This window comes from Nicotiana tabacum, chromosome 1, assembly GCF_000715075.1.
Source record: "Nicotiana tabacum cultivar K326 chromosome 1, ASM71507v2, whole genome shotgun sequence".
NCBI lineage: Eukaryota > Viridiplantae > Streptophyta > Magnoliopsida > Solanales > Solanaceae > Nicotiana > Nicotiana tabacum.
The window spans coordinates 135692829-135764917 of NC_134080.1; the positions used below are offsets into that span (position 1 = coordinate 135692829).

The following is a 72089-nucleotide window of genomic DNA, read 5'->3' on the forward strand; positions in this document are numbered from 1 at the left end:
GCTTTAAATTTATTTTTCAAAAACTATTTACTATTTTTTATAAATTAAAAATAGAAAACTAGCTATTTAAATAATAACCCATTCGTATTTCAATTATAGCTTAAATTAAACCCCAATTCCCAACCCAATTAAACCCATAGGACCAAGACCAAACCCAATTTTATAACCCGACCCACCTACCCCATTCAATCTGGACCATTGATCATTCAGATCAACGGTCCCCATTTCCTCTTCCTAAAATAAACCCAAACGACCCCCCTAACCTAATTCATTTCCTACCAACCCGCCACCCTTGAATCCCCTTTCCTCTCCAATTTTCTCTGCAACCTCACTCAAACCTTAGCCGCCGCCACCCAAACTAACCCTAATCCCCTTCGATCCTCACCCAATCCATGGACTCTCATGGTTGTTTGAGATGTGTACTCGTCGCCTACGTCTCTTGGTGGCCCGCTTTTGTGATTTTGTGGAAAGATCTCATAGAGATCTAGTCCGGTCCTTGCTCAACTTCTATCCATGGTCTTTTCCGGCCATCTATGGTTGTTCGAGTCAGATCCATGGCTTTTCCGGCTAAAACCTGTAACGATCTAATGTTCTCTCATCCTTCTTTGGGTTCTCTGAAACCCTAGATCTTGAGACTTGTTACTTCTCTTTAGATCTATCTTCGATCTAGGTGTATCCATGGGTTTTAATCGACTTTTTTCTTCGTCTCTGCTATTTTTTGGAAAAAAAAAAACTAGTTATAAATATTTCGATCTTTTTAGATCTGTGATGGATCTATGGGTTTCTTAAGGGTATCACTTGTTTCCCTCAAATGTTTCTCCGATTTCAGACAGTTTCTTTATTTTTCAAACTAGGGTTTCAAAACCCTTTTGCAAAAAACGATTTCTTTCTGATTACTGTGATTTTAGCATGTTTAAACGTTACATGAGTGTTTCTTTTTGGCTTGATTCATTTTTTGTCAAGAAACCCTAATACTTCTGGGTTCGATTTGAAGTTTGAACTTGTTTGTAGTGTGTTTGCATGACTATTATGAACCTTCTGGGCTTTGTGTGTGTTCTATTGCTCTTGTGCTTCCTGTTTTGATTTGTTCTTAAGGTTTCTTTGATTTTGTCCAAATCCGTGTCATTTATGGGTCCGATTATTTATTTTACTGAGTGTTCAAATAATTTATGGTGATTCTGTGTAATCTCCGTAAACCTACAACTTTGATTTTGTGTATTTTCCTTGTAACTCTGTACTGATTTTTCGAAATTGCTTCATTACTTTTGTGATACTTTTCTTGGTTAGTACTGATTCCCTATGGTTTTCAATCTCATGATTCTTTGAACTAATTTTCAGAATCAATTTGTACTCTGCCTTGTTTATGTGCACAAATATGCTGTCAATTAACGTGTACTTTTCTTATGTTGAAACCATTCTGAACTTGGTCCTTATTACATGCTACATGCTTTTACTATTCCTATTATGGTAAAACTAGCGTCACATGAAATTCTTTTCCTTATTTGATACAACTTATACCCGTTTGAACTATGACTCCTTAATTGAAGGGAGTCCGAATCTTTAATTGATTCTAACTTGTATTATTTCTATAATTATGATAAGTCAGTACTTGTTACCTTATGTTCCTGCCTGTTTTCAAAACTATAAATATTCTACCCTCTCTTCTTTAAACACACGAACAACTAGTTCAGAACACAAACATACACATTCAAACTCTCTCTTCTTTCTCTATTACTTGTGCTACTGCTTTGTCTAGCCGGCTGAAAACCAAGGCTAGACTGTGGAACTCTGATTGCTTTACTTTTTCTGCACTTTGCTTCTTCAACTGGTATGTTCTTAGTATAAATTCTGAAACTCAACTCTAAGTGTTCCTTTGTTTGTCAATCCTTGTCTCTTTCTGCACCAACTTAATGGCTCATGCTGTTAAATTGTACTTCTTGTTTACTGCTTTACTCAGCATGCTTAAAATTCTGCCCTCCTTTGTTCAAATGTAATCAACATGTTTACTTATTCCTGTTTATGTCCCTCAACTAGCATGTTTCCTAATGTACTTGATTCATGGCTAATTATGTGTTTCTGATTTGGGTCTTCTATGTCCCTAACCCCTACTTCCCTGTTTGTAACTGCTGAAGCTGTACTACTCTCTAAACTTATTCTGTATGTGTTGTTGTTGCTCCTATCCCCTGCCCCTTTCAAAAACTGTTTTCCCTAAGCAACTCTTCTGTTGTTATTGCAATTTTATTTCAAACCAATCATTTTCAAAATTGTTTTCCAACTCAACTCTCTTAAATCTATGTCAAGTACTCTCACATGCACTCTTAGATTATTAGGTTCTGTCCCTTTTGTGTGAGCATTGCTTTCGGACCCTTGAGCTCGCTTGGAACCTGGTCATATAAGAGATGGCCCTTCCACACTACATTTACTCTTAGTTATGCAATATGGGTGTGAGCACTGCTCGGGATCCCTTGAGGTCCTTAGGAAACTCTAACACACCCAGATATGAGAAAGGCTTTTGGAACAATATTGCCATTTGAGGTGGTTTATTACATAACTCAGAGAGGAAGTCAGAATTAGTCTTCCTATAGTTGTAACTTCTTACTTTGCATTTCTTATGTAATTCAATCACATGGTCTGTAATAATTTATAAACAAGTATTTGGGTGGCTAGTGAAAAGGGATGGGGTAATTATGCATGTTAAGGGTAAAAAACATGTTATTAGGTTTATGTTCCTAATTGCGCAATAGAAACCATGCTTAGGGTTCATGCATGCATTAGAAATCATGCTCTTAGGTCTCATGGTTAATGTTCCAGCATGTGCACCTTTACAACATCATGTTTTAAAATCTGCTAATAATTAGCACTCTAGTATTATCTGCATTCCCGCCATATGCATTTAGAAATCCTGCTTTTTGGAAATTCTGCATTTGTGCCATATGCACTTAGAAATCCTGCTCTAGGAATTCTGCATTTTAGATACTATGTTTTAGGATCTTATTTGCACTTACACTTAGTGTAAATTGCTGATTATAAAAGAGGTAAAAACAGCTTCACACCTAATTATCCCGTTTAAAATAACTGGTAATAATCTCTGCATTTGACTAGAACAACATGCTCTTAGGGTAAAGAATAAGCTCCAAACTATCTTTTAATAATTATGAATAACTGTTGCATCTCGCTTTACGCCTAGTCAAGCCTTAGGTAATAACTTAAATAAAACTAGAACTGCCTTTGTTTAATTATCAACTGTTAAAATCAGTAGGCAAACCTGATTCATACTTCTTTTTTGAGTCATGTAATAAATCTTGTTATGATGTTACCACTTAAACACCCTACTTTAGGATTTTAAATTCAGACCTTAACTGTGTATAAGTCATGTTGTCTATGTGCATTATTTGTGGAGGTATAACTGAGCCTTCTGCTTGTTTTCTGTGTTTTCCCCCTTTAAATGCAGTCCTACTTGTTTTGTATGTCGTCTTAGTATTTTGCCTTTAAACCTGAGGGTCTGCCTAGAACCTCCTTATAGGATAGGAGTCCTAAATTCCTCCGGGACTGATAGGAAGGGACGGGTAATAGCATGCAATAAGAGTCGAGACCAATCATCGCTTAATTACCTTTACGGGGTGGGAAAGGGTAAATATGGATATGATGATCGGTGCACTAATACCGCGTGTAGCCCCTCTTTTGAGGAGTGTCGTATCGGGTATTGCATTGATATGATCCATATTACAAACAAACCTAGGACACCCCGTTTACATTCATAAGCATGCTTTAGATTGTAACTCTTTTCAAAATTTCGCCTTTCAATAATTGTTTTTCAAACGCTTGTGTATTTAAGCTTAAATCCCCTATTATTTGAGCCCTACTTGTCTATTTGCTAATTGCACAAATTCACAAAAAACTATCTGGCCGGGAACCACACTAGTGGATCCTGAGGGGTGCCTAACACCTTCCCCTTAAGATAATTTCAAGCCCTTACCCTATCTCTGGTTATCAAACGTAGTTGTAGATGAACCCTATAGGTACCCTAACGTGCCTTAAAAATCGTTAGGTGGAGACTCTTCAAAAAACACAAACCTTTTTCCCAAAAGGAATGAGTTGTCTTATACCCAAAATGTCATGAACCCAATTCCCGATAGAAGGGAAAAAGGGGGGCGACAGACCTCGCTCGAATTAGCAAAGATAAATTCGACCTGGCTCGAATCAACAAGATAAATTTGACCTCGCTCGAATTAGCAAGATAAATTCGACCTCGCTCGAATCAACAAGTCTAAATTCAACCCCGCTCGAATTAGCAAAATAAATTCGACCTTACTCGAATCAACAAGATCAATTTGACCTTGCTTGAATTAGCAAGATAAATTCGACCCCGCTCGAATCAACAAGTCTAAATTCGACCTCGCTCGAATTAGCAAAGATAAATTCGACCCCGCTTGAATCAACAAGTCTAAACTCAACCTCGCTCGAATTAGCAAAGATATATTCGACCCTGCTCGAATCAACAAGTCTAAATTCAACCTCGCTCGAATTAGCAAGATAAATTCGACCTCACTCGAATCAACAAGTCTAAATTCGACCTCGCTCGAATTAGCAAGATAAATTCGACCCTGCTCGAATTAACAAGTCTAAATTCGACCTTGCTCGAATTGGCAAGTCAAATTCGACCTCGCTCAAATTAGCAAGATACATTCGATCTCGCTCGAATTAGCAAGCTATATTGGAACCCGCTCGAATTAACTACCGAAAGTCAGGGACTTATTGCAAAAAGATCCTAGAAATTCGAAAAGAAAAGAGAAGGAAAGGCCAAAGACGTACAACCATGGAAAAATCAATTGTTCCATTCAAAGGAAAAATAACATATTACAAAGGGCCAAAAGAGAGCCCCCACCCAACTAACTAAGTACAGAAAAACAAAACACAGGAGGAAAAATTAAGTACAAAAGCTTCACTCAGCATTATCCCCATCCAAGCCATCATCTCTCTCCCCGATTGGTTCACCGGCTTCACCTCCACCGTCACCCTCTCCATCAGAATGTTCATCATCAAAGGTAAGCCCGTCCTCGGCCTCATCCTCTCCACCGGCCTCTGGTGTCGCAGGGTCATAGCCGTAGGCAAGCCGGGCCTCATGCGCTTTAACACAAACTTCTTTGAAAACGGCTTCAGGAACATTCCCTGCTGCCAACAAGCCCTTATATATATCCCGCTGAGCCTCAGCTAGATCCACATCTCGTACAATGGGCAAGGAACGTCAATAGAGGCGGACGCAGGAGGATTTAAAGCCAACAATTGTGCCCTCTCAGCCTTGAGAGCAGCAATTTGATCGCCAGGCTCGAGACGTCTCTCTCAAGCCCACTAATTTGCTCATCAAGTCACGCCTCCCTCAGAGTGGTCATTTCCATCTCGATTGTATGTTCAGACCTGAGAACGCGGATAGAATATTCCAGTGTCGCAACCCTCGCCAAGTTCGCTACTCGGGCTCCCTCAGCCCTCTCTAGCTTGGTTGCCTTCCTCTCCAACTCGATCACCTTCTCAGCCAATTCAACACTTAGACTGGCGACTCTAGTGGCACTCTACTCAAGCTCCACTCGTAGGGCCACCACCTTCGCCTGAAGATCAACACACTCAGTCGCAACCCCCTTGCCCACCTCGAGCTCTTCTTCTTTAGCCCTAAGCATCCCCTCAAGTTCACTACATCTGCAAATGGACTACATCAGGTCCTTGTCCTTCCGCTCCAACTCCTCTCTAAGGGATTGAAGATTGCCGCCCGCCCTGAGTTGTGCATGCATCTCACGGCACTTGTCACGGTATCGATGGTACCTTGAAACCATTTTCTGAAAAGCGACAGCCCGTCTCTCCTCGCAACAGATACTCTCAGTCTCTAAAATAAAAATCTGAAGAAAGAAGAGGGAATAGAAAGAGAAAGTCAGCAAAAGTGGAAGACGTAAAACGAAGAAAGCAATAAACTCACCCTCAAATCCATTCCAGCTACGCCCCGTGATAGGCCAGCATTGCTGATCTCCTGAAGGGCCCTGCTTTCAGTAGCGGAAGAAAGAAGGGAAAATTGGGGCACCAGGATCACCGTGTCCTCTAACAAATCACAATCCGAAGAAACCTCGATCACGAGAGAGGAATCATCCATTCCCGCCTCCACCCCAGTGAACCCTACCTCAAACATGCTTATGTCATCGGGGTTAATATCTGAACCGGATTCATTGTCATCAATAACCATGCCCTTTGCCCTCCCGCTAGCCGAAGAGGGAGCACGGGCCTATTGTGGATGGACCACTCGGAATGATTGCAGCGGCCTCCGAGCTCTGCCCCTACCATGGTAGACTCCCCCACGCTAGAAACGGGCACTACCTCCACGCCTGAAGGATATACAGTCTCCTCATCTAAATTAGCATCACCAGCAGGCTCAGACACTGCCAACCCAGGATCGCCCCTCGTGCCCCTCGATCTTGGGTACCTCATCGGCCCTTATTCTCCGCCTCTTTAATGGAGCTTCCTCGCCATCGTTCTAAGACGATTCATCCACCAAATGAACTGGGGGAATTAGAGCTCCCACCTGACGAGCAACCTCACGATGGTCGAGTCCGGGAGGGGCCGTAGTCTGTAAAGTAGCAGCGGCCTGAACGCTCTCACTTGTAGACGCAATCGGTGCAGGTCCGATCGAGAAACTCAACTGACGAAAAGCAGGTATGGGAGCCCTCGCCCTCCTCATGACCCGCCGACCTACCAATGAGAGAAGCTTAAACCAAAAAGGAAATAAGGGGGAGGAAAATACAGAACAAAGGGCAAAGTGACCAAGGGCAAGACGAGGTGACTCACCAGTAGAGGGTCTATACCGGAATCTCTCGTGGAACGGAGACCATTCATGAATCCCCATAATATGGGGCAAAACCTGGCTCACCCACTCGCAAATATCAGCAACTAGCGAAAGAGGTGCCTTCTCCGCTGCAAAATAGATAAAAAGGGAAAAAGAAGAACAATGAGATCATCGGAAGGGGACAACAAGAAGCCGTTTAAAAAAATATATAATAAAAACTTACGGGCATAATTCCACTCCTTAGGAAACCCGTTAGGATTTAACACCATGTGCTCCATCCTCACAAAGAAAAAGCTTTCCCAAAAGCGGCGATTGGTCTTATCATCCATCTTCACCACCAAGCCTTTGGTCCTGCGGTGACGAAGATGTATCATAGTACCCCTGTAAAAACTAGGTACGAAGAGGCGAAGCAAGTGACAGAAAGAAATCCCCCGGCCGGCCAGTTCCGCATACTTAGTAAGCATGAGGAAGAGGTTGTATATATACGGAGAGAGCTGAGCCAGGCACACCCCATAATAGCGACGGAAGTTATCCGCCAGTGAAGGAAGGGGAAGTGTGTAACCGACAACAAATAGGTATGCATAAAATGCGCAGTATCCCGGACGATGTATCTATACGACGTCATTACCCGTGGGAATGAGTTCAACATGATCAAGAATCCTCCACTTAGCCTTAAGCGTAGCAAGTCCCCAACATCTATTATGGAAATAACGGGCTAGGGATTGGCGTCAGGTAAGTTCTTGAAATTAGTCCTAGTTTTCCCCGAGCGTGGAATTATCTCAACCACAGTGGGAAAATTCTCATTTTCTACAATAGCTGTCCCTTCTTCATGGGAGGACAAATCCGTTTTTGACGCAACGGTACCGGCAACTCTATTGGAGTTAGAAGGTGCACTAGCCATGTTTTCTTTGGTAAGTACAAAGGTGGAGGGGGTAACAATGGCAAGAAACTTCAAAGGAAGAGAGATGGAGATGTAAGAATTTGAAGAGGGAGGAAAGAAAAGCCTAGAGTTTTTCGAATAATTTATAGGAAACACAGCAACCCAAATGAGAAGTTTTCTTCTCTATTTATAAGAATACAAGCATCCTGAGCGGGAAAACCAAACGCCGCCACATTAGCTCCAAAACAGAAGAGGAATAGGAAATGACATAATGTATAGGGAAGGTGCGCCATAATGATGCATGACAATTTGACGTCATTTCAAACCGATGTAACGATCAGGTATGGCTCTCAAAGCATCACTTCACCCCCTCGATCTAGATGCTCAGATTTCTCAACTCGCAAACTGGCATAGTCCGCCCATCAAGCTCATCCAAAGATGACCACAACAGGCGGAGAGACTAACTGTATAGGTCAAAATCTAATCAAAGAAATTCTACTTAAGGGAGAATGAACAGGGGTCAATCAAGCCGAAGTCACGTACAGGAAACAATATAACAGTGAATGATTCAGCTACGGTCGAGGTCGAGCACTTACTTCGGCCCGAACGACTAGTTCGACACTTAGACATTTCAGAGGAATACTCTAGAGGATATTCCAAGAACTTAGGTACTCCAGTTAAGGACCGCTGGGTAAGGGAAGTATTTTGTATAAATATTATGAGAGAGACTAACAGAAAGGGGCGCTGATAGGAACACATACATAGATCTTCATCCCTTTGAAGGAGAGGATGTTCCATCCTCCAAGGTTCTTCGCCAAAATGGGGATAAATCTCAGAATCCTGGCATTCATCTGTAGTTTAACTTTTTGAAATGTATGGAACATCTAGTTCAAGAATGGTAATTCTTTTCCTTTATGTATTCGTCGTGATCATTTGATATTATTGAAGACATCTTCCTTTTTTTACATTATGGAATCCAATCGTGACTGTAATCAAATTTTTCGTTTAGCTATGCCCGTCTACTCTTGTCTTCTATCTCAGATCTAGAATAACTTATCTCATGCTAGAATTTACCCAATATCTTCTTATTTATTTAGTTTAATAAAAATGCTTGAAACTTTTTAGTCAAACAGATAATCTACTTGGCTTGACTTGTCAAACTTTAACTAATTTAGTCATCTTCGCTATAGAATAACTATTATAGTTGTGTTACTTGTAAACTTTCAAAATAAAAGTATAATAGCAATTGCAATATTTCATCCGGAAAAAGAGAGAATATTTTGCGTAAAAAATTAAGTGTTAAATACATGACTAATCTACTAAGTGTGTAAGCCAAATAGCATGTTACTAGACGACATCTTATTTTCTTGTGTTGAAGTCAAACTCGCTGGTTATATTACTAGACATCTTTTCAATTTTCTTGTTTATAAACAACTAACCTAACTTATTACGTTATTGTTTTAAAATTAACAACAATGTGATGGATATGAATTCATAGATCTCATCAGGGAGGCATTCATACGATGAATTAAGCATATTTTAGTATCATAATGAACCATGAGAAAATCTTAATGAATAATAGATTTGAAAATTTCTTATTCTTCTTTAGGTTAATAGCGTGTCTAGATCTTTTTTTTTTAGCTATTGAGTAAGTGCTTAAAAATTAGGACTTTCAAAAGGCGTAAAGTTATTCAATTATGATTTTTCAAAGGTAACAGAAGGAACTCAACTGATATAGTTTAAAAGTTAAAATGAAATGATAATGCAATTAATTTAAATAAAATTATCAATCTTTTCATTATCAAAGTTTAAGTGTCTTAACAAGCTTTATCCTCTTCCTTTTCCACCTTTCTTCTCCTTCACCGAGGCCCTCGACTCTGTCCTTTTTGTTTAATTTTTTTATTTTCACGACTCAAAATCTCAACTAATGGGATTGTGATAGCGCCTAACACTGCTTGCTAGGTAAGCCAACACTTAACGATAAATAAGAACAAGAGACAAACATTTAACAATATAATAACATAATAATAAGAGTAAAACTCGAATAAAGTACAAAATAAATCTAAAGCCAAACTTTGTCTAAACAATCTCCCAAGATTCGGTGTCACAAAGTACATAAGCTACTAAAAATGCTAAATACAATATCTACAATAAATACAATACTGTCTGGTACAATAAACAGGAGAGGGGGAATGGAAAGATGACTCTAGGGCCTGTGGACGAATGTGTAGTTCTACCTCGAGTCGCATATCTGGTATCCACTAAGTACCTCTCGGGACTCCATATGTACCAATATCTGAATCTGCACAAAAAGTGCAGAAGTGTAGTATGAGTATAACCAACCCAATGTACTTCGTAAGTATCGAGCCTAACCTCGATGAGGTAGTGACGAGGCTATAATAAGACACATATGTAAATAAACATGTACCAGTATACATGAACAACAATATAGATACCATTAATAATAACATGAATAAAGGCAAGAAAATAGTAAATGGAGCCAAAACTAGAGATATTACTCCATATTCTTCAATGACACAACAAACCCCTATTCAACAGCTTAAAACAGCGGGGAAGAACAATATCCGTGAACAACATAATTACAACTCACAATGAGGACTAAATCACAAACAACACCAAAACATGTATCATATATGTTGTGGCGCACAACTCGATCCAATATATAAAACATCATTGTGGCGGCAACCCGATCCTTATCACAACATTATTGTGGCAACCTAATCCAACATATCAATTCATATAGAATCATCCAACAACATAACCAACATAGCGAGCATCATAATAAAATATCTAGGAGAATAGAAAAATCTAATTCATTAAGGAAGAGATGAATACTAACAAGGAATATTAGGCAATCCAATTCCGTAAACTAGTCTCACATATATATCCCGACAAAGACTCAAACAAGATCAATAACACACGAACGATCAAGTAGCACACAACCTAATACCACAGAGAAGAACGAAACATGAAACGAGTTAAGACATGTGATAAGTAAAGCATGTAAAAAGTAAAGCCATAGCACGTAAAAACGCGTAACAAGTAAAAGCATGTAGCAGGTAAAGACATAAATCAACTAAAAATATTTGACGAGTAAAAACATGAAATAAGTAAAGGCATTTAACAAATAAAAGCATTAAATAAGTAAAGGCATAAATAAACTAGTCTCACCCGCATGCTTTAACCCATGACAATGCATATGCACTCACCACATTGCATATACACAGCTCCCAACACATAAAACACGTAGAAAATAGACCAATACACATAATTCCTCAAATCAAGGTTAACCATGATACTTACCTCTTTCCTGTACAATGTCAACAATCCAACACAACTTTCCCTTTAGAACAAGTTTCTAAACAACTCAAATCTATCAAATAATGCTCAAATAAGTCAAAACAAGCTTTAGAAACTATCTCAGTATCAAAAATCAATCTTTATCACATTTGGAAAACTCAACAAAAAGTCAACCAGTTGAAATCCGAAATTAAGACTAATTCCCGTTTACCTATTCTCTTTCGATTCCAAATATGTGATTTATATCAAGATTGGACCTTAAATCAAGTCCAAATCCTCAAAATTAGCTCTCATAAGTTTTTTCCCAAAATTTCAATTTCTACACTTTAAAATACTAGATTTAGAGATAAAGTTCTATAAAAATTCATGAGAATAAATTCAAACTAGATAACAATTAATAACCTTAGAAGTTGGGATAAAAATCCTCTCCAAAATCTCCTCAATCAGTGATTTAGGTTTTAAAATGGTGAAAAATGACTAAATCCCAATTTTCATCACTATTTTTACCTAGACAACTTTCTTCTTCGCATTCACGAAGGAACCCCCGCGTTCGTGAAGCACAACTCACATTCGCGAAAGGCAATCTCCCTCAAGCCTTCCATTCGTGGCACACCCAACGCGTTTGCGATTGGTAAATTCCTCTACCACTAGGCTGCCTAGAAGCCTATGCGTTCGCATCAAGGCTCCCGCGTTCATGAAGGTCAACTCCCTCCTAGCCTTGGCGTTCATGATCACCCTTTCATGCTCCCGAAAAGTAACCATCCCCCTGTCCAAGTTACCCTACGCGAACGCGAGGCTAGCTCCACCTTCACGATGCACTATGCACCAGCAACAGATTAACTGTTGCAAATTGTACAAGAATGACTGGAAACCATCTCAAAACTCATTCAAGCCCTCCATGCCCCACTCCAACCATTCACAAAAGTATATAAACTTTATAAAAACTAGCTTATAAGCTCAAAACACCAAAATAACATCAGGAATCAAGAATCACACATCAAAACTCAAATATTTCAAAATTCTTAAGTTAAAATTTTCAACTTTTCACAATAAGCACCAAATCAAGATCGAGTCACCTGGGACCCCAATCAAACATATGAACATACCAAAATCATAAAAATACCGATATGATGTTTTACCAACAATGTTGGTCGTGGTCAACTCCAATAACTTTTAAGTTTCAAATCAAGTTTTCTTTGAAAAATCACATTTAGACTTTTAGATAACAAAACAAATCGTGCACACAAGACATAAATCATCAAATAAAAGGTCTCAGATTACAAAATATGAAGCTAGAACCAAAAATAACCTATCAGGTCGTTATATGCTCCGCCTCTAAAAGAAACTTTCGTCCTTGAACATACATAGAAATGTATCTGAACTAGTAAAAAGGTGTGGATATATACACCGATTCCTAAGTAAGCTCCTCAATCGACTGTCCTTTTCAAGCACTTTCATAGAAGAAATATCCTTAGATCTCAACTTTCGAACCTGCCGATCTAGAATAACTACCGGCTCTTATTCATAAATCAAATCCTCATCAAGTTGCACCTTGCTGAAGTCCAGAACATGCGACTAATCTTCATAATGCTTTCGAAGCATATAAACATAAAATATCTGATGGGTTGGTTTGAGCCGGGTGAGGCTAAGCTTTTGGGTACTAGCTTAGTTCAGGATGCATTGGACAAGGTGAAATTGATTCAGGAGCGGCTTCGCATGGTGAAATCGAGACAAAAGAGTTATGCTGACAGGAAGGTCCATGATGTGTATTACATGGTTAGGGAGAAGGTTTTGTTGAAGGCTTCACCCATGAAGGTTGTTATGAGATTTAGGAAGAAGGGCAAGTTGAGCCCTCAGTTTATTGGGTCGTTTGAGGTGCTTTGGAGGATTGGGGAGGTGGCCTATGAGCTTGCCTTGACACCTAACTTATCAAGTTTGCATCAAGTATTTCATGTTTCTATGCTTCAGAAGTATATCGGCGATCCGTCTCATGTTTTGGATTTCAGCACGGTTCAGTTGGATGGTGATTTAACTTATGATGTGGAGCCAATGGTTATTTTGGGGCGGTAGGTTCGAAAGTTGAGGTCAAATGATATAGTTTCAGTGAAAGTGCAGTGGAGAGGTCAGCCCGTGGAGGAGGCTACTTGGGATACCGAGCGGGAGATGTGGAGCAGATATCCACACCTATTTGAGACTCTAGGTATATTTCTAGACCCATTCGAGGATGAACATTTGTTTAAGAGGGGAGGATGTAACGACCCGGCCGGTTGTTCAGAGAGTTATAGACCCATTCCCCCATTTCCTGCCTCCTTTGTGTTCTACAGCGGTATTATGACTTACCGAGTTAGTTGGTTCAGGTCCGAAATGATTTCGGAGTGAATTGAGACCTTTAGTCTCTTAATTGGAAGTTTAAGTTGAAAAAGTTGACCGAATGTCAACTTATGTGAAAACGACCTCGGATTTGAATTTTGATGGTTCCGTTTGCTCTGTTAGGTGATTTTGGACTCAAGAGCGCATCCCGATTGTGTTTTGGAGGTCCGTAGTAGAATTAGGCTTGAATTGGCAAAAGTTGGAATTTTGGCGAATTTGACCGGCAGTGAAATTTTTTATATCGGGGTCGTATTTTATTTCCAGAAGTTGGAGTAGGTTTGTGGGATCATTATGACTTGTGTGCAAAATTTGAGGTCAATCGGACATGGTTTGATAGGTTTCGGCGTCGTTTGTAGAATTTGGAAACTTCAAAGTTCTTTAGGCTTGAATCTGTGTGTAATTCGTGTTTTTGATATTGTTTGAGGTGATTTGAGGATTCGACTAAGTTCGTATGATGTTATGGGACGAGTTCATATGCTTGGTTGAGGTTCCGAGGGCCTCGAGTGAGTTTCAGGTGGTTAACAGATCATTTTTGGCCTTGGTGAGATAGCTGATATCTGCTGCTACATTTTTCTGGTTTCCTCTTACGCCTTCACAAAGAGTGTTCCTGAGCTGGTGAGATTTTGTTCTATGCGTTCGTGAAAAGTGGATGCGAATGTGAAGGGTAAGGCAGTGTGTGAATCACGAACGCGTGAGTGCTATCGCTTTCGCGAAGAGGAGTGAGGTAGCTGGGGACCCCAGTCTTTTGTTCTACGCATTCGTGAGGCGTCGCGAGGGTCGGTGTTGGTAAAGCATCGCGTTCGCGAAGCTAGGGACGAGTTCGCGATGAGTTAAGCTGAGAGGCAGTCAATTTTGTCTACGTGAATGCGAGAGGACGACCACGTTCGCGATGAAGGAAATCTGGGCAGACAATATTAATTCAAAATCGAGGGTTTGAGCCCATTTTTCATATTTTGAGCTAGAGATCACAGATTTGGGTAATTCTTGAAGGGATTTTTGCGGAGTTGATTGGGGTAAGTGTTTCTTACTTAGTTTTGGTTAAATCCCATGATTATATCTTTTATTTTATCATCTAATTTGTGATTTGGGGTGAAAAATTGGGAAGAAGATGAAATATTTTTGAGTTAGATTTTTGGGGTTTTGAATGAGATTTTGTTATCGTATTGGAGTAAATTGTGACGACCCGACCCGTCGTCACTTGAGTTGCTGCCCCGTTTCCCCCATTTTATGCTTCTTCATGTTTCATTATCGGTATTCGGTGTGTTAGAGTTAAATCAGATTGGTTTTGATTAGAAATGAGACACTTAGTCTCTTTAAGGAAGGCTTGTCTTGGAAAAGTCAACCGAATGTTGACTATTAAGTTAGAGGGCTCGGATGTGATTTCCGATGATTCGGTTAGCTTCGGGGGTTGATACATGGCTTAGGAGTGTAATCGGAATTGATTTTGGAGGTCCGGAGTGGAATTAGGCTTGAATTGACGGAGTTAGTATTTTGGCGAATTCCGGTTGGTAGGTGAGATTTTGATACGGGGGTCAGAATGGAATTTCGAGAGTAGAGTTGCAGTAGCTTCGTTAGGTGATTTTGGATGTGTGTGCAAAATTTCAGATCATTCGGAGGTGTTTTGGTCGGGTTTTTGATCAAATGTGTATTTCGGAAGTTTTTAAGAAATTTAGGCTTGAATCCGATGTAATTTGATGGTTTTGGTGTTGTTTATGGTGTGTTGATGATTGAAGCAAGTTTGAATAATGTTTTAAGATATGTTGGTGCTTTTGGTTGAGGTCCCGGGGGCCTCAGGGTGATTTCGGATGGTCAAACGGACCAATTCTAACCTTTGGAAGTTGCAGATTTTTCAGCGGAAGTGTTGCAGACATTTGTTCTCTGCGATCGCAGGAGTGCAATTGCGATCGCATAGAAGGATTTTAGGGGCTGTTTGGTTGTTCAATGCGATCACATGAAGGGTTTGCGATCGCACAGTGTTGTTTGGTAAGGCACTGCGATCGAATAGGGCATGTTGCGATCACATAGGGTAATTTGAGACCATGGAATTTTTGGTCTATGCGATCGCAGAGGTCTAGATGCGATCGCATAGAAGAAATCTGGGCTGGACAGAAGAGTTTTTAATAGCATTTTATCTGCGAGCCTAAGTCTATTTCCACTATTTTTGAACATCCTTGAGAGCTTTTGGACGAGGATTTAAAGAGGGGTTCGACTGGGATTGATTGGAGGTGAGTCTTATGACTTAAAAACATAATTTAATTGTAGATTCAACATCTAAATTCATGGAAATTTGATTAAAAGGGGAAGAATTAGGGCTTGACTTTTTGAATGTAAATTTGGATTTGAGGGAGCATTTGAGCTCGGAATTGAGAGTTCTTGGTATGTATGAACTCGTGAGAAGATGAGGAATCCATTGATCTTAAATTTTCTAATTTCCGAGAAGTGGGACCGGGGCTCGGGTTTTGCTAATTTCGAGATTCTTGATATTTTTCGATTGTTTTCGATTGGGTATTGTTCCCTTAGCATATTGTGATGTATTCGCTATGATTTTGGTTAGATTCGACGCGCGTGGAGGCCGATTTGAGGGGCAAAGGCGTCGCGAGTTAGAGATTTCACCGGTTCGAGGTGAGTAATGAATGTAAATGATGTCCTGAGGGTTTGAAACCCCGGATTTGCACATCATAGTGCTATATTGAGGTGAGACACGCGCTTGATGATGAGCGCGGGTCGTTTACTATTGGGGATTGTGACTTGGTCCATCCCGAGTGATGCTTCTACTGCGTATTCGATTAAAGCTTATTTGTTATCATCATTATTTGGACTGATTGTCATATTTGGGCTTCTTGCCAATTCTTTGAACCCTTCGGGGAGTTTATTTACTATTTCCTCACTGTTGACTTACTACTTGAACTTAGTCGTACCGTTTTCCACTATCTTACAACTCAATCACTTTTACTCGATTTTTTTGAAACTAAAAGATATATTAAATGATGTTTTGGGCTGAGAACTACTACTTTACTATTGCCCGATGAGCTTATATGATTTCTGGACTGAGTACGGCCAAGGGCCAGATGTGAGGATACTATAGGATCGGGCTGCGCGCCGCAGCAGTGTTATACTGATATTGATATGAGACTGAGGGCCTATATTTGATGCCACGAGATGGCTCAATATTGTGCTTGGGCCGCAAGGGGCCCCTCCCGGAGTCTGTACACCCCCAGTGAGCGCCGTCGACGATAAATAAATGGAGCGGGCTGCACGCCGCAGCGGGTACTATAGGGTATCGTTCTATGTGTTGATTTCTCTTTGTATGTCTGTTACTTAACTGCTTATTTGTTGTGGTATTTCTACATTTCGCTTCCATTGTTTTATTACTCTCTTATTACTTGTTTTTAAACTGCCGCAATATAGATTACTCTGTGTTTTTCCGTGGATTTCTTATTCTCAGCCATTATTTATGTTTATTACTCACTGGTTCAGAGTACTCACATTACTCCCTGCACCTTGCGTGTAGATCCAGGTGCATCTGAGGCTGAGTGAGGATTATTTCAGTTGAGCAGCGTATATCCGGGAGCATCGAGGTAGCTGCATGGCATCCGTAGCCCTGATCTCTCCCTTCTATCCTTGTTATTAATTAGTATTCCCTAGATGGACATGTATTAGGTTGTTAAACTTGTACTAGAGGCTCGAGACTTGTGACACCAAATCTGTATGGGCTATGTAGTGGTATTATCATCTGACTTTCTGCATATTTGACTCGTTGTCTTAAACTCTTATTGGAGTAATTTAGCAACTTAACTGTGTTAACTGATAATGATTTTCATAAGAAAATAGAAAAGGGTTGTTAGTTGGTCAGGCTTGTCTAACAGTGTGTTGGGTGCCATCACGACCGGGGTTGGGGTCGTGACATAAATTTAGTATGATTAGACTCGTGAGTGAATGTGCTTTCGAGTTTTATGACTTTTGTTTGATTTCGAGACGTGGGTCCGGGGGCCGGGTTGAGCCAGTTTCAGATTTGGGGTCTAATTTAGTAGTTTTTGTGTGGAATTGATCCCTTTAGCCTATATTAATTGTATTGTACTACTTCTGGCTAGATTCGGGACATTCAGAGGCCAACTCGCGAGGCAAGGGCATTTTGGAGTAGAGTTTTGCTCAGACCGAGGTAAGTAACAGTTATAAATCTGGTCTTGAGGGTATGAAACCCCGAATTTTGGTATTGCGTGACTATTTTTGAGGTGACGCACATGCTAGGTGATGGGCGTGTGGACGTGCACCGAAGGGATTATGACTTGGTCCGTCCCGTGATACTGTAAAGTCGAATAGCTTACTGTTAACTACATGTTCTCTCTATTTTATAGAAATTTAACGGCAATTCAAGTTAGAAATCATATTTAGGCCTTATAATATCACCATTGGGACCCATTGAGGTCGTGTACTTGTTGAATTAATTGCTATTTGCTGTTTTATTCTCAATCATGATATTACTTGCGTATTATACCTCCGTCTCTTCTTGTTTATTGTTAATACATGTTATTATCTTTGTTTGGGCTGATTTATATGATTTCTGAGAGCTCGAGGGACTGGAGAGGTTGGTGACTGAGCTAGGGCCTAAGTGCCGAGTTGTGAGCTATGTGCGTGTATATGTATCGGGTTGCACGCCGCAACGAGCCTCGATGGCTATATATATATATGTATATTGGATCGGGCTGCACACCGCAACGAGCCTTAGGGCTATTTATATAGATCCGGCAGCATGCCTTAGTGATATAGCGCTTGTGCTGAAGGAGCCCCTCCAGAGTCTGCACACCCCCAGTGAGCGCAAATACCTATTAAGTGTGAGTACTGAGGGCTGAAAGCCGAGTGATTGAGCTGTTAAGATGAGTTGGGTAACTGTTGCATGAGATGCTGTACTTGCTTTTAAATTGTTGTTGAACTTAGTTGATATCTGTCATTGTTGTGAAATTCCTGGAAGATTTTATATCCGGTCTATTTGAACTTGAACTGTATAAAACTGTCTCGACTTTAACTGCAAGATTTGAAAGCATGTCTATTCTTTGTTGAAAATTTTGAAATGACTTATATTTGTATAGCTCGTCACTGCTTCTCAGTTCACTTACTGAGTTGAAAGTACTCACGTTACTCCCTGCACTTTGTGTGCAGATTTAGGTGAGACCGGTAGCGGAGGTTGTTGAGTTCGTGCGCGATGGACTATCGGAGACTTACGAGGTAGTTGTCGGCATCCGCAGTCCTTGTTTCTCCTTCCTTGTTGTCTTTTCTTTTTTGTTATGGCATTTGGCATAGACTTTTGTAAACTCTGATTCTAGAATCTAGACTGGTTGTAGATGCTCATGACTTAGTGACACCCTGATGTCAGACTACTATTCCGCACTTGTGTTTTGGGTTTTACCCTGTTGTTGTGTAAACCTCTGGTTATTTTAAATGTCTTAACTCATCTGTTATATATTGAAAGTATTTTTGAAAGTCGGCTTGCCTAGTACCATCGATAGGCACCATCATAACAGAGTTGAGTTTTGGGTCGTGACATATAACAAGAAGCAAGAGAGAGCTCGTGGATCAAACGCTGCAGATTTCTCTAAAAGCTACAAGCGTTCAAGTGTTCTTAGGATTAAAAGATCAAGACGAAGATTCAAGAACAAGTTGCAAGCCCTTGAATTAAAAATACGTCAAGATCAAGAGATGAGGCCTCAAGCACTTGGATTAAAATAAAATAAAATTTAAGATTAAGCTCAAAGGCTCTTTTATTTACTGTTAAAGAGTATAATCAGAGGATTTATAGAGATTGTAACACTCAAATATTTGAAATAAAATACTACGATTGTTACAATATTTTTCGGTCTTGATTTTATTTTTTCAACGCAAATTTATTATCTACACTATATATTAGTTATACATAGGAGAATAACAAATATATTGTATAACTAATACAAGCAAATTGATAAAGAAATTAATAATACATAGATTGAAAAAGTCTACCAAATAAGGAATTAATAATAACAAAAGGCGGATGCATGCATTATTTTTCTAATGCATCCTGCTATACGGCCCCTCGGTGTTCAATAACTCATGATTTTGAGTTCAAGTGTACAAATAAATGTTTTTGGCAAATTTAGGGGGCGCTCTATTTAATCAGCAAAAGTATATTGTACATTGTGCTTCACCACTTGAACTAGCGTGCTGGTACATACTGCAAATTGTACGTCATTCTTCATCACATGTACCTTAAATCAATGAAAGCCAAGTGTGACATGGTTAAAGATTCAAGGCGTCTATAGATTCCACCATAACCAGACACGTGCAAATATTGAAGATTTGAACAAGAAAAAGCCAACTACCCACACATCGCCGCCTCGTATTCCCCCACTCCCCACCATTAATACACGCACTGCTACTTCATCAAGAACCCCTTCGATATATTTATTCACTTGAAGCCTACTCTTCTTGGAAAGTCCGAAAACAGAAAAAACATACCCACAAAACATATCTAGCCGTGGCAGTAGAAAAACCCTTTAATTAGATCACCAGAGCCTTTGGTTTTCTCAGGCTTTGGGTTCCAATATGGCATCTTCGAGGAGGGTCTTGTTTATTTTCTTTGTTTTTCTTGCTCTCGTCGTCCCTAATGTCAAAGCTGATGCTGGCTCATCGTTGGAGGATGAAGTTGAAGTGGTTAGATCGGATGTTGCACCCACTTCTCAAGAATTGGACCTTCTTAAGTCCAAGATCCAATCTTTAGGTTAGTTCTGACTTTTTCCCCCTTTTTTTCTTGAAAAATCTATAGTAATTGGTTTTGCTAGTTTTCATGTTTTGATCTTAAAGGTGTTATCTTTTTTAAAATTTGTTATGAGCTGGAATTATGAAGAAAGAAGGGGTATCATGAGTAGCATATTATTACAGGATGAATAGATGAAGAGTGTTTCTGTTTTATTGCATATAACGTTCAAAACTGGGAGTAGAAATGGCTAGATTGATGTCTTGGAGAGCGTAGTCTCTGAATTGTGGTCTGGTTTACTTGGCTGGAACTGTAGATGTAGAGAGGTGGATTTGTTATGAGGTTAATTTGATGAGCTAATAATTCTGAGTTGTTTGAAGGTCTTAACTGTTTGGATTTCTCATATTGATGAGCTAGAATTCTAATCTAAAAAGAAGAAATTTTAGGTGAGTAGTGCAATATTACTGTATCAGGAAATTGGATTATTTGTGTTGAATTGTGATAAATTATCTATATTGTACAACATATAGAAACTAAAGCTGTAAGCTATTGCTATGTTCCTTTTCTTTTTTCCAATTTTCTTTCTTTATTTTGGAGGATAGGAACATGAATGTAAAATCAGCCCATGTAACATGCGAGGATAAAACGAGGATTGTCTATTACTTACTGCTTGAGGTTTATCTTTTATTTAGTTCTGCTTTATTTGGTGTTTCTTTGAGGCTATGCATTCTTGAATAGAACTATGCACGGTTTGGCGTCATGTCCTGTGGCTCTGCTGTATAAAGTGACCAGCATTTTTAAATAGAGCATGACTATGAGTCCACGACCATTCATATAGTTTGAATGAACTTAAGTTGGACATTTCTTTAGTTGCCTTCTTCTCGTACAGAGTGCTAGCTACTACCTATTGTACTTCTAACTTTTAAGTACTTCATTATATTGTAGATCTCCCCTAATATTTCGGTGTTTTGCATGTGTTTGGTCAAAGTTTGAGTGAAGTTGAAAAAGTAATTATTCAAAGTGAAGTTGAAAAGAAGTTTGTGGAAGTTGAAGCTGTATTTTGATAGTTGTAGTTTTTTTTGGGTAAAATAATTTGTGAAAGTTGAAGATTTTTGGGTTGTAGTTGGGAAAACTTATCTTAGATCGAGATACACATTCAAATCACTCATCTTGGAAGAATATGAAGTTAAAGTTTGCCTGGAAACTTGTGAAATAAGCTTCAACATTTCAGTTGAAGCTCAATCCCGGCCTTTTTTCAAAATTTTTGTTTTGGACAGCTTGCTCGCTGGGAAATTCCGAGCACATCCATACAACTTTTTCTGAATTCCGACAACTTTTATTTTTTCCGGTGGCGGGGAATCTCTCTCTGTCCAGAATTCTGGTTTTTCTGCTCTTTTTTTCAAGCTTTATAGCTCACGCTGATAACTTCCAAACAACCCCTAAAATTCCATAACCTGAGCAGCTGATTAGTACAATATGGGAGACAACAGGATATACTTCAACGCAGGATTCAAATCTTTTGACATCACCAGATGGAACTCCAACAAAGACACTTGGTTTGAATGGGTGGAGAGAAGCCGCAACATGATGAGAAGATCATCCATGGGTAGAAAGGCAATGGAATGGATATGCTTTGCACTTAAAGAAGCGTCGACAGATCAAAACAATCTAGTGAAGAGATGGAAGTACAAGGAGCAAATGACAGAACATTTCTGTACTAGGAAATTTAACGCCCATGGAAGATATATGAGTATTCTATCACTGAAGAGAGAAGGGAGGTCAGTGATTATAATCCCAGAGTTAACTTTGAATTCTGGCTGGAAAGACATAGCAGCTAAGATAGAGAGATTCATATCCACCAAGTTGAATCCCATAGTACCACCCAGAAATACTGTGGAAAATTTCCCTTATGCCCAAGCAGTTAAGGAGAGTAAATGACAATCCAATACTCTTCGAGAGGCAAGGGTCAGCACGAACAATGGCGATATCACTGTTTTGGAACCTACTGGAGGAGAGGACACAAGCCTACTAAAAAGATGCATTATCGGGTCTTTAGGGAAAGAAATCAATGAGAGACCCACTTTAGCAGATATAAGGCGATGGGCTAGTGCTTCATGGAACAAAGCATACGGAGTAAACATATATGAAATGACAGGAAACATGTTTCTTTTTGAATTTCCAAACAGATTCATGGCAGAGCAGATTGTGCAAGGAGAATGGAGATGGAAAAAATTCAAGCTTCATCTGGATTGGTGGAATCATACAGCCGGTTGCATTCCAAACTCACAAATTGAGGAAACATGCTGGATTAGAGCCATGGGGATTCCTTTACATCTATGGTCACAAAAGATCTTCAAAGAAATAGGAGATCTCTGTGGGGGTTGGTTAGCTACAGAAGAAGAAACTGATCTCAAAAACCATCTTAAGTGAGCGAGAATCAAAATTGCTGGTGATGGCAGAAAGACTCCCAATGAGGTGGGGATTGAAAGAGACGGTACCAAATTCTTCATCCCAATCTGGGCTGAAAGAAAGACACGGTATGAGCTAAACACTGGTAAAGGAAAAGCAAGTGGACAATTTACACAAGGTTCAACTTCGATGAATCAAAGCAGTAAAGTGTCAAAAGTCAAGCTGAAATCCTATGGCCCCGATATGGCTGCACAAGTCATTTTTAATGACCTCTCGTGTGAGATCTCTGATGATACTGGGCTGAAGCCTTATATCGAGGAAATGGGAGGACCTTCTCAATCGGGGGCAAAAGAGTCACCTCCAGGGGATCAAACCCTTAATGTGAATCGTGAAAGTATGCAAAAGGAAACAATTACCAGTTGCAGTCAGCCAGAAGGTGGAGCAGATTTAGCAAGATTGGAACAGAAGGAAGGGGAGCAAAGCATAAACTCAAAGATGGGGAATGATCACGTGGGAAGTACTTTGGAACATCTAAAGCAATTTAGCCCTATTCAAGAGTGGGAAATTGAGGAGGTGAATCCTTTAGCAGTTCAACAACACAATCCATTATTGGATAAAGACATGGATGCAACAATATGGGTCCATCAAAATATGATCAAATTGGGGAAAATGTTTGGAATAGATTTCCAAGGACATGAAGAAGAAGCACTGGAATTGTTAATGCAAATTGACAGCTGCAGATAGGTTAGAAGGGTGGAGACAGAGTTGGAGGTGAAGAAACAAAGATTCAAAGGATCACTGGAATTAAAAGGTTTGACTTCTTTCGATGTCAAATTCAAGAGTGACGGGAAAAGGAGTAGGGGAAGAGATCTATCAATTATTTCTATATGAGGATCAAAGTAATTTCCTGGAATGTAAGGGGTCTAAATGATAAGAAGAAAAGGGAGATAATAAAAAGTCAAGTGCAGAATTGGAGGGCAGACATTATTTGCATGCAAGAAACAAAAGTCGAGGGGGATATCGAGGATAGTCAGGCAAATATGGGGTGGTAGATGGGTTAGGTATGCAAGTTTAGAAGCTAGCGGCACGAGAGGGGGGATTTTGTTGTTATAGGATTGCAGAGTATGGAAAGGGGAGGTGTTACAGACTCGTGCATACACTTTGACGTGCAAGTTTGACGCTCTTCTACAGAATTTTCAATGTCACATAACAGGAGTGTATGCTCCAAATTGTAGAATAGAAAGGAAAAAAGTATGGAGTGAAATTGGTGCAGTGAGGGGATTGATGGAAGGTCCTTGGGCGGTTTGTGGCGATTTTAACGTTACAAGGTACCCTTCTGAAAAACGGGAATGCTCAAGGAGGTCCAGAGCGATGGTGGAGTTTTCGGATTTTATAGAAGATATGGAGCTGATAGATCTTCGACTTGAAGGAGGAAACTATACTTGGTTCAAAGGGGACAATCATACAGCGGCTTCAAGAATTGATAGATTTCTCATTTCAGAAGAATGGGATGTAAGGCTCAAAAACATCAAGCAAACTATCCAACAAAGGCTGATTTCGGACCATTCACATGTGGCTATAGACTGTGGTTCGTGGGAACAAGCTAAATCATACTTTAAGTTTGAAAATTGGTGGCTGAATGTGGAAGGTTTTGAGGACAGAATTAGAGAGTGGTGGGGATCTTTTGAATTCTCAGGAAGACCTGATTACATTTTAGCTTGCAAGTTAAAAGCTCTCAAGGGCAAGCTAAAAGGATGGAGCAGAAGTTACGAAGGCAATTTGGGACTGCAGAAATCAAAATTGCTAAGTCAACTAGCAGATTTTGAGACAACGCAACAACTAAGAGCGTTGACAGAGGAGGAATCAGCCAGGAAAGCAGCCACTCTAATGGAGATTGAGGTGCAACTCAAGAATGAAGAATTTGCATGGAGACAAAAATCAAGAGCTTTGTGGCTCAAAGAAGGGGATAGGAATACAAAATTTTTCCATCGGACTGCAAATGCACGCAAGAGAAACAACAACATTGACCAAATAATGATTCGACATGAAGTAATCGAGGATCCAGAAAGAATAGAGAACGAGATTATTGAATTCTACAAGGAGCTATACACAGAACCTGAACAGTGGAGACCAACAGTCAATTTCGAAAATAGTTCAAGCATTTCTGAATCGGAAAGGGAGTCTTTACAGAGTAACTTTGAGGAACAAGAAGTGCTGAGCAGTCTGAAGATGTGTGCAAGTGACGAGGCTCCAGGTCCAGATGGATACACAATGGGTTTTTTCAGAAAGTGTTGGGACATTTTGAAGGAAGATATCATGGTGGCTTTTAACAACTTCCATTCACAGGAGATGTTTGAGAAAAGCTTCAATGCAACATATATATCATTGATTCCAAAGAAGACAGGTGCGAAAGAATTGAGAGATTTCAGACCGATCAGTCTGATAGGGAGCTTCTACAAACTGCTCTCAAAAGTCTTAACTGAAAGACTTAAGAGGGTGGTTGGGAAACTTGTTGACGCTCAACAAATGGCGTTCATCAAAGGAAGACAAATAATTGATGCAGTGATGATTGCCAATGAAGCTGTGGATTCAAGAATAAAAAAGAAAGAACCTGGAATCTTATGCAAATTGGATATCGAGAAGGCCTATGATCATGTGAACTGGAGCTTCCTACTAAGAATGTTAGAACAAATGGGTTTTGGGCAAAAATGGATTAGATGGATGAAATTTTGCATATCTACTGTGAAATTCTCCATTCTTATAAATGGAAGTCCTAAAGGTTATTTTCACTCACACAGAGGTCTCAGACAAGGTGATCCTTTATCTCCCTTTCTATTCATCATAGCCATGGAAGGATTGAACAACATGATCAAAACGGCTAAAGTCAGTGGATGGGTTAAAGGCTTTGAGGTAAACAGGAGTGGGGCTAACAATCTAGAGATCACACATCTCCAATATGCTGATGATACTCTAGTCTTCTGTGATGCTGAAAAAGACCAACTTAGATTCTTAAGGATCATTTTGGTTTTATTTGAAGGAGTATCAGGATTACACATTAACTGGAGAAAGAGCAATATTTTTCCCATTAATGAAGTTAACAACATGGGGCAACTGACTCAGATATTGGGAGGAGAAGTTGGGTCCCTACCAACTGTTTACCTTGGGATGCCTCTTGGTGCAAGATCCAAATCAAAAGAAATCTGGAATTCAATCATAGAAAAGTGTGAGAAGAAGTTGTCAAGATGGAAATCGCAGTACCTATCATTGGGGGGTAGGCTAGTTCTAATCAACTCAGTATTAGACTCTCTACCTACTTACATGATGTCTTTGTTCCCAATTCCAGCAGGCATTTTACAGAGATTGGACAAACTCCGAAGAACATTCCTCTGGCAAGGCAATAAGGAGAAAAAGGTCTTCCATTTAGTCAATTGGAAGACACTAACAATGGATAAAAAACAAGGTGGATTAGGGATAAGGAATTTGAAGAACCAAAGCAAGGCTCTTAGAATTAAATGGTTATGAAAGTACTCTAAAGAACCCCAATCTTTATGGGCCAAAGTGATCAAAGCAAAGTATGGTGAAGAAAACAACTGGGTGTCAAAAAAAGTCAGTACATCATATGGAGTAAGTGTGTGGAAATCCATCAGAGAACTTTGGCCAATAATGAAGAATCACTCCTCCATAAGAGTGAACAACGGAAGGAACACATCATTTTGGAATGATAACTGGCTAGGAATTGGAAGCTTAAAGGAAAGATACCCAGATATGTTCGGTTTAGCACAAAACCAGCATAAGACAGTCGCTGATATGAGGAGTTGTCAAGGATGGGAAATAGCTCTAAGAAGACAGCTGAATGACTGGGAGATAACAAGATTAACTGACCTCTACAAAGAGCTGGAAGCATTTACAGGACTACAGGAAGGTTTGGATTCAATATGGTGGAAGAGGCACAACAAAGGGATTTACCGAGTGAAGGATGCATATAAGATTTTGAATCATGATAATCAACAGGTAGACACATGGCCTTGGAAACATATATGGAAAACAAAGATTCCATACAAGGTAGCCTGCTTCACTTGGCTACTAGCAAAGGAGGCGGTTTTAACCCAGGATAATCTAATAAAAAGGGGAATTTCTCTGTGTTCAAGATGTTTTCTGTGTGGGGAAAATGCAGAAACTGTCAACCATTTGTTTCTACATTGCAAGATTACAGACCAACTATGGAAAATCTTTATTAGTCTTAGGGGTATTTCATGGTCAATGCCATACAGGATTAAAGATGTCATTTATAGCTGGGAAGAAGCTGGAGCTGAAGCAACTAGCAGAGATAGATGGAGGACTGTTCCGGCATGTATTTGGTGGACAGTCTGGAGGGAAAGGAATACTAGATGTTTTGAAGACAGAAGCAATTCACTGCAGAAGATCAAACTCAATTGTATTCTTCTATTTTGTTTTTGGTGCAAACAGATGTACACAGAAGATACATTGACAATCATAGACATACTAGGATCCTGCTAGGTCTCAAATTAGAATATCTATAAATTCTCTCTATGTAAATTTGGTTTTCAGTGCAACCTATGTACTGATTTTTTATAATATATACAATAGTTACCAATTCAAAAAAAATAAAGTAACATTATTTGCAAGTGAATTTGTTAAAGAAACAGCCCCCCCCCCCCCCCAGATTTTGCTATAGGAAGCTGCAGACTCCAATTTGTTAGTTTTCTCTAACACCAAGATTTATGTTGCAGTGTCTCTGTGGAAGGGTCAATCCAAAGATGAACATAATTGTTTTGATAACTTTGAACATTCGAAGCACAAGAAAAAGCCACGTGTAAAGGCGCCACAATAAATGGTGCCTTTTTGTTTGGTAGTGAAGCAATGCTCCAGAGATAGAGAGATACACTTTCACGAACTGCACAAAATTTAGAGATAATCTACAATTACCATTCTCTATTGTGAACTGTACAAATTTTAGGGGTCTTCAAAGGAGCACAGCTAATTCAGAATAGAGTAAAAAACAACAACAACTAAACCTCTGTCCAAGTTGGGGAATTTGGAATAGAGTCACAACCAAAAATAACTTTCACATCCTTGTAAAAATTTGAGACAGACTTATAATTGCGGTAGGTTCCTATTCCACAGTTGTCGTACTTAGTACTTTGTTGGTGTCAAGTAATAAAGGGCAGCCCGGTGCACTAAGCTCTCTCTATGGGCGGGGTCCGGGGAGGTTCGGACCACAAAGGTCTATTGTACGCATTCTTGCAACAGGTTGTTTCCACGGCTCGAACCGGTGACCTCCTGGTCACATGGCAACAACTTTACCGGTTATGGCAAGGCTCCCCTTATTGGCCTCACATAATGAGGCTTTTAAATTTCATCTAGTTTTCTCTCTTAGTGTGAGTTAATTCTGCAACAGTGAGTTTTGGATGGGTGCTTGGGATGTAGGGTGCTCTCATTTGTTAAAGTTTTGGTTACAAAATATTGATTACTAGCTGTCTCTCTTTCCTTCTAATGGGTTTTGTTTTTCAAGAATCAAACATTGAGGAGACTGTGCGAGCACTGAAAGGAAAGGATGAGGTGATTGCTGACAAGGAGAAGACAATAAAAAAGAAGTCAGAGAGGGTTAAGTCATTGTCAACTGAGTTGGCTTCTCTACAGGTGAGTCTCTCAAATTAGCAAGTTGGCTTTTGTAATGCAATTTTAGTTTGATGAAAACGTCTTGACAATGTTGATGTAATTCGTCGCCTCTGAAGTTGTATATTTTTTTTTGTCTAGAAAAAGGGAACACTAGATGCCGAGGAGCAAGTTGGAAAGGCTCGTGCACGAGCTGATCAGCTTGAAAAGCAAGTTGAGAGACTAACGGAGGAAGTTGAATTGAAGAATAAGGAGAAAAAAGACTTCGAAGCACATAAAGGTGAAACTGAGAAGAGAGTAACTGAGTTAAATTTGAAGGTTGACAAGGTAAGCTTTTGATCTGCATTACCTTTTTATAAGAGAATAAGTAGCTCATTTGCTTTCTTTCCTTTTTCTCTGTAAGTTGTGTTATCTTCGCACTAGCTAATCGATACAGTATATATTCTAGCAAGTGAGATTTCACCACAAAAGCTTCAGCAACAAACAACAGCAACAACAACATGCCCAGTATAGTCCCACAAGTGGGGCGCTTCAGCAACAAAGCATATATTGCAATTTTAGATTGGAGGTCCTTTACGCGTTAAAAATATAAAAAGAAAAAAAGAACATCATTGTAGAGCTGCATTGTCCTTTTTTTTTTTAAAGATCTGAGGATTACGTTCTTTTGCTTGTCCTTTTAACGAATGTTTCCTTTTAATTGAGAGCCTAAAGCCAAGTACCTCAATAGAAGTATTAGAGAAGGCAGTTGGATGTATGTTATTCTGGTTCTTGGGGACAGAGCTTCTCCTGCGCATCATGTTAGAGTTGTTATTCAGCTATCCAACCTTGTTCAATCACTGCAACAAACAAAAAAGTACCAAAAAAAGAACTTCTAAATGCTATTCCTTATCAGTTTACACCAATAATTGAGCTCAGACAGAAAGATGGATAATGGATTTAAAAAGTTAGCTGAAACGTATAAAGGTGAAAGTGGGTGCAGAGCTCTGACTTTCATAAATAGCGATCCCTCATCTCCTTTCATTAAAAAAATCGCCCTTCTCCTCTCGTACCTTGAGATGATGTCACATGAGAATTTTATACAGCAGTAAGCGGTGATGACTGTCTTCTTGAAGATACTGTGAAGCTTATATAAATGATGAAGTATTTTTGGAATTTAAGCTGCTTTTTAATTACACAAATTGATTTCATTCTGCTGCTAAACAAACTTTAATTACCATGACTTCTTCTTGTGATGTCTACAAATATCTTCTAGCTCTTACTGCTGGTCCAATTTAGTTTTGGTGGCTACGTGCAATATTTCAAGCCCAATTATATGAAGTGATTTGTTTCTATTTGGTTTATGCAGCTCCAGAAGACCATTGATGAACAGAAGGAGAAACTGCAAAAAACTGAACGAGCTCTTCAACTTGCTGAGGTGCTCTTGATAATAGAAACAGCTCAAATGTTGTGAAACTTGTGTGGTGGATAACAATTTCTTTGCTTTTCAGGAGGAAATGATTAGAGCAAGGTTTGAAGCCACATCGAAGATGAAGGAGCTCATGGAGGTAGATGTTCTAGCTCCCTTTATCTTGTCATGTGAATTCAGGATTATGATTACTATTAAAAATAGGAGGTTCCGTCTCAATTTCCTAGCTAGCTGAGTAATGCTGTGATCCATATTAATGTTTCCGTCTACCGTGGCATCCTGATGCCTCTGTACTACCATTCATATTGTGTTAAGGGTTTGTTATGCTGGTTTTATTGGTTAGCTTTTTGTATCAGTCCTTGTATGTTGGAACTGGGTATATCAGTAGTTTTAGGGACAGCAGGATTGTGGATAGTCTTAGTAGTAATGGGTAGTGCGGTGATGGTGATGCTGGTCTTTAGCTTGTGGTTTTAATGTTGTATTTAATATGGATGATTTGACGGCTAAAAGGGGAGAGAAATGTGTTGATAGATGTGGTCTAAACTATTTCTGTTATAAAGGATGATGGCTGTCACGTAAGTGGGTGATATTGGCTAAAGAGAAGAATAATGGAATTATGATAATAATCATAAATACACTAGGCAAATAGGCCGCGGAGGCAGATATTCATGGAGTATGGGTTTTTTGGTGTTTACAGAAATGTTGATGCTGTAAATGTGTGGTTGGTGTCTTGTTTGGTGGTTGTCTATTTGCAACTTGTTGATGAATTTTGGGGGAGAAAAAAATCTGTAGTCAGTACCATGCATATATCTGTAGCTGGCATCTCTAAAGTTTTACAACTTGTCTGCCCTTTATTTTGGGTGGTATAATCAAATATGGTCTTCTTTTGTGTTAAATCATGTGGAGATGTCCTTGGATTCTGTTGATATATGGTTAGCATGTAAAATCTATTTGTAATTTGAAATTTAGCTAATTTTTCAATTTTTGTGGGTTATCACGAGAACTGTACCATCAGTCATAATAAAATTTTTATAAGAAGATAAAAAGTGGGATTTGTTTTAACACACACATGTCATCATCAATATAAGGAGGAAAAGGTGGTTTTTGTAGTTCCCGATCTGTTTCCCTCTTGCTTGGTTTTTGGAGTTCTGATATGTAGAAGTTGTCTCTGATTAGTGGTGATGTATGGCGATTTAGTTATGAATCTTTTTGGATGTGAGTATCTGATTCACGTGGAAGGTTATGCTTCCTGCACCTTGCATAGCCTAGCATAAAGTAGAAAAGGGATCAAAGTTGCATTCTGCATCATATATTTCGTCTGATACCCTTATTCACTGACCTAGTTACTAGAATAAGATTTGGAAAACTGTGAAATTTGAAGATGAGCTCTCATCGATGCATTGTGGGTTAGAGCTAGAACTCGGTCAAAATGAGCATCATTCATTTTGTATGATATTCTTTTCATGCCAAGTAATGTCTTGCTAGTATGTAAATCAGCTTGTGTTTAAGAATACCAATGCTTTTCTTCTTAGATAGAAAAATACTATTGCTTATCGTCTTTTGCTATTGTTTCCTTGGTTTTCCCTTTCCAGCCTTGTTATGTTGTAGATGATGATAACTTTTTTCTTTCCTTTCTTTGAAAATTCAGGTGCATGGGGCATGGCTTCCACGTTGGCTGGCAGTTCATTGGACTCACTACCAGGTATTTTGATTTTTGGGCAAAAACCACACCTAATGTTATTGTAAATGGATTGCTGACTGTGCTGTGAATTTCAGTCTCTCTTGGAGAAGCATTGGCAGGAGCATGGAAAACCTGCCATGGACATAATGATACAGAAGGTATGCGACTGGATATTCTGTTAAACTATCGATTATTCAATGATGCTTGTTTGATTTATTATTCTTTCCTGTTTACCATTTTTACTTGCTTCTTAGGCAGTTGAGAAGAAGGCCCAAGCTGAGGTATGGGCTGCGCCACATGTAGAAACAGTCAAAACAGTAAGTCAGCTTGGCATCATTTTATGTCTGATTTTTTAATTGCTATATTATCGCTTCATTTGGTCTAGTTTCTACTTTTCCATGACCTTCCAAATTAGAATACATATCATTATATATGATGGCACACACATATATATAGATATATGTGTGTGCGTGTGTGTGTATGTATGTTGCGGTAGTGGAAGAAAATAATAAACAATGGTTGAAGAGTCAGTTTAATAAGTAAAAATTACCTCAAATTTTAAAATTAGATTATTTTTTTTTTTGAGAAGGAAGAATTAGATTAATTTAATGGACTTGAATTCTTGGAAGTTGTAAAGGTGGACAGAAATGGGATGATGTCGAATATTTTGGAATGTCTCAGATGGAAAGAGTGATATATAAAATGAAAAAGATGGAATAGTGACTTCCTGTGGTCATGCCACTTTTTCCTTCTCTATTTCCCATCATTCTACGCATTTAATATATAGAGAAGTCATCTACAATAGGTGGGTATGATTAGTTAAAATGCTTAACCTCTTATCAAGGTTCAGCAAGTACGGATGAAGATAGAACTAGATTTATGTGGGTGTTTCTGCTGCTGCAAAATTAATAAAGAAGCAATAGAATCTTATTGTTTCTTCTTGTGAATTCTGATCTCGTCTGCTGAGATAATTGACCAATAAAAGACCTTAATAGGTGTTCTAATAACGAGCATTTTATTACCTAAACTAATACTCATCACTTCATGGAAATAAGTACTTGAACAATAAAGCTAGACTAGTTTGAGATTTCATGTTAACAAAGCAATAAGTTGTACCTTACACAGTAAAAATGGTTGAGCATCTTTATTTCTTCCCGAGAGGTGAGTTCTCTTGTCTGTTAAATGGCATATGGTCATCTGACATTCTGGAGGAGAAAAATCAAGACTAAGTAGGACAAGCTACTCAGTGAGGAGAAAAATGACTTCCAGAATTGGGAAGACTCTTCGTTACTTTTTCACGTGTAGATATAATTGTCTACTTTAAACATTTATTTTCGAGCTAGTGTTACTGTAGTATTTGAGATCAAGATAGAGGATCTTAGTAATTTTCTCGTGCTGCTGTTTGTAGAAATGGATGCCAGCTGTGAAGGAACAGTGGGTGGTAATCACCACTAACCTCAAGCCACATGCAGAATTGCTAAAGACCAAAACATTTGAGATTTATGAAACATCTAAAGGTGCCATAACTCCACATATCGTCAAAGTTCAGGAACTAGCAGAACCCCACGTTCAGGTAACATCCTTTTCTGACTTGCTCTTACGAAACCAAGGTTGAAAAGATTGAAAAAGTCAAGTCATTCACAACCAACACCTATGAAGGGTTCCGAGCACCTCATTTCTTTTTCGGGGCATCCGAAGGTTGATCATTTTTGCATGATTTCTTTTGCACTGCCCTTTCCAATGGGTTTCATCAAATTGGTTAAATCTAAAATAATAACATGCTCTTTTTTAATACGATCCCACTATACATGTCGATATACATAGAGATTCACCGATTACGTTTCAGCTCCAATTGGGTTTTTCCTAAATGGAACCTGGATACTTCATTTTTTGGGTCCAACTAGGCCCACCGTAAGACTTTCCTCATTTGAACCTCACCCTTCACTCTTAGTTCACTTAAATGAATGATAATTTTTAATGTATCAACAATAAGTACAGTAAAAAATTATAGTTTCATGTTCCGTCATACATGCATCAACTTTTTAATTGCTACCTGTTTGTAGCTTTATATGTATGTGATGTGGTGAAAGCATAATTTTCTACAGGAACTTAAAAAATTCAGCAAGCCATACATTGATCAGGTTGCCACTGCTACAAGACCTCATGTTGAAAAAGTCCGTATTGCTGTAAAGCCATACACAGATGTGGCAGTTCATCATTATGGGAAGTTCCTTGAATCTGCAACAGTATACCATCATCAGGTGTGAGAAAACAAATTGATATTATAGTCCCTGAAATATTCAGATCTTACCGAGATGTACTTGTGATTAAGATATACAGTCATAGTTTCTTTCTAATCTTTTCCAGTAATTTTACTACTGCGTCAGTTACTCGTGTATTCATGTTACAATAATCCCTTGAAACTTGTTTCTCCAAAAAAAAAAATGTCTTGTAGGCTCTTTAAGTTGCATTCCCTGCCTGTTTTCTTGCTTCCTCTTTATTCTTGTGTGGAAGAGTCTTGCTATAAAACTGATTTTGCTTTAGCTACTAAATTGTCCATATTAACTTGGGGAAACGTCTTGCGAATCAGTGCATGAAGAGTGGTTGAATTACCAGTGTGTATTCCCAACAGTCTCCAAGTTCTGATGCTTTTGTGGTTTAGCTCTGCCACTAGGGAGTTAGCTCTCTATTAAAAGATAGATCCTTCCCTTAGTATTTTGAAATGAAAGGGACAAAAATCACTTTACACAATTAGGGGAGGGATACAGGTTCAGAGAGGACAAATTAGTTTGTTTTGTTTATTATGTCTTAATTCATTGAGTGGAGAAAATGATTGTCATTTTCCGTGTGTGGTTTTTGTTGGATTCATCTTCACTTTACCTATTAAGATGATAAAGAAGAATGAAAATGTGATTAGAGGAGTAGCTTTTGAACTCTTTCGGAAGAGGTAAGGAGGTTATATTATTGTCCGAAAAGTTAGTGAGAGTATATTTCTCTTTCTGATTTTTACAAATTGAATGAACTGGTGGAAGAATCCATGAAGTAGCAAATGTCTTCGCTATTATACATATGCTGCTTGTAGCATTTGAATTGTATTGGTCCATCAATTCTAAATCAATGTTTCATGCCACTTGAAGCTGCAAGACACAGTCGATGAAACACTGAAGAAACATGAGCTTACAAGACCTCTTGCAACAAAGGAGTTTGTCTGGTTTGCTGTATGCATCTTTTATTCCTATACTATGATCTTGCCGTAATCCTCTTTTTTTTTTTTTTTTTTGATTCAATTTGAAGATCAGATCTCATAATTGAAACTTGTGCTGATTTTTATGATGTAGGCCTCAGCGGTTTTGGCTCTGCCTGTTATGATACTGTTCAAACTTTTGTCGGCCATTTTCTGGTTAGCACAGTTTTCTCTGCTCCCTTGTTTGCAAATTCGCAGTGATCTACCTTCTCTTCTAAAGTTCTGCAGGTTTACTCTTTTAATGTGGCTCAGCATTGTCTGCCTTTAATTATCTATTGCAGCACAAAGGCAAAGAAACCCAGCCGAAATGGTCATTCACACCATTCACGTCGTAAGGCCAAGAGGGTACACGCAGACAAGTAGGAAGTACATTGCTTTCATCAGAAATCAAGCGCTTTACAGTCACAGGTATCACGTTTGAGTTAGTTAATGGATGCATTTATATCTTGCATCAGATTTATACTCCTGTTTTCCATGTGACTCGGTGGATCAGATTTACAGCTTTAGGTTTTCAGATTTATAAGGTTAATGGTAGTAGTATAGCATGTTTTTTAGATCGCCTCTTTAAGAAATGTTCTGAAGATCCTTGGCATATGCTGTCTGAACCTGTTCTGTTGCTGCAATAAGGTGATTTTTGCAAAAAAATGTATAATCTCTAATAGAGACCAAATTCAAGTCACTCACCTTATCAGCAAGAAAACCCCCGAGTGATGAAGGAGAGGTGGAAGTAAAACTTTTGAGGGGTCACTTTCTCATAGAGTCTGTACAAAAACAAAATGAAGACTCCGTCACAATTTAATATTCATGTTAATGGACCGTGAGCAATTGCTGATGCCTTGTGTTGACATACATTAGGTGTATGGCAACTAATAGATTAGGTGAATTAGTATTATAAATAGGCCTTGTAATCTTCTCTTCTAGATATGAAATATAGAACTTCTTTGGTTTCTAACACCTTGCAACAGAAATAAACGGAAGAGACTCAAGAGTTCATCTTTTTTGGAAAGTGCGGCAAGCCCTTCTCTATATGTAGCTTTAGCCTGAAAGGAAATGAGCTTTGCTCCTTCCGCCTCTCCTGTGATTCGCATGAAGGAAGAAGGATATTGCGTATGGTTAGTCTGCTGTATGCCGAAAATCTAAAGTAACACATGTCTCAAGTTTATCTGTCTAACAATGTTCACCCCAAATCTATCCTCAAATAATTGATGAACACATTCCCTGAAGATATGGGGCAATTTCCTGTTGAATTTATGCGTCTTTTGGGGGAATAAAGCAGTAAAAACTATGCTGCCTTAAATTACCTGTCAAAAATTTTATTTCTTTATGTGGCGAAAAAGGATATGCGTATAGGCACATGATTATTGTGTTGTCCTCCACTGCTTGACACCTGATATGTTTGTTTCATCTTTTGCAGGTTGGTTGTCATTCTGTTGCGCGGGATGTTTGAAGTGTCGAGTCATCGTGCAGAACCTTCTTGTTTTTGAAGTTTCTTGCCGTAGGTTTTTCATGATGTGCATAAAGCATAAATTGGGGATACAGAGGAGTAGGTTTGATATTTTTTTGGTGTATCACTGCTTTTGCTTTGGTTCGTGTAACTATGATCTGCGTGCTGTTACGTTAGAAACTTGTCTCTTTTTCCACATCAAAGTTATATTGACTTAGTTGTATTATTTATTAAAATACAAAAAATCTTGTCTTAGTTGTATTAAGATCTGCATACTCATATTTGATATTATCTTTTCTAATCATATTTGATATTTACACAAATTTAGGCATTCCGAGAAAACTTTGGCCATGGTAGCGCAGAACATTCAATAGCCAGAATCTTTTTTGTAGATTTTTCGGCTGTCAAAAAAAGAGACCATTGTTTTTGTATATGTATAGAATGCCATGACCTATATCGGGTTTAATGAAGATATCGAAACAAGTCATGGAAAACAAAACAACAATATATAGTTGAACCCAATCGGTAACAGAGGAAAAAACTTTTCCATTAAACAATTTCTTAGCTTTAAGAATGACAAAGCAAAAGGGGCCTATATATGTTTCTTGAAAACGCAGATGGTAAATTCATTTCCTAGCAAATACCTTATTGATGTTTAGATGAAGTATTTAGAAGGAAATGGAATTGAAGGAGGGATAGGTGGTTTTTTGCTCAGAGTAAGCTATCCTTTCCATTTCCATCGTTTCCTTTCTACTCAAACTAAGAAGAAGCAAGAAAGCCACAAAATAATGTCACTCTTTCAAACCTTAAGTGGCTTCTCTAGAACTAAAAATAAACCGATACACGTGCTAAGTAATAACTTTAGAAGTAAATAGATCCATGTATATATAACGCCAAACTAGCTAGTACTTAATTTAAGATAGAACTTGTCTGCTTAGACGTTCTTCTATTTGGAGCTATGTTGTTAGGATCCTCTGTCAAATCCCATGTCGGATCTTCCAAACATGCATTTTTTAGAAGATCCGACTTGAGTGTGATTATTAATTTTTGAGGGATCTAAGCAACACAATCTGGAAATCTTTATAGATCAATAGGGAGCCCAATAGTTCTCCAAATCAGTACAATTCTCTATGGCCATGAATTTATTCATAGTATTTCCACTAATATTCGTATTTGCAGCATAACCAGCCTCATCAGTTGATATAAGCACGGCGTCATTAGAACTCATATCTTGCTGGTTCATAACTTGTGGCAGCGGTGGCGGTTGCATTGGCCTTAAAATAGGCTGAGATGTGGTGGCACCACCACCACCAAGATTTAAGTTCAAGCCTGAAATAGTAAAACAATTTCCTCCTCCTCCTCCATCACTACTACCTCCACCTAAGTTGTAGGAGTTCATTTGGGATTGGATTGGGAAGCTCATATTAGACGACGAAGCGCCACGAAAAACCTTGTTGAATTCTTGAATTTCTGGAACCTGATCTTCTCATGGCTAATTGGAAGCCATGATCAACTTGCATCATTTGTGAGGACATGGTACTTGGATTGATCTCAAGAGTGTAGGGGTTCATATTAACTGCCCTTGAATTGTTACAAGGGTACTTTTTGCCTCCTGCACTTTTTTGGAATACTCGGCAAACCACCCATTCATCTTGCTGAAAAATGGAGTGCAATGCAAGTATTTTAGAGCTAAAAAGATGGTTTAAATATATATATATATATATATATATATATATATATATATATATTTGATTCAAATCAATTGGCACGGCAACACCCGAGTATTCAAATTTGATAGAAGTAAAAAAATATTCCGACAAAGGGTGTTCAATATGTGTTATATACCTCTAAAACGTAATATTTTATCTATATACACAGTGTAATTTTTTGACGAAAAATGGTCAGTTGACCACCCTCGTAAGCATGTGGCTTCGCCACTGTTCACATATACCTGATTATCTCCTTGGAAAAGTCTTAGCTAAGAGGGGAAAAATGACAATACAAGAAGTTTACTTTCTATATATTGATGGTGTAAATTTTTTTAAACAACATCAGGTCATTTAAAAGATAATTGCAGCTAGTAGTTCATAAGCAGGCAGAACTAGTTATCCAAATATAAGGTAAACAACTTGTTATATTAAATTAATCTTTTAACGTACATATATATATATATATATATATATATATATATATATATATATATATATAAAAGCTATATTCGATATACAAGTACGTACTATATATAAATTATATAGTTCTCTTCCCTCACCCTAAAGGGAAAGAAAAGAAATAGGAAGCAGAAATCAGTATAGGAGTATTTCATTTTCAACATATTATTTATGCTTTGCTACCGACATCCCTCTCTTTCCTTACCCTATCTTAAATTGACTGAAAAAATGAAGAAAATATGAGATAAGATATGGAAGTTTAATATAGCACGTTAATTAAGATATTTGCTTATATTCACAAGAAACATTGAACTTTTTCAGAGTTTAATTAGAGCTACAGAAGGAAAACTAACTCCAGGAAACAAGGAATCGTTTTTCTACAACTACCTCATTTCCCCTTGCACTATCAATTAACAAAATGGTGCACATCCTAGTTGGTTTGGGCTAATTTATGTATTATTTCCTACTTCTTTACACAGAAATTAAAATCATGTTATTTTGTTGCGAGAATTGGTTGGAAAGTTGCTTTAAACTGTGTTACTATCCATAAAAGAGCTCTATCTGTTATGTATTATGACTCACGTATAGTGAAAAAAATAAATATTTTGTTTAAATTATTTATTAAATCATTTAATTTTCTTTTCCAAATATTAATGAAAAGTACTTATAAGATTTTCCAATATTTTTTGCCGTTGACATATATTTCATGTAAGAGTCAACGAGGGAGATTCTACATCCGGCAAAGCTTTAATTTAAGGGGATTCAAGAAGTCTCCTTTCATCATCAGATTTCCAAAATTACAAAACAATAATACAAATAAATTTAGAGAAATTACAAATCTAGCTTAGTACAATCTTTATCTAATCAGTTTTCTACGGGAAAATTGTACCAAAAGAGCATAAAATTTTCAGGCATATCGGGCGCATACCATAAATAACATGATGACGCGATCATGTTTATTTGAAAAAGAAAATCTTGAAAATTGCGGATTTCTTCTATCTCTCACTTCAAATTTGATTTAAATACCATTCATTTGTTCAATGAACAAAAGAAAATAATTAACTTATAAGTACACTAACATTCTAAAGGTACCTTTTTTGCTATATGCATTTTAACCTATTGTAGAGTTATTATTTTTTACATTACTTATTTATTACGGAAGAAAATTTTTTACGTGACCAAATAATCTTTTATCAGTATATAAAAATTAAACTGTAAGGGGAAAAAAAGAAGAAGAAAAGAAGCAGTGCAGTACCTTATGTATTCTATAGGAGGATTTGGAGTGGATCCTATATTCATGCATTACCCAATTGGTTTTCTCTCCTCTCGGAGCTCTTCCTCTATAGAAAACCAATGTTTTCTTCATACCAACCAATTCTGAAGTTGAGCTATTGAATATCTCCTTGTCTTTTCCAGTAGTTTTCCAGTATCCAGTATTTGTTGCTCGATTTGTTCTTACACCTGTTGGATACTTCCTATCTCTAAGGCTGAAGAAATACCATTCTTTTTCTCCCATTTTCGCCTTTGCTGATATATTTCCATAATAATTGTACAGATTGATTATTAGCTAAATCAATATTTTAAATTAGAAATTTCAAGTTTTCTTGGGTAAATTTAATGTTATCAAAATCAATGGTACAAGAAATGACTCTTTTCTTCTAACTTTGATTTTAAAAAGAAAAAAAAGTTAAGCAAAAGAATAGAACCCTTTTTAAAATTAATTTCATAACAATATGATGAAGCTTGCATTCACTTAACGATGCACCAAATAGTAGACGTTTTATGTATTTTGATTTTGGAAAAGCTTAAAGTTATATTGAAAAGTCAATTGCAGGTATAACAAGTATTGATTGATCCTAGAGTAAATTAAATGGTAATTAAGCAAGATGTTATTAAATTATTTTTTTTTAACTATACCGATAGTATAAAGATTGTTTTATTTTTTCACCTCTATATATTTTGAATCCTATCCCAAAACACTAGATCTTGCTATCGTGATTGTATTGAAAAAGGAGGTTAAAGAAAGAAAGACAAAAAAACAGCAAAAGGGTAGATTGTTGAGAAAACTTGAGCTTGCTCAATTTCTCAAGTTCATCGATCACTTTTACAAATATTATTAAGCATGATAAAAATTATAATGGAACTGCATGACATAGTATGAAGAAAACCAAGTACTTGTTCAATTTTCTAAACACAAAGCTTTATTATAACATGAAAACAATTTCAAAAACCCTAGTCTTGCTTTCTTGATGTGTACAAACATGGATTACTTATATCAATGTGCTGAATGCTTGAAAATGACGTTATACGACCAAGGTTTGAGGGTTCCAACTACCTGGAAGATCCCAAGGCTCAGTTTTGTTAAGATCGACATCGCCAATAGCCCTTGCAGTAAAATTAGTAGAATCAGAAATCTTGTTGACACGATAATAAGTTATAAGCTCCTCATCAGTTGGATGAAATCGAAATCCTGGTGGTAGAGTCTCTTCCTTCACTTCTTCTTGATCCATTTCTTATTTGTTAATTTTTGCTTCTTCAACTATGCTAAAAACTTCAAGAATTTGACAAGTTCAAAGAAAACCCTAGATTAGATCTTGAAACTTGTTAACAAAGGTAAAAATAAAAACTTTTCTTTTTGCACCACTTTTTCCTTTGTCAAACTATCACATGAAAGCTAATTAAAAAACTTTAGAAAGAAGAGAAAACCTAGCTAGCTAATTTGTTTGTTGGCTCAGTGTTGCAAGAAACTTTCTTTGTTGCTTACATGTAGAGAATATATATGGAGTACTGTAGGATCTTTGGATAACTTGTTGATAAACATTTGCTAGTTTTATAAGCTTTAGGGTTCTTCAAATATAGGTGGAAGGGTTTTCTCGCTGTTGAATTTAAAGAATAATTGGGAGGAGAAAGAAGGCAGAGTGTGTTCCAGAAGCTCTCACCTGCTACGGATCGTAAGGTATACGGTGCCTCAAATAGTGTATCTTAACTTATATTATCAGGTTACCAAAAAGATAGCTACTACTATTAATTTCGCATAATGTAGAATAGATACCTGAAAATAAGGTAGATAATATACTACAATGTGTAAAGTTTCACTTACAGTTAATATATATAAGTTAAATCCATTGAGATGAGAGGTCAGTTTAACAAAAATACATTTGAAGCTTCTAAGCACTGATCGTGAGAATATTAGCTTGAGTACATTTTGCATATGAATATTAATCTCGTTATAGAGGTCGTGTGTCGTGCATTTTGCTCAAGTTGTGTTATTTTAGCAAATGAAAGAGTATCCCCGAGGATTGTCGAAACCATTCCACGACGAACTTTCAAAAAGAAGTGACAAAATTAAAATTTCAGCCTGCATTAGCTTTGGCGTTTTATTCCGATTTTTTATTAGGTGTTTGTCTAGATTTTCTTATAATATTAATTTTCTTATTTCCTGAAGGAAGGACAACATATTTATCGTAATTGATTTTATCTTTTACGAAAAGAAAGATATAATTCTTCCATTTTTGGCTAGTTTTTTTTCTTGGAGGAAAAACTTTGGATTTTCATAAATTAAAGATCCTTCCTTCCCATTTAGTAGTATCCACAATGTAGCCACAAGGGGTTTGAGAGTCTTTTTAGGGGGAGAATTTGTGAGACAAGTGTTATGTAGTCACTTGTGTGTGCCTCTTTGTGAGGTTGTTTTCTCGATATTTTGTACTCTCTTTTATGCAGTGGATTGCTCATCTCCACCTGTGGACGAAGATCAATTGACCAAACCACGTTAGATGTTTGTATCTCTTTTGGCATATTTTTGTTGTTGTCTGATTTTATTGTCGTTCAAGGTTTGCTTTAATTTACTTGCTTCCCCATGACACCTGATTATTTCGATCCTAATGAGTAGTATTAGAGCGAATTCAAGACAAGTTCATCTAGGTGGGTTTAGTTCCTGCCGCAACCTATTTGGCGGTAATCATGATTTTTGGCTGAGAAATTTGACTGGGGTATTGCTCATGTTGAGTCAACCTTTGGTAGAGATTTAAAGATACAACCCATTGAAAGTTATGTGAAGAAGATGAATCAAGTTTATTTTGACAGAAAATTCAGGTCAAAGGGGAGAATTGTTAGGTGTTTGTCTTGAGTTTCTTACCATATTTGTTTTTTCCTATTACTTGAAGGAAGGACACTGTGACGACCCGGCCAGTCGTCTCATGAGTTACCGCTCAGTTTTCCCCTATTTTAGCTTCTTTACGCTTCGTCATTCGTGCTTTATGTGATCGGGTTGATTAGTTCTAGTTCGAAAAGGATTTGGTAAGAAATGAGACACTTAGTCTCTTTTAAGAAGGCTTAAGTTGGAAAAGTCAACTGGAGGTTGACTTATGTATTAGAAGGCTCGGAAGTGAGTTCTGATGGTTCGGTTAGTTTCGGGAGGTGATTTGTGACTTAGGAGCGCGATCAGAATGGGTATTGGAGTTGTAGAGAAGATTTAGGCTTGAATTGGCGAAGTTGATAGTTTGGCGATTTCCGGTTGATAGGCGAGATTTTGATATAGGGGTCGGAAAGGAATTCCGAGAGTTGCAGTAGCTTCGTTGTGTCATTTGGGATGTGTACAAAATTTCAGGTCATTCGGGTGAGATTTGATAGACTTTTGATCGAAAGCATAATTTAAGAGTTCTTGGAGTTCTTAGGCTTGAATCCTATGTTAAATTGGTGATTGATACAGTTGTGAGCGTTCCGAAGTTTTGAACAAGTTTGAACGATGTCATGGGATGTGTTGATACAATTGGTTTGAAGTTTCGGGAGTTCCGGGTAGGTTCCGAGATGTTTTAGGCTGAAAATCATAGTTGTAGCAGGTCCAGAAGGGTTGCAGGCCTCGGAACTCACCTGCGTGGTCCGCACAAAAAGGAGTGCGATCGTGGTATGTGCTGTGCGGACTGCATAAAATAAAGTGCGGCCGTGGTGGTTTTGTGTGGGACGCAGTGGTTTTGTGCAGACCGCGGTGCTTTTGTGCGGGCCACGATGGTTTTGTGCGGACCGCGGAGGCTGAAATCTGAGGGGTACTCTATAAATACGAGGTTTTGTGTTTTATTTAATATTTTGACCTAGAGAGCTCGGATTTTGGCGATGTTTCGAAGGGTTTTCAAGAAATTTATCGGGGTAAGTGATTCTAACTCAGATTTGGCTAGAGCACATGAATCTATCATTGAATTCATGATTTGGGATGGAATTTGGGAAGAAAATTGTGAAACCTTTCAAAAATATAAAATGATGATTTGAAGGACCAAATGATATCGGAATTGGATAATTTTGGTATGGTTAGACTCGTGAGGGTATGAGGATTCTGAAAATATAAATTTTACCCGATTCCGAGACGTGGGCTCGGGGCTCGGGTTTTGCTAATTTCGGGATTTTTGATATTTTTCGAATGTTTTCGCTTGGGCTTTGTTCCCTTAGCATAGTGTGACGTATTCATTTTGATTTTGGATAGATTCGACGCACATGGAGGCCAATTCGAGGGGCAAAGGCGTTGCGAGCTAGAGAATTAGCCGGTTCGAGGTGAGTAATAATTGTAAATGATGTCCTGAGGGTTTGAGACCCCGGATTGCACATCGTAGTGCTTTATTGAAGTGAGACACGCGCTGGATGATGAGCGTGGGGTCTTTTACTACTGGGGATTGAGACTTGGTCTGTCCCGACTGGTGATTTTACCGCGTATTTGACTGAAACTTATTTGTTATCATCATGATTTGGGGCTAATTGCCATATTTGGGCTTCGTGCCAACTATTTGAACCCTTCGGGGATTTTGACTGATTTTCCTCACTATACTTGTTAAAAATCGTATCCTCGATCATGTTTCTCTCTGTTTTAAACGATTCGAGCCGATTTTGTCATACTATTCCTAAATGAGAGGAATTTGTGGGCTGAGATCCCTATCGTCATTTATTGTGCCCAAGAGGCTATGAGGTTAATGACTGAGAGGGGTTGAGAACCCAATGGTGAGGATATTATATATGTTATGGATTGGGCTGCACGCCGTAACAATACTTATATTGATCGGGTTGCACGCCGCAGCAATATAGCACTTGGGCTATATGAGCCCCTCCAGAGTCTGCACACCCCCAGTGAGCGCAGTCGACTATCTATATAGATCGGGCTGCATGCCTCAGCGATGTACGGATCGGGCTGCACGCCGCAGCAGTTATTCTGATTGCTGTTATTATGAGAGATACATGGGTCGAGACCTGAGAATGAACACTAGTGATGAGAGTGAGCCCGAGGAGCTGATACTGTTCTGAATGATTGATACTGTGCCCGAGGGGCAGATTTCTACTCGTTATTTAACTACCAAATTACCTGTTTTACCTGATTTAAAGAGATTTCACTTGACTTCCTTACTGATTTACTGCTTTACGTGATTTTTACTGCTTTGATATAGAATTGCTTTGTGCCTTACGTGTTTTCATGCTTTTAACCATTATTTATAATTATTACTCACTGATTCGGAGTACTCACATTACTCCCTGCACCCTGTGTGTAGATTCAGGAATCGCAGAGTCCGCCCCTTAGTGCTGATCCTCCCAGTCTAGGCAGTGATTCGGAGACTACGAGGTAGCTGTTGGCGTCTGCAGCCCCGTGCCTCCCTTATCTTATCATTTTCATGTTCTTAGAACTATTGTATCGGATTTAGTGTTCAATAGACTTGTATCCGGATTTCTTTGTTGCTCATGACTTGTGACACCCCTATTTGGGCTGTGTCGGGATGGTTCTTACTGAGGTTATCGTTAATTCTGCAAATTATGGATATTATATCATGCTTTAGAACTATTTATGATATTCAAATGTTTAAAAGAGGTGTTCTGTTTGGTTTGGCTGGCCTTGTCTTCACGAGAGGCACCATCATGATCGGGTTCGGGAATTGGGTCGTGACAAGTTGGTATCAGAGCCTAGGTTACATAGGTCTCACGAGTCATGAGCAGGTTTAGTAGAGTCTCACGGATCTGTACGGAGGCATCTGTATTTATCCTCGAGAGGCTGCTGAACCTTTAGGAAAAACTTCATATTCTTGAAATTCTTGTCGTGCGAACTTGTTGGTCCAAGTACTAAACTTCTGTTATTCCATTCTCTCACAGATGGTGAGGACGTGAGTTACCGAACGAGGTGGATGACCACCAGTGCCACTAGCTGAGACCACCAGAGGCCATGGACGCGGTCGTGGTTGCGACAGAGGCAGAGCAGCAAGGGCAACACCTGTAGATCCACCAGCTGCCCTAGCTCCGGATCAGGCTCCAGCTATGGATGCTCCAGCAGCACCAGTTCAGGCACCAGCTATGCCCATCGTGATTCTGGGTCTTCAGCAGGCCTTGACACAGATCTTATCAGTTTGCATTGGCCTGGCTCAGGCAGTTTCAGCCTCTGCAGCAATAACTACTTCACAGGCCGGGGGAGGCAATCAGACCCCCGCTGCTTGCACACCTGAGCAGGTAGTGCAGGGACTTCAGACGCCGGGGGCACCTCTAGCCCAGCCCGTTGCGCCAGCTCAGGAGTTCATAGTACCAGTTATGCCAGAGGATGAGCAGCGTCGTCTTGAGAGGTTTGGTAGACTCCAGCCTTCGTCATTCAGTGGTGCTGAGGGTGAGGATGCCCAGGGTTTTCTTGATAAATGTCAGCGGATGCTCCGTATAGTGGGGATTCTTGAGACTAGTGGTGTGGCATTTACCACCTTTCAGTTTACTAGGGATGCCTTCACATGGTGGGAGGCGTAGGCTGGTTGGAGAGATGCCCCTTACTTGGCAGCAGTTCTCCACTCTCTTCTTGGAGAAGTATGTACCGCAGTCCCATAGATAGGAGCTGCGTAGACAGTTTGAGTGGTTGCGATAGGGGGATATGACTGTGTCACAGTATGAGTCGAGGTTTTCTAAGTTGGCTCGTCATGCCGTTTGGATGGTTCCAATAGATCATGAGAGGATCAGAAGATTTGTTGATGGCTTTAACTATCATCTCCGTATTCTTATGACTCGAGAGAGGGTGTTGGGTGCTACATTCAAGGAGGTGGTTGATATCGCTCGCGAGATTGAGACGGTTCGCCGTCAGGATCGAGAGAAGAGGGAGGCCAAGAGGCCTCGAGGATCTGGTAGTTACAGTGGTGCTCCTTCGAGGGGCCAGTTCCAGCATGGTAGAGGTCGTTCTCTCAGGCCTGCTCAGTCAGCCCCCCCAGGTTATCGTGGGGCATATTTGGGTCATGGTTATCATAGTACTCAGCAGGGCCAGTCATCATTTAGTGCCCTCCCAACTTAGAGTTCATCTCGTGCCCCGTCAGCTCAAGGTTCTTCTATGCCAGGTCCTTCTACTAGTCATTCCGGTGCCAGGGGTTCCCTTCAGTCCCTATCTCCAACACAGGGTAGCTGTTATGAGTGCGGAGAGTTTGGACATATGAGGAGGCAGTGCCCTCGACTTTGTGATGGTCAGCTTCAGCAGAGGGGTCAGCCATCGACTTCTGCTCCAGTTACTTCACCACCCGCCCAGCCAGCTAGGGGTGGGGGTCAGGCAGCCAGGGGTCGCCCTAGAGGGGGAGGTCGATCAGGCGGTGGCCAGGCTTGTCTTTATGCTATTCCAGGCAGGACAGATGCTATTGCTTCAAATGCTGTCATTACAGGTATTGTTTCAGTCTGCCTCAGAGATGCCTCTGTATTATTTGATCCCGGTTCCACCTTTTCCTATGTGTTATCATACTTTGCTCGTTATTTGGGTACGCCTCGTGAGTTTCTTGCTTTACCTGTTCATATATCTACCTCGGTGGGTGATACTGTTATTGTAGACCGTGTGTACCGGTCATGTGTGGTGACTATTGGGGGTCTAGAGACCCGAGTAGATCTATTGCTATTGAGCATGGTGGATTTTGATGTCATTTTGGGCATGGATTGGCTATCTCCGTGTTGTGCTATTCTAGACTGTCATGCTAAGACAATCACCTTGGCTATGCCGGGTGTACCGCAGATCGAGTGGCGTAGTGTGACTGATTATGTTCCTAGTAGAGTGATATCTTTCTTGAAGGCCCAGCGTATGGTTGGGAAGGGTTGTCTTTGATATTTAGCGTTTGTAAGGGATGTGGGAGCTGAGACTCCTATCATTGATTCTGTTCCAGTTGTGAGGGATTTTCCCGATGTATTCCCTGCAAACCTGCCGGGCATGCCACCGGACAGGGATATTGATTTTGGTATTGACCTGGTGCTGGACACTCAGCCTATTTCTATTCCATCGTATCGTATGGAACCAGCAGAATTAAAAGAATTGAAGGAGCAACTTCAGGGACTCCTAAATAAGGGGTTCATTTGGCCTAGTGTGTCACCTTGGGGTGCGCCGGTCCTGTTTGTGAAAAAGAAGGATGGCACTATGAGAATGTGCATCGATTATAAGCAATTGAACAAGGTAACAATTAAGAACATGTATCCTTTGCCTCGCATTGATGATTTATTTGACCAGCTTCAGGGAGCGAGAGAGTTCTCCAAAATTGATCTTCGTTCGAGTTATCACTAGTTGAAGATCAGGGATTCAGATATTCTTAAGGCTGCTTTCAGGACCAGATATGGTCATTATGAGTTCCTTGTTATGTCTTTCAGGCTGACCAATGCCCCAATAGCATTCATGCATTTGATGAACAACGTGTTTCGGCCTTATCTTGATTCGTTCGTTATAGTATTCATTGATGACATTCTGGTGTACTCGCATAGTCAAGAGGAGCACGTAGAGCATTTTGAGAGTTGTATTGTAGAGATTGAGGGAGGAGAAGCTTTATGCAAAATTCTCTAAGTGTGAGTTTTGGCTCGGTTCAGTGGCTTTTTTGGGGCACGTGGTGTCCAGCGAGGGTATTCAGGTGGATCCAAAGAAGATAGAGGTGGTTCAGAGTTGGCCTAGACCATCCTCAGCCACAGCGATTCGTAGCTTTCTTTGGTTGGCAGGCTATTATCGCCGGTTTGTTTAGGGATTCTCATCTATCGCATCGCCTTTGACCAAGTTGACTCAGAAGGGTGTTTCATTTGTATGGTCGGACGAGTGTGATGAGAGCTTTCAGAAGCTTAAGACAGCTTTGACCATAACTCCAGTATTGGTTTCGCCATCAGCTTCAGGTTCATATACTGTGTATTGTGATGCTTCGAGAGTTGGTGTTGGTTGTGTATTGATGCAGGATGGTAGAGTTATTGCTTATGCTTCTCGTCAGTTGAAGTCCCATGAGAAGAACTACCCTGTTCATGATTTGGCATTGGCTACCATAGTTCATGCATTGAAGATTTAGGGGCATTACTTGTATGACATATCTTGTGAGGTATTCACCGATCATCGCAATCTTCAGCATTTGTTCAAGCAAAAAGATCTTAATTTGAGGCAGCGGAGATGGTTGGAATTGCTTAAGGATTATGATATCACTATATTGTACCATCCGGTAAAGGCCAATGTGGTGGCCGATGCTTTGAGCCGAAAGGCAGTGAGTATGGGAAGTTTGACATATATTCCAGCTGGGGAGAGACCCATCACAGTTGATGTTCAGGCCTTGGCCAATCGGTTCGTAAGGTTGGATGTTTCGGAGCCTAGTCAGGTGTTGGCGTGTGTGGTTTCTCGGTCTTCCTTATATGATCGCATCAGAGAGCGTCAATATGATGATCCGCATTTGCTTGTCCTTAAGGACAAAGTTCAGCATAATGATGCCAGAGATGTGACCATCGGTGATGATGGGGTGCTGAGGATGCAAGGCCGGATTTGCGTGCCCAATATGGATGGGCTTCGGGAGTTGATTCTGGAAGAGGCCCATAGCTCGCGGTATTCCATTCATCCGGGTGCCGCGAAGATGTACCAGGATTTGAGGCAGCACTATTGGTGGAGAATAATGAAGAAAGATATTATGGGATTTGTAGCTCAGTGTCTCAATTGTCAGCAGGTAAAATATGAGCATTAGAGACCGGGTGGCTTACTTCAGCAGATGGTTATTCCTGAGTGGAAGTGGGAGAGGATCACTATGGACTTTGTTGTTGGACTTCCACGGACTTTGAAGAAGTTCGATGCTATTTGGGTGATTGTGGATCGACTGACCAAGTCCGCGCACTTCATTCCTATCTGTACTATCTATTCTTCAGAGCGGTTAGCAGAGTTCTATATACGAGAGATTGTTCGGCTGCACGGTGTTCCAGTTTCCATCATCTCAGATAGAGGTACCCAGTTTACTTCACAGTTTTGGAGAGCCGTGCAGAGAGAGTTGGGTACTCAAGTGGAGTTGAGCACAGTTTTTCACCCTCAGACGGATGGGCAGTCTGAGCGTACTATTCAGATACTGGAGGACATGTTGCGTGCTTGTGTTATGGATTTCGGAGGTTCATGGGATAGATTTCTACCGCTTGCAGAGTTTGCTTATAACAACAACTACCAGTCAAGTATTCAGATGGCTCCATATGAGGCTTTGTATGGGAGGCGGTGTAGATCTCCAGTTGGTTGGTTCAAGCCCGACGAGGCTAGGCTATTGAGGACAAATTTGGTTCAGGATGCCTTAGAGAAGGTGAAGGTGATTAGGAGAGGCTTCGTACAACGCAGTCGCGACAGAAGAGTTATGCGGACCGGAAGGTTCGAAATGTGTCCTACATGGTTGGTGAGAAGGTCTTGCTGAAAGTTTCGCCCATGAAGGGTGTTATGAGATTTGGTAAGAAAGGAAAGTTGAGTCCGCGGTTCATTGGTCCTTTTGAGGTGCTTCGGAGGATTGGAGAGGTGGCTTATGAGCTTGCTTTGCCACCCAGCTTGTCTAGCGTGCATCCGGTACTTCATGTTTCTATGCTCCGTAAGTATATTGGGGATCCGTCTCATGTGTTAGACTCCAACACGGTTCAGTTGGATGATGATTTGACCTTTGATGTGGAGCCAGTAGCTATTTTTGGTCATCAGGTTCGGAAGTTGAGGTCAAAGGATATAGCTTCGGTGAAAGCGTAGTGGGGAGGTCGGCCGTAGAGGAGGCTACCTGGGAGATCGAGCGGGATATGCTGAGCAGATATCCTCACCTATTCGAGGCTTCAATTATGTTTTCTTGACTCGTTCGAGGACGAACATTTGTTTAAGTTAGGGAGGATGTGACGACCCAGCCAGTCGTCTCATGAGTTACCGCTCCGTTTTCCCCTATTTTAGCTTCTTTATGCTTCGTTATCCGTGTTTTATGTGATCGGGTTGATTAGTTCGAGTTCGGAGAGGATTTGGTAAGAAATGAGACACTTAGTCTCTTTTAAGAAGGCTTAAGTTGGAAAAGTCAACAGGAGGTTGACTTATGTGTTAGAAGGCTAGGAAGTGAGTTCCGATGGTTCGGTTAGCTTCGAGAGGTGATTTGTGACTTAGGAGTGCGATCGGAATGGGTTTTAGAGTTGTAGAGAAGATTTAGGCTTGAATTGACGAAGTTGATAGTTTGGCGATTTTCGGTTGATAGGCGAGATTTTGATATAGGGGCCGGAAAGGAATTCCGAGAGTTGCAGTAGCTTCATTGTGTCATTTGGGATGTGTACAAAATTTTAGGTCATTCGGGTGAGATTTGATAGACTTTTGATCGAAAGCATAATTTAAGAGTTCTTAGAGTTCTTAGGCTTGAATCCTATGTTAAATTGGTGATTGATACAGTTGTGAGCGTTCCGAAGTTTTGAACAAGTTTGAACGATGTCATGGGATGTGTTGGTACAATTGGTTTGAAGTTCCGGGTAGGTTCCGAGATGTTTTAGGCCGAAAATCATAGCTGTAGCAGGTCCAGAAGGGTTGCAGGCCTCGGAACTCACCCGCGCAGTTCGCACAAAAAGGAGTGCGTCCGCGGTATGTGTTGTGCGGACCGCACAAAATGAAGTGCGGCCGCAGTGGTTTTGTGCGGGCCGTGGTGGTTTTGTGCGGACCGTGGTGCTTTTGCGCGGACCGCGGTGGTTTTGTGTGGACTGCGGAGGCTGAAATCTGAGGGGTACTCTATAAATACGAGGTTTTGGGTTTTATTTAATATTTTGACCTAGAGAGCTCGGATTTTGGTGATTTTTCAAAGGTTTTTCAAGAAATTCATCGGGGTAAGTGATTCTAACTCAGATTTGGCTAGAGTACATGAATCTATCATTGAATTCATCATTTAATTCATGATTTGGGATATAATTTGGGAAGAAAATTGTGAAACCTTTCAAAAATATAAAATGATGATTTGAAGGACCAAATGGTATCGGAATTGGATAATTTTGGTATGGTTAGACTCGTGAGGGTATGAGGATTCTGAAAAATGTAAATTTTACACGATTCCGAGACGCGGGGCTCGAGTTTTGCTAATTTCGGGATTTTTGATATTTTTTGAATGTTTTCGCTTGGGCTTTGTTCCCAATTCGAGGGGCAAAGGTGTCGCGAGCCAGAAAATTTGCCGGTTCGAGGTGAGTAATAATTGTAAATGATGTCCTGAGGGTTTGAGACCCCAGATTGCACATCGTAGTGCTTTATTGAAGTGAGACACGCGCTGGATGATGAGCGTGAGATCTTTTACTACTGGGGATTGAGACTTGGTCCATCCCGACTTGTGATTTTACCACGTATTTGACAGAAACTTATTTGTTATCATCATGATTTGGGGCTAATTGCCATATTTGGGCTTTGTGCCAACTATTTGAACCCTTCGGGGATTTTGACTGAATTTCCTCACTATACTTGTTAAAAATCGTATCCTCGGTCATGTTTCTCTCTGTTTTAAACGATTCGAGCCGGTTTTGTCATACTATTCCTAAATGAGAGGAATTGGTGGGCTGAGATCCCTATCATCTATTATTGTGCCCAAGAGGCTGTGAGGTTAATGACTGAGAGGGGTTGAGAACCCAATGGTGAGGATATTATATATGTTATGGATCGGGCTGCACACCGCAGCAATACTTATATTGATCGGGCTGCACGCCGCAGCAATATAGCGCTTGGGCTGTAGGGCCCCTCCAAAGTTTACACACCCCCAGTGAGCACAGTCGACTATCTATATGGATCGGGCTGCACGCCTCAGCGATGTACGGATCGGGCTGCACGCCGCAGCGGTTATTCTGATTGCTGTTATTATGAGAGATACATGGGTCGAGAGCTGAGAATGAGCACTAGTGATGAGAGTGAGCCCGAGGAGCTGATACTGTTCTGAATGATTGATACTATGCCTGAGGGGCAGATTTCTACTCGTTATTTACCTGCCAAATTACCCGTTTTACCTGATTTAAAGAGATTTCACTTGACTTCCTCACTGATTTACTGCTTTACGTGATTTTACTGCTTTGATATAGAATTGCTTTGTGCCTTACGTGTTTTCATGCTTTCAGCCATTATTTATAATTATTACTCACTGAGTCGGAGTACTCACATTACTCCCTGCACCCTGTGTGCAGATTCAGGCATCGTAGAGTCCGCTCCTGAGTGCTAATCCTCCCAGTCCAAGCAGTGATTCAGAGACTATGAGGTAGATGTTGGCATCCGCAGCCCCGTGCCTCCCTTATCTTATCATTTTCATGTTCTTAGAACTATTGTATCGAATTTAGTGTTCAGTAGACTTGTATCCGGATTTCTTAGTTGCTCATGACTTGTGACACCCCGGTTTGGTCTGTGTCAGAATGGTTCTTACTGAGGTTATCGTTTATTCCGCAAATTATGGATATTATATCATGCTTTAGAACTATTTATGATATTTAACTGTTTAAAAGAGGTGTTCTGTTTGGTCTGGCTGGCCTTGTCTTACCACTTTTAATACTTTCCTCCAAATTAATATATGGAAAAGGTATTTCGAAGTGTTTGTTGATTAGGGGTGTGTTTGGCATAGAAGAAAATATTTTCTGAAAAATATTTTTTAATTTTTTCATATTTGGTTTACTTAAATGTTTTGAAAAATATTTTCCTTATTAATTTATTTTTCTCCAATTAGAGCAAAATATTTTCCCTACCAAGAGGAGGGAAAATATTAATATTTTCCAAAACTCTTTTTTAATCTTCTCCACCCTATTTCCCACCCTCTCCAACCCCTATCCACCCACCCACCCCAGCCTTCAAACCCCTCCACCAGCCCCCATCCTCAACCCCACCAACCCCTGATCGAGGCCAACCCTGCACTACTACAAAGTAGCAAGAGTGGTTGAAGCAACTTTTACCCGAGAAGGTCGGGATCGATTTCCACAGGGAGCTAGAGATGGGAATTGATTTTCTATCTAAATTTAAGTTGCGTAATTGTTCCTAATTGCACTTCTAAACATAGTTGTTTTTTATATTACTTCTAAATTTATACTAGTAGGATGCTAAATTAAGCTAAGTTATGCTAAGAGTAAACTATTGAAAGTTGTCTAAATAGTTAAATAGGCACTAGGGAAGTAACTTTCTCCTAGGTGGATACTTGACGTGTTTTCTAGTCTAAGGCTAGGTTGTCATATTTGGGGATTATGATATAACCAATGCACGATACTTCTCACTCTATACCTCTCGAAAGTTTGAGAGATTTTGCCCTAATTGACTTTCTGACCAATTGGGTATGATAATTTGTGCAAGCAATTGAAGTTCAAGTCGGGTATTACTATCTCTAGGTTTAACCCTTTAATTGGGGCTGCCAATCTCTTGAATATGCCCCAATTCCTTGTTGGACTAATTTTCCAAGACTTAGGCTCTCTTTCTCAAGAAGAGCCCAAGTCAAATAGGCATAAACTAATGTTTGCAACCACTAATTCAACATTAAAACCATAAATTAGTTCAAATATCAAAAACCCATAGACATTCAAGCCTTAAAACACAAGACCCATCTAATACCCACACTAGGGTTGAGCCACAACCCCAGATAATGGGTCTAGCTACTCATGATAATAGAAGAAAACAAATAAATAGATGAAGAAAAACCCATAATATTTAATTACTAGCTAAAACTTGAAGATTCAATGATAAAACTATTGTAAAATTACTCAAAATAGTAAAAGAACACTATTCACGAGTGCAGCTGCTGTTTAGAATACAATTGGTGACCTAAAAATGGGAAAAGAAACTATTTATACTAGGCCGAATTTCCTGGACAAAAATACCCCTACGGGGGTAGTGCGGACCGCACAAAATCAAGTGCGGCCGCACTGAGGCTCTTGGCTTAAAACTTCTGCTCTCTGAACTTGGCCACTGCGGGCAGCACAAAATGCACCGCGGCCGCGGTGGCTTATATTGCGGTTCGCACAAAAAGGATCGCGGATCGCATTGGCAATATTCCCAAAATTGGCAACTCTCTGAACTCCAGCTTTGTGGTCCGCACAAAATTGAGTGCGGCCGCAATGAAGCCAATGCGGTCCGTATGAAATGCTTTGAGGCTGCATTGCTTGAGTGTCTGAAATGAGCACCTCTCTGAACCTCCTATTTAAGGACTGCACAAAATGGAGTGTGGCCGCATTGGTCCTGTTACACTGTACTTGGACTTGTTCTTGGTACTTGTGCATGTTTCATTCCTTTTTGAGCTGGTTTTGACGAATTGTCACCTTATTGACCAAAACCTGCAATCAAGTACAACATGTAAGCCTTTGGGACTATTTTGTACACATTTCTAATCAAAATTCAAGTAAGAAAGAGTGTAAAATGCATCATAATCCCTAGTTATCAACTCCCCCAAACTTAAGCTTTTGCTTGTCCTCAAGCAAACAAAATAAGACCCACCCCTTAAGAGTAAATCCAAGAAAATTCAGCTAACCTAAAGTGACCTCATCTAGCATCAATTGGGACTAACAATTGCCCTCAATTCAAATGAATCATTAACGACATTCACTCTTTCAAACACCATGGATTTAGTGCGACACAAGAGCATCAAAAGTTGTCTCAACACATCAAAGAAACTCTAATACTTTGGTCATTGTGGAACCCAGACTCACACATCCTCAACTCTCCCTAAGCAAAACTCACCTTTAGGATTGTAGCACTCAGAACGAGGTTAATGGAAATACACTCATCTCTCTCAAAGAAAATTCACAAGTCCGGCTCTAAGTACCATATGCTTGCCCCTTATGTGAGTCACCACTAATGTAATTAAGATTCATTCAACTCATGATCATATAGGGCTTTTGTGGAGACATAATGAAGGCTTTTGGTTCAGGGTAGGAAATGTTTGGTCTAAGTAGGTTCCATCTTCCCTTTAGCACTTCTTTTGCTTTATTTTGGCACACATTCACTTGACTTTTTAAATCATTTCACTTTTTTCTAAGGGGTTAGAGAGACACACTATCACTCTTTCTTGTTCATTTCATATATTTTTCTCCTTTCTCAACTTTCCACACCTTTCATTCTTTACTTTTATTGAATCCCTTCATTCTTTTCTACATTGCTCATTCTTTTTGTCTTTTTGATTTTCTTCCTTTTTTCATTGCCTTTCCTTTTCTTCATTTTGTACCTTTTACCACTTTGTTGCAATCCTCATCTCTCCCCCCAAAATTATGCTTTTGCCATGTGCTAAGGAAAGATTGGGTGCCAAGAGAGGGTATTTTTAGAATGGGTAAAGGCTTGTATTGTGGTTCTTGAAAGAAAAAGGTCTATGACTCAAAAGGGTTGACTAGGGATTTTATCATTGGTAGGCTATGGAAGTGTTCAAGATATCATTCGGATCAAGGAGAGCCTATAATCACATCTCAAGTCAAATTACACTTAGGATTTTGCCTAGACAAACATTCAGGGAAAGTTCTAGACCAATAACTCGGGACTTGGACTTGTAATTCAAATTCTCACCACACAGGCCATGAGATTGCTAAAGACACAGAGTCGGGGGCCCACAACAACCTTAGCTAAGATTTGAACAACATAATGGTCCCAAAAAATCACTTGATGATTATCGGCCAACACAAGAGTTTCAAGGTCACAACTTTCACCATCCTATACACAACGATTTGTTTTTGACCATAGGATCAAAGGCAAATGTGTTAGGCCCAAGTGAAGCTTTGCTTGAGGCACCCTTACCAACTAACTACTAAAAAGCAAAAAGAAAAAAGCAGACTCAAACCCTTAAGAAGGTTGTCGTGCCATCCATCATCAGGAAGAGCCACTCGGGTCACACAAATTCCACCTTTGGAAAGAACCGTGGCATTAAGAAAACCAAAGGCTTATTGCAAAAACTCAAAACAAAAAGCTACGAACATAAAATAAGAAGCTAAGAAAGGAAAAATATGGAAAGTAAAATGAATATGTACAAGAGAGGATTTATATACAATAGGGAGAATGAATATATACATAAGAACATAACTTTATATACAGACCCAAAGTAAAAAGTACGAAAAGTGCAATGAAATGATAAAATTATATACATACCAAAGATAAAAAGAAAGAAAGCATAAAATACTGTCATATATACAATCATCCAAATATCCAAAAGGGCTACCCCCTCAAATAAAAACTGACATTGTCCTCAATGCCAACTAACCAAAATAAGCACAAAATAGAGAAGAGAGGAGAAAGAAACTCCCTATGGACCCTCTGACTGCATAGGATCCTAAGTCTGGGTCCCTGGGTCCTCTATCTGCTCGAGAACCTGTGACGGGCTCCCTGTGATCTATGGCTCTGCTAGGACCTGGGCCTGGACCTGGACTGAGTCCTAGGGCTGGTTGGAGGAACCTCCCTACGGGTCCGCCAACTCTATAACTACATCATCAGAACGGGGAATCACCCTCTTCCTCTTAAGTGGCCTCTTGGACTCCTGCTCTAGCTGGGGCTGGGCTGCTGGTGCCGGGTCATGCAATAACAAATCTAAAGGTAGGTGATCCGCCTTCAACCTCTCTACCTCGACCCTTAGATCCTTCACCTACACTTTTGAAGCCCGAGTCTTCCTCATTTTCTTCGCCTCCCTAGCAAGCTCCTTCAATGCCTTTCCATGAGAGTCAACGACATCTATGAGCTTTTTCTGGTTGTCCAGAATTTCCTTCAGAGTGTCCTCAATGGACTGTGGGAACTGTGGTGGAGGGGGTGCTGACTGGGCTGCCACCGTAGTAGATAGTACAGACTGCTTAGAAGTAGCTGTCTGCATCCAGTTGTTGATGCTAGCGAGGGTTTGGCTCAGGTGGTAGGCAATCAATGGGTATGCAGTGGAGGATGGTATCTCTGGAGCTGTAGAAGTAGATGGACCTGGGGCCATGCCTGCTGAGGTGGAAGGAGGCTGTAGGAGCCATTACCATTGCTGGCTCTTCAAACTGGCCAGTTGAAGTAGTGGCTTTGTCCTTGTAGTGCTTGCCTTTAGGGTTGTCATCACCCTGTAGGCTGTACCATGAGAACGGTGCCTTCACCTTCACTTTCATATCAAATTTCTGCTTAACATCTAAGTCCTCCAAGTACATGGTCAGTAAGTTAGGGAAGGGATGAGATCAGTCACTTTCGTTCACCACCTGTGTAATAATCCGGGACATCACATTCCCGATGTTAATCGGGTATCCCGCCATGATCGATGCCACAAATATAGCCCGGTGAATAGGGAGTGAGTTGTCATGGGTGGTGGGGTCTAGCCTGCTACACACAAATGTTTCCCACCCTTTATCTTCAAAGTTTAAAGTTCTTCTCAAGATCTTCACTCCCGGAGTCAACCACTCTGGGGTGGTACCTGGGATTGCCAAGTACTCTGCCAGCCAAGGACGAGCAGCCTCACCCAATGCCATCTTCTCCAAATACAATGCATCATCCTCTTCCGGGAAGCCCAAGTAATCATTTATGGTCTTGCCATCAAATTTCACCTTCAAGTTCCGCACTTTGGTCACTATGGTGCCCTTTTTGATGTGGGAAACATTTGTGTAGAACTCTTTCACCAAGTGCTCATTGGCGTCCTCCACAGGGCCTATGAAGTAGTCCCATCCAGCTCTCTCTCTGAACTGCCTCAACACATTGGGGTTGTGAGGAAAAAGGTCCCGGGTGATTAATTTAAGCTCGGGTATCAATTTCCTCTCAGGCCACCAGTCTCTGAACTTGTGATAGGCGACCTCACTCACAAACCAGTCCTACCATGTCTCCGAATTTTTGGTCCTTTCTACCCCACCTACTTAGGGTTCACCCCCTTCTACTTCTTCCCCCTCTTCTTCTATGGGCCCCTCCCCGGATAGTGAAGCCATAGGAGAGGTGGAATATTCATTCCCACTACCTTCAGCTGAGCCCTCATATGACTCAGAAGATATGCGCACTGATGCTTGGGCAGTGGGAGAGACTGGAGGTGTATCCCTCAACCTGTTCCTCTTCGGCCAGTCAGGAACATACTCTGGCATGGAGCCTGATTATGCCTCCTGGGAAGGCTTATACTCATTCCATGATTGGTCAATAGCTCTGTCTACAGCTTTTATGAGCCTTCTAGTGATTTTGATGTTTTGCCGGGCTTGCAGGGTTAATCTTATCATTCCTTGTCCCTTACCCCGGGAGGACTATCCTTTTCCTGATTGTTTACCACCTTTTCCTTGTGATTTCACCATTGTCTGCAAGCAACATTTAGTTTTTCTTTGTTAGTATCAATAGAATCAATGAAGTTCACAATTTCAGGGAAATTATTGCAGACAATAAAAAGTTGTAGACCGCGGACATCACAAAATGAAGTGCGACCGCAAAGAGGCTACCGCGAACCGCACAAAATCTATTGCAGCCGCGGTCCTCAAGTGCCAACTTTCAGAACTTAATCCACCGCGGTCCGCACAAAATAGTAATGCGGACCGCACAGAGGCACCGCGGACCGCACAAAATCCACCACGGTCCGCGGTGAGTGCCCAACAGCAACACCAACCTAGGGTTCAAGTTTTGTCCATTTTTAGTCCAAATTGTTACCTATTAATGATTCACTAGGTTTTGCATTAGTGTTGTAACTAATTATTCCTAATTAAACATGATTAACTAACCTATGCTACTAAATTAAAAAAAAAACGGGAAGAAAAGAAGAAAAACTAAGAGAAAAAATGAAAGTCAAAAGAACATAGCAAAATTAAACAAATAAAAAGGAATAAAGTTACCAGAAATGAGATGCACTGATGATTAATCGAGACTAAGCAGTTGAATTCGTGCAATTTAGAGAGTGAACAATAATAATTTTTAGGCTTCTGATAGTAAAAGATCGAAAAGTTCAAATGGAGGGCCTTAGGGCCTATTTATAGAAAAAGGTCCTGGGCCCCAGCTCACCTACCCACCGCGGACCGCACAAAATGGTACCACGGTCTGTGGTGCTCAGATCCATGAAGCACTGGGAGATTGGCCACTGCGGACCGCAAGAAATCCAGTGCAGCCGTAGTGGTCCACCGCGGACCGCACAAAATGTAATGCGTCCGCGGTGGAAAACTTCAGAGACTTCCCACTTTTGACAAATCACTTTGCGATCTGCATTGATTTCTTTCCCCCGCACAAAGGACTTTTGCGGCCGCACAAAATGAAGTGCGGTCCGCATTGCAAATTTCAGAGAGTGATCATTTTTCAACTTAGTCTTGCACTGCATCAACACAATCCTACAACATCTCATAACCAGTCAGTCCAAAAATAAATCCTACACTACAAAGAAAATCAAAGAAAAACCAAAAGAAAGAAACATGGGTTGCCTCCCAAGAAGCGCCTGATAACGTCGTGACATGACGCAAGTTACCATCAAATCACTTTAGATGAAGAAGTGCCACCACGTGGCTGTCATTAATCTTGCCCAGGTAGTGCTTGGCCCTGTGCCCATTCACTCTGAAAACCTCACCATTTTTGTTATTCAAGTCAAGTGCACCAAACAGAGTCACAAATACCACTTCAAAAGGTCTGGTCCATTTTAACTTAAGCTTTCCCGGAAACAGACGTAACTAAGAATTGAACAAGAGAACCAAATCACCCACTTTGAACTCCTTGCAATGAGCATATTTATCATGAAGGTACTTCATATTGTCCTTGTACAAGGACGAACTGGAGTAGGCATGGAATCGAAATTCATCAAGTTCATTATGCTGCTCCACACGAAGATTGGCTACAACATCCCATTCAAGATTTAGCTTCCTCAAAGCCCACATGGCCTTGTGCTCTAACTCAACTGGTAGATGGCAAGCTTTCCCAAACACCAACCGATATGGAGACATACCAATCGGAGTCTTGTAAGCAGTCCTATAAGCCCATAGAGCATCATCCAACTTCTTTGACCAATCGGTCCTATTTGCATTGACCTTCTTTGACAATATACTCTTGATTTCCCTGTTTGAGACTTCAACTTGGCCACTCACTTGAGTATGATAGGGAGTAGAAACTTTGTGGTTGACACCATATTTTGTAAGCAAAGTGTTAAAAGCTCTATTACAAAATTGAGACTCCCCATCACTTATGATTGCACGAGGAGTGCCAAACCTTGTAAAAATACTCCTCTTGAGAAATGCAACAACACTTCGGGCCTCATTGTTGGGTAAAGTCACGACTTCAACCCATTTTGAAACATAGTCAACCGCCACAAGAATGTATGTATTCCCACACGAGCTAAAAACGGGCCCATAAAATCAAAGCCCCATACATCAAAAATATCAACCTCAAGAATGGTATTGAGAGACATCTCATCTTTCTTCGAAATTCCACCCGCTCTTTGACATTCGTCACACTTCATCACAAGTTCACTTGTATCTTTGTACAAAGTTGGCCAATAAAACCCACAACTAAGAACTTTGGAAGCCGTCCTCGCCCTGCCATGATGGCCACCATAGGGAGAGGAATGACAAGCCTCTAAGATACTCAGTTGCTCCTCCTCCGGGACACACCTTCGGATCACACCATCCGTGCAAATCTTGAACAAGTACGGCTCATACCAATAGAAATCCAAACTATCCCATTTGAGCTTCTTCCTTTGGTTAGAAAGGAGCTCACACATGATTATAACAGTCACAAGGAAATTAGCAACATCCGTAAACCATGGCATACTATTCACCGACACCGAAAGGAGTTGTTCGTCAGGAAATGAATCATTGATCTCTAGGCCATCACGAGGTTTCCCCTCCTCCTCCGAGCAGGACAAGTGGTCCGCCACTTGGTTTTCACTACCCTTCCGGTCCACAATTTACAAATCAAACTCTTGAAGTAACAAGACCCATCGCATCAGTCTAGCTTTGGAATCCTTCTTCATCATCAAGTACCGGAGTGCGGCATGATCGGTATGGACTATGACCTTGGCACTAGGGGTGGGCATTCAATATTTCGGTCCGGTATTTAAGAATTTCGATTCGATATTTCGGTATTTGGTTTATCAATTGTGTATACAAAATACCGTACCGAAGTATTTCAGTAGGGTTTGGTATTTATTATTTTGGGTTAGTACAGTTTCGGTTTAATATTCGCTGATAAAGAACAATGAAATGCTGTCTAACTATCACTCATTATTAGTGTGTTAAAAGAACTGTGCAACCAAAGTACCAAACTACAAGTGTCCAATACAAAATATAAAGGCAGAAACATACACAAGGCATATTTATTTGGCAAGTTTAAGCATGGAAAATTCAAGCATGGGAAGTTTGGCAAGCGTTGGAAACATGGCATGTTTGGCAAACACAAGTTCAAGAGATGGAAGTGATTCATTATCCAAAGTTTACAGGATTCCTGTTCTTGCTTGTTACTTTTCTACTGCTGATGAATTTCTGGTGCATTTTGGGTGTCTATTCACTGATATTACTGTATTATCAATACCCTACTTATGATTTGGTGTTTATAGTTTAAATTTGAAGTTGACGACTTTCTGCGAGGTGTTATCCTTATTATTACATTTTTAAAGTCTGATCTTGATACTGATGGAGTCGCTAATTTTAGCTTATAAGGTAGTTTTTGCAGCTTAATACATGTAGCAAATCCGAACATTTTTTTCCCATTCATTTGTCTGGGTGTAAGACAAGAGGGTAAGAAAGTGAAAGACTTTTGGGTTATTGGGTTGTTCATTACTGGGTTGGGTCTTATTGGGTTGGGCTCCAACACTAAAAATAAAAATTTTGGCTTTTGGGTTGGCACTTGGGCTGGGGCACTGGGCAGTCTACTCCTATATCATTTTTAAAAATTCAGTATTTCGGTATACCGAATTGTCAATATCCTAATACCGAGGACCGTACCGAAATACCAAAATACCGAAAATTTAGTACCGATTTGAATCGAAATATCAAAAAAAATCAAAACCAAAATACTGAATTAATTTGGTCCGGTTCGGAATTTGGTATTTCGGATTTGATGCCCACCCCTACTTGGCACCCATAAGATACAACCGAAATTTCTCCATTGCAAACACAATAGCCAAAAGTTCTTTATCGGTCACCGTGTAGTTCACTTGAGCATCATTCATTGTCTTGCTCGCATAGTACACCGAATGAAGCATTTTGTTCACTCTTTGACCCATAACTGCCCCAACCGCAACATCGCTCGCATCACACATGAGCTCAAAGGGCAAGCTCCAATTAGGTGCGGTAATGATATGAGCGGTGGCCAACTTGTGCTTGAGAAGTTCAAAGGCTTGCATACATCTCTCATCGAACACAAACTTGGCATCTTTTCCCAATAACTTGCATAAGGGGTTCACTACCTTCGAAAATTCTTTGATAAATCTCCGGTAGAACCCCGCATGCCCAAGAAAACTTCTAACTCCCTTGATAGAGGTAGGGGGAGGGAGCCTTGAAATCACATAAATTTTTGCTTTGTCCATCTCGATACCATGCTTTGAATTTTTATGCCTAAGAACTATGCCCTCTTCCACCATGAAGTGGCATTTCTCCCAATTAAGAACAAGATTGATTTCTTCACAACGGGCCAACACTCTATCAAGATTTTTCAAACATTCATCAATGAATCACCCACAACACTAAAGTCATCCATGAATACCTCCAAAATATCTTCCACCATATTGGTAAAAATGGCCATCATACACCGCTGAAATATAGCCGATGCATTACACAACCCAAAAGGCATCCAAGAAAAGGCAAAAGTGCCATATGGACAAGTGAATGTGGTTTTCTCCTGATCTTTTGGAGCAATCCAGATTTGGTTGTATCCAGAATACCCATCCAAGAAACAGTAGAAGGCACGCCCAGCAAGTCGATCTAACATCTGATCAAGAAAAGGCAATGGAAAGTGATCCTTGCGGGTCACTTTATTCAACTTGCGGTAGTCCATACATATCCTCCAAGCGATGACGGTTCTAGTGGGAATCAACTCATTTTGCGAATTTGCAACCACGGTCATGCCACCCTTCTTCGGTACACATTGCACCGGCGAAGTCCAAGAGCTATCAGAGATGGGGTACACAACTCCGACATCCAACCACTTGATCACCTCCTTCTTTACAACTTCTTGCATTGCCTCGTTCAACCTCCTTTGATGTTCCAAGGAGGGCTTTGCATCATCTTCCAAAATAATCTTGTGCATACAGAATGCACGGTTTATCCCCCGAATATAAGCTAAAGTCCATCCAATTGCCTTTTTCCACTTTTGAAGTACCGCCAATATGGCATCAACCTACATGTTAGTAAGACAAGAGGAAAAAATAACTGGCAAAGTAGAACTAGGGCCTAAGAACTCATACCTGAGGTGTGGAGGCAACGACTTCAACTCCAAAATCAGAGATTCCTCAATTGAAGGTTTTGTTGGTGGAGTCTTCCTATTCTCAAGGTCCAAAGATAGTTTCCTAGGCTCATAAGAGTAAGAGCCCATCCTATGTAAAGCATTTACACACTCTACTCGGCCTTCATAATCATTGACATCAAGATTCAACAATACGACCTCTAGATGGTCCTCCACATTTACTATTGCACTTGTATCATCAACTATCACTACCGTGACAAGGTCCACAATAGAGCACACCTCAGAACTGTTGGGCTACTTCATTGACTTGCACACATGAAAGACCACTTTCTTATCACCCACCCGGAAGGTGAGTTCCCTTGCTTCCACATCAACTAAGGCCTTCCCAGTAGCAAGGAAAGGTCTCCCCAATATGATCGAAACTTCATAATCTACCTCACAATCTAAGATCACAAAATCAGCTGGCAAGATAAATTTGTCCACCCGGACAAGCACATCATCAATAATACCCAATGGCCTCTTCATCGTTCTATCCGCCATTTGCACTCTCAAGGAAGTCAGCCTCGGTTGCCCAATACCCAAAGTCTTGAAAATTGAGTAGGGAATCAAGTTGATACTTGCCCCCAAATCACATAGAGCCTTAGCAAAGTCCGTACTCCCAATGGTGCAAGGAATGGTGAAAGCACCGGGATCTTCAAGCTTCGGGGCCATTGAATGCACTATTGCACTAACTTAATGGGTCATCTTGATAGTTTCGCAATCTATGGATCTTTTCTTTGTCACCAAGTCCTTCATGAATTTAGAATAGCCCGCCATTTGTTCAAGATCCTCCATCAAAGGCACATTAATGGATAAGCTCTTCATCATATCAATAAACTTTTTAAACTGATTCTCATTTTTCTGCTTCGCGAGCCTTTGAGGATAAGGTGGAGGTGGCCTTGGCAAAGGAGCCTTGGCTTTAGGCAAAACTGGCTCCGACATGTCTATTACGTGTTCCCTAGACGGGTTCATGTCATTCTGAGTTTCCACCTCGGCATCTTGAATATCAATCCTCACTTATTCATTCATATTCTTAGCAATCACATTTTCAACCACCAAAGGAACTTCAGCTTCTTGCAACTCAACTTCATCACTCAAAATTTGATTTTTGTTTGGAGGCATTCACATCACCGCGTCATCCACTCCTTGTAGTTACCGCCATAACATGATTGTTACCACCCTTCGGGTTTACTACCGTATCACTTGGTAGAGCCCCCTAGGGTGAGTATTCAAGGACTATGAGATTTGGCCTAGTTACACCTCCAAATTTCTAATCGAAGTATTGTGGGAAGACAACTGAGCATCAAAGTCTGCATTCTTTTTCATCATCTGTTCAAACATCATTTCAATTATCCCCATATCATTATTGGAAAAACTAGGACCTTGGGAAGGAAATGGAGGTGGATTGTTCGGTTGTTGATACATTGGGGGCCTTTGAAAGCCTTCCCCCGATTTCCTTGATTGCCATTGTTCCAACCTCCCTGACTGTTGTTACCACCCCAGTTGTTGTTGTTTCCATTTCAATTACCTTGATTGTTCTGATTGCCCCAGTTGAAATTTTGGTTGTTGTTCCCCCAATTACCATTGCCTTGTTGTTGTTGATTGCCCCAATTGCCTTAGGGTCTCCATTGTTGTTGATTGGAAGAATTGCCCCTTTGGCCTTGATAATTGTTCATGTATTGCACCTCTTCATTCTGCCCATCATAACCATCGTCTTGGAAACCACCACAATCATTGTCATATTGATCCGAATTCCCTTGGTTCTGTTAACCTCTTTGTATTCTTTTGTTCACTAGCATGCTGACACCCTCCATGACATTCACTTGGTGAGGATTTTGAACTTGTTGCAACTGTGCCTTCACGAGCTGTTTCATTGTTATTGTCAGCTCTGCTATAGCCTGCCCATGATCATGTAACTCTTTGTGCAAATGAGTGACCGTGGGGTCATCTTGGGGCACATTGGATCTACTTTGCCAAGCGGAGGAAGTATCAACCATTTCGTCAAGAATGTCACAAGCCTCATCAAAAGATAGCTTCATGAAGTTGCCCCCAACAAGTTGGTTCACTATGCACTGGTTTGTTGTGTTAATACCCTGGTAGAAAGTTTGTTGGATCATCGCCTCAGTCATATCATTGTTGGGGCATTCCTTTACCATTGTTCTATAACGCTCCCAGATCTCATGTAAAGGTTCTGTGGGCTCCTGCTTGAAGGCTAAGATCTTATCTCTCAATGCTGCTATATGCCCCGGTGAAAAAAACTTTGCAATGAACTTATCCGCCAACTCATCCCAATAGTGATGGAATGGTTGGGAATCCGCTCAAGCCAATCCAATGCCTTCCCTCTAAGTGAAAATGGGAAGACTCTCAACCGAAGTGCATCCTCGGACACATTAGTTTGCTTGCTCCCCCAACAGGTATCCACGAAACCCTTGAGATGTTTGTAAGCATTTTCATTGGTAGCGCCCGTGAAATACCCACGTTGCTCCAGTAATGTCAGCATCACATTGGTAATTTGAAAATTGCCCGTCCGAATCCGGGGTGGGACAATTGAACTTGCATAGCCTTGGTTTGGAAGAACTTGAGGAGCCACTCTTGGAGGTGGTAGGGGAGGGTCTGGAATATTATCATTAGCCTGTCGGCCTCTCCTTTGAGCTTGAGGTACTACAGGGACCTCATCATCAATATTGTCATCTACCTCCTCCCCCTGGCAGAATATTTCCAAGAGGTGGGCTGTTTGCTTCCATTTAGTACCTGAAGTTGTGACACCCACAAATTAATAACACAGAAGGAAAGAAGAACAATACACAAAACTATTTAGATAGATAGCCAAAACCGTTAGCTCCCCGACAATGGCGCCAAAAAGTGATCGACACCAACCCTGCAATACTACAATGTAGCAAGAGTGGTCGAAGCAGCTTTTACCCGAGAAGGTCGGGATCGATTTTCACAAGGAGCTAGAGATGGGAATTGAGTTTCTATTTAAATTTGAGTTGCGTAATTATTCCTAATTGCACTTCTAAACATAGTTGGTTTTGATATTACTTCTAAATTTATACTAGTAGGATGCTAAATTAAGCTAAGAGTAAACTATTGAAGGTTGTCTAAATAGTTAAAAAGGCACTAGGGAAGTGACTTTCTCCTAGGTGGATACTTGACGGGTTCTCGAGTTTAAGGCTAGGTCGTCATATTTGGGGATTACGATATAACCAATGCACGATACTTCTCACTCTATACCTCTCGGTAGTTTGAGTGATTTTGCCCTAATTGACTTTCTCAAGACCAATTGGGTATGGTAATTGGTGCAAGCAATTGAGGTTCAAGTCGGGTAGTGCTATCTCTAGGTTTAACCCTTTAATTGGGGCTGTCAATCTCTTGAATACGCCCCAATTCCTTGTTGGACTAATTTTCATAGACTTAGGCTCTCTTTCTCAAGAAGAGCCCAAGTCAAATAGGCATAAACTAGTGTTTGCAACCACTAATTCAACATTAAAATCATAAATTAGTCCAAATATCAAACACCCATAGACATTCAAGCCTTAAAACACAAGACCCATCTAATACCTATACTAGGGTTGAGCCACAACCCTAGTTAATGGGTCTAGCTACTCATAATAATAGAAGAAAGCAAAGAAATAGATGAAAAAAACCCATAATATTTAATTACTAGCTAAAACTTGAAGATTTAATGATAAAACTATTATAAAATTACTCAAAATAGTAAAAGAACACTGTTCACGAGCGCAGCTGCTGTCTAGAATATAACTGGTGACCTAAAAATAGGAAAAGAAACTATTTATACTAGGTCAAATTTTCTGGACAAAAATACCCCTGCGGGGGTAGTGCGGACCGCACAAAATCAAGTGCGATCGCACTAAGGTTCTTGGCTTAAAACTTCTGCTCTCTGAACTTGGCCACTGCGGGCCGCACAAAATGTATCGCGGCCGCGGTGGCTTCTATTGTGATCCTCACAAAAAGGATCACAGACTGCATTGGCAATATTCCCAAAATTGGCAACTCTCTGAACTCCAGCTTTGCAGACCGCACAAAATGGAGTGCGGCCGCAATGAAGCCAATGCGATCCACATGAAATGCTTTGCTGCCGAATTGCTTGAATGTCTGAAATGAGCACCTCTCTGAACCTTCTCTTTGTGGACTGCACAGAATGGAGTGCCGCCGCATTGGTCCTGTTACACTGTGCTTGGACTTGTTCTTGGTACTTGTACATGTTTCACTCCTTTTTGAGCTGGTGTTGACGAATTGTCACCTTGTTGACCAAACATTGCAATCAAGTACAATATGTAAGCCTTTGGGACTATTTTGTAAACATTTCTAATCAAAACTCAAGTAAGAAGGAGTGTAAAATGCATCGTAATCCCTAGTTATCAACCCCTATCTCCCAACCACTCATCCACTCTCAACTTCACCAATCCCCCTACCCCCAACCCACCATCCTACCCCCACCATTCCACCCTACCCCATAGTGTTTGTTTAAATTATATATTTTCAAAAAAATATTTTCTAATTTTTTGCTCACTAACTAAACACTAGAAAAAGGTTCCGAATTTTTTTTCCAATCACCAACCAAACTTGAAAAAGAAGTGTACCAAATACACCCTAGAAGAAAAAAAAAGAAGCTTCTGCATCGAAATGTTTTTCCATACAAAATTCAAGGTAAATGTTAGAAATGAAAAAGAACCAAACAAGAGTCAGGAAAGTAAGATAATTAATAAAAATACATTCAAACAAAAAAAAGGTAGATGTTGTACTATCCTTCCACATTAGGATAATACATTTCCAACGTCCAGAAGTGAAGATAATTAATAAAAACACAAAATGGTTGTATTGTACTATTTTCTTCTCTCACTAGCTCAGTCCTTGGTGTTACCTCAAATCCCATGGTCCAATATCTGCATCCGCTCCATCCTTCCACGTTAGGTTAATACATTTCCTACTCTAAAGGGGAAAGGAGAATTGAACTATAAATATTTTCAAGGTAAAAGGGTCAAAATTGCCTCTCAACTATCAAAAATAGAATAACTTTGTTCTACGTTTGCAAATAGTCTCAAATATACCTCTGCTGTTGATATAATGTCACGACCTGGAATTTCCATCCTCGGGACAGTGATGGCGCCTAACATTTCACTTTCTAGGCAAGCCAATGTTAGAATAATTTTTAGCCATTCTTAACAAAACAAATTCATCAATACCAAATTAACTGTAATAACAGGAATAGAACTGAAATAAAGTGCGAAAAGTCATTAACCACCCAATATATAAGTACAACCCCAGATCTGGTGTCACAAGTGCACGAGCGACTAGAATAATACAGATAATGGTCAGAATGAAAGTAAAATTGTCTGAAAAGAAATAAACATCTAGGATAAAGTAGAAGGGGACTTCAGGGCTAGGAACGCCGAGCAGTTGTACCTCAAGTCCCGTCAGATGTCCGATCCGAGCAATCTACTGACCGCCGTTGGGACCGACTCTAAAGTTTGTACAAGATGTGCAAAGTATAGTGTGAGTACAATCGATCCCATGTACTATGTAAGTGTCGAACCTAACCTCGACGAAGTAGAGACGAGGCTAAGGCGGGTCACTTACAATAACATGTACGCAGTATAGTAATAATGGCAGGAAAGGAATACGGAAAATAAGGCAGTTAACTTATGAAAATAATCTCAATCCTCGAAAATCAGTGAAACCAGAAATAAAAATCCTCAGAATCTCATACGAAAACATCCAAACCAACACAATACAACAAGGAATATAAAACATACAAACCGTTATGATGCGCAATCCGATCCTACCATACAAACATGTTCCTCCCTTATTCCACCATGTCAATAACAATAATAACAAGTAAAATCTATTGCGGCGCGCAACCTGATCCCACCATATAATCAGAATCAATATCATAATCCTCCCTTATTCACCATATCAATCCTCCCTTATTCCACCTATTGCGGCGTGAAATCCAATCCCACTATATTAATATCAATCCTCCCTTATTTCACCTGTTGCGGCATGCAACCCGATCTATAAATACAAATCAATAAATGGAATTATTTCAACGACTTAAATCACAAGAATCTCTACGATTAACGAATATGAAAGCAAAATCATAAAGGAAATCTCGTACCAAATCAAGAATTTGTTATATTTAATAATAAGCAACAAGACAAGTCAAATAAATGACAACTAAAGGGTACAAGTAAGTCAATTAAGGCGAGTAGTATTTAATCATGGAAGCATGGGAAAAACTAATATTTTTACTACTAGAATAATAAATGACAAGTAGCAAATTAAGGCATAAGAAGCAATTAAAGCATATAACAGTTAAGACATGGAATAAAATAATTAATGAAATGTGAAAAGCATGAAAACAAGTATTTTGACGGCGTATATACAACTGTCACCTTGCATATACACCTCTTCACATGTATTTCACATAGCACATAGCTCAAGCGTTCCTAATTCCCTCAAATCAAGGTTAGACACAACACTTACCACGTTCCTCAATCAAATCAAAGCTCTAGCAGTGCCTTTTCTATGAAACCCGCCTCCAAACCAATCGAATCTAACCAAAATTGACTCAATAACATCAAATAATTCTAGTAAAATCAGTTACAATACATAAAGTTAAGATCTTTACACTTTCCCCAAAAAATTAACAAAAGTCAACCCCGGGTTTGCTTGGTCAAAATCCGAGATTAGGACCAAAACCCAATTATCCATTCACCTCTGAGCCCTATTATGCAATTAGTTTCGAAATCCGACCTTAATTTGATGTCTAAATCTCAATTTTACAAAAAAACCTCAATTTTTCTCAAATCCATAATTTTCTACCATGAAATAACATAGATTAAGGTTATAAATTAATAGGTGATGATGGAAATGGAAGAAAACAAGTTAAACTATACTATCCTACGAAAGGATGATGAATTTTCTCTCCCAAATCGCCTCAAGGCAGAGCTTTAATGAAAAGAGGGTGAATAATAAGTGAAATCTCGTGTTTGAAATATTTTAAAGTCAGGGTGTCAGGCCTTCTTCGCATTCGCGATTCACAGTGACCCAAATGGCCTATGCGTTCCTGAGATGTGCTCCGTGTTCGCGATGGTTCTTCCCCCTGACCATCGCATTCGCGACCCAGTGATCGCGTTTGCATAGCTCACAAGCCCAACTTCCCCAAAGTCCACAATGCTTCGCATTCGTGGAGGAATAGACGCATTCGCGAAGGGAAAGACCCCCTCCACTTCGCGTTCGTGTCCAGTACTTCATTCCGAAGAGCAAAAATCCACCCCAGTCCCAAACTACTCTTCGCGATCATGGGAGTATCTTTGCAATCGCGAAGAAGCATGCACCAGAAACCAGCAGAAGCTAAACCAACATTTTTTGCTAAGTTCAAAAACATCTGTAGCTTATCCAAAACTCACCCGAACCCCTCGGGCTCCAAACCTAACATGCACACAAGTGTAAAAATATCATACGAACTCGCTCGCACGATCAAGATACCAAAATAACACCTAAAACTACGAATCGGATAGTAATTTGAATGAAATTTTAAATGAAACTTAAGAACATGAAATTTCTCAATCGGACGTCTAAAGCACGTCAAATCAACTCCGTTTTGCACAAAAATTTGTAGACAGGTCATAAATACTATAATGAACTAATACCAAATTCCAGAACCAAAATCTAAACCCAGTAGCAGCAAAGTCAATTCACGGTCAAAATTAGGAGTTGTTTAAATCTTTAAACTTCTAATTTTAACAAATTATGTTAAATCAAGCTAGGGACTTTCAAATTTGATTTCGAGCATACGCCCAAGTCCCAAATCACGTTACGGACCCAAGTGGGATTGTCAATGCATTAATACAGGTCTGTTATATAAAACATTGATCATAGTCAACTCAAATGAGTTTTAAGGCATGATTTCACGTTTTCATCAATTTTCTCATAAAAACCTTCTAGAAAAAGGACACAGACTGCACACGCAAATCGCGAAAGGCTAAACGGAGCTATTTGGGGCCTCAGAACACAGAAATGAATGATAAAACTATAAATGGCCTATCGAGTCATCACATTCTCCACCTCTAAAATAAATGTTCATCCTCGAACTGACGTAGAAAAGTACCTAGACTGGTGAAAAGGTATGGATATCTACTCCGCATGTCCGACTCGGACTCTCTTCTGGCTGCCTCGATCGGCTGACCTCTCCATTACACTCGAACTAAAGGATAACTCTTAGATCTCAACTGTCGGACCTGCCAGGCTAGAATTATCACCAGCTCTTCCTTATAAGTCAAATCCTTGTCTCATTGGACTAAGCTGAAATCTAACACATGGGACGAATCACCATAATACTTCCGGAGCATGGAAACATGAAACACCAGATGGACAACTAACAAACTAGGTGGAAATGCGAGCTTGTAGGCTACCTCACCCACTC

At 39.9% G+C, this 72089-nt stretch overlaps 1 protein-coding gene and 1 pseudogene across 2 annotated transcripts; one reads left to right on the forward strand and one right to left on the reverse strand.

Moving 5' to 3' along the window:
* The first annotated feature begins 19554 nt into the window (after nt 1–19554).
* LOC107779987 (uncharacterized) lies at nt 19555–36261 on the forward strand. 2 transcript variants are annotated; one of them, XM_075253628.1, is made up of 14 exons: nt 19555–20142; nt 28061–28188; nt 28306–28491; nt 29510–29578; nt 29652–29708; nt 31218–31271; nt 31346–31408; nt 31505–31567; nt 32659–32823; nt 33356–33511; nt 34388–34468; nt 34589–34650; nt 34776–34902; nt 35909–36261. In XM_075253628.1, exons 1-13 carry the CDS (start codon nt 19968–19970, stop codon nt 34855–34857), a joined length of 1341 nt encoding a protein of 446 aa, XP_075109729.1. In that variant the 5' UTR covers nt 19555–19967; the 3' UTR covers nt 34858–34902; nt 35909–36261. The 2 variants fall into 2 exon arrangements, 1 of the variants encoding a protein (XP_075109729.1); XR_012709562.1 differs by having other exon boundaries at nt 19623–20142; nt 34776–35606.
* Nucleotides 36262–36892: 631 nt separating this feature from the next.
* LOC107779988 (NAC domain-containing protein 92-like) lies at nt 36893–40758 on the reverse strand (annotated as a pseudogene).
* Nucleotides 40759–72089: the final 31331 nt, after the last annotated feature.

Coding starts and splice junctions, on each gene's coding strand:
- LOC107779987 (XM_075253628.1), top strand. CDS start 19,968: ATGGCATCTTCGAGGAGGGTCTTGTTTATTTTCTTTGTTTTTCTTGCT. Junction 28,492..29,509: donor TAAATTTGAAGGTTGACAAG/GTAAGCTTTTGA, acceptor TGGTTTATGCAG/CTCCAGAAGACCATTGATGA. Junction 34,469..34,588: donor AGGAGTTTGTCTGGTTTGCT/GTATGCATCTTT, acceptor TTTATGATGTAG/GCCTCAGCGGTTTTGGCTCT.